This window comes from Orbicella faveolata, unplaced genomic scaffold (genome assembly GCF_042242905.1).
Source record: "Orbicella faveolata isolate gen_17 unplaced genomic scaffold, um_ofav_v1 contig_12, whole genome shotgun sequence".
Lineage (NCBI taxonomy): Eukaryota > Metazoa > Cnidaria > Anthozoa > Scleractinia > Merulinidae > Orbicella > Orbicella faveolata.
Genome location: NW_028301539.1, coordinates 17,754,703 through 17,826,791, shown reverse-complemented (window position 1 = coordinate 17,826,791; position 72,089 = coordinate 17,754,703). Strand labels below are relative to the sequence as shown.

Sequence of the window (72,089 nt, the reverse complement as noted above, 5' to 3'; positions counted from 1 at the left end):
AAAGAAAAACAATTTTCGACTCCTTGTTAGCGATGGCCGAACTTTCATAGTGTTATAGCTGAATTTCTGATGTCATCGCAAAGGTCTCTGCAACAGCGTTGTTATGATCTCAGATAAAACAAATAAAAACACTGCACTCTCTTTGCCATAGTTATCGGAAACACCTCTTCAGTGGAGACTATTTATCATACAAAAACCACTTTTATATTTTCTATATTTCTAATATACATTAAGATAAAAAAAAATATATAAAGTAGTATATTAAATATACTCTTAGAGATTTAACGTTCTGTGAATTTTTTCACAAAACTAGTTATTGTTCGACGTTTTTCAATATGTCGATAATAAATTGGACATAACGAAACAAAGTTTATGTTGCTCCGCCAACAAAATAGTTGAATTTTTACATCTTGACTATGTCGATATCAATTGCCATTTTTTCACAAATGCTAGAATTTGTATAAAGTTTTTCCCACACTTCTAAATGTGGCAACTGTTTTCCAAATCACATTAACAATACTATCAAATACTATAAAATATGGGAAAAAATAATTTGTAACTCTTCTTTCTTGTCGGCGAGCACGAAGCAACAGTTCCCCGACAAAACGTAACTTTGGCCTCGAGGTCTAGCTTCACAGAATGAAATGAGCTTAAATAATTCCCGCCAAACGATTCGGATGCAAATCTTCGTAGAGACAATCCAATGGTCCACGTTGATTATCATCCAATCAAAACTCATTTTGTTGAACGCCAGTACGACGCCATCAGAAACACCATGTTGCTTAGCAACCTCACGAATCAAAGTTCCCGGCTGGAAAAGGTATTGGCGCTGGCGTTTTCCCGCCAGACGGCCTGGCGCCGCGCTTATAAGCCACGCGCGTCATACAAAGCAGTCTCCACCGGCACGAGACATGAGCAGCATTTGTTCCAGTTCACAGATCCTGGCGTACAACACTCGCTGCTCCTCTTCTGCCTTGGCTCGCCACCAGTTCTCCACCTCTTGGACTTGTCGCTGGTGTTGAACCTGGGAAGATGACATTTGATAATCATTAAAACGGAAAAAAAAACTGACCTATTTCAACGACTGGAGAAGTGGGATTTATTTAGAAGGTCATTTTAACACCATCTGCCCTCTTTGGCAATCTAAAGGTGTTAATGTCATAATATGGACATTGAGGCCACGTCTGCACTAAACAGTAAATTTGAAAACAGGTGAGCTACAGTAAATTTGAAAATGTAGTTTGATCAGCCGTCTAGCCGCCGACCCAAGAGTCCAAAATGGTCTCCAAAGTGGAGAAAGTTTGAAAGCGCTGGCAACTTTCTGAAGTCACAAAGTCGAATTTAGCTCGGCTCCAGTGCCATGCAAATGCCTTACCATGCGTTTACGCGTTTCTGGCGCTCTCCCAACCCTCCCCTTGCACTTTTTTGTTATGGTCCATCCCTAAATCCCTTACTATGCCAACGTGCAGACAGTGAAAGACGTAACGAAGCCATTTCTTTTCAATTCAAATGCCCTAAACTCGGTCAAAACGTGTACCTGTGTGGCAGCATATGTGTCATTAATTTTAACATCATTTTCATCCTCTATAACTGGTTGAGCTTCAATCACTGTATCCAATCCCTCGTCGTCAATCGGGCGAGCTTCAATGATTGTACCGGAAGCACGAAGACCTTTGTCGTTAACAGGACGAGCCTCGATTACAGTGTCCAAAGACCCCGAGTCACTCACGCGAATGCCGGAAGTTGCTCTTGAAGAGCTTCCACTCGTTGTAAGCGAAGCGAGGTGAGCTGCAAATGTAAGGACAATTTCAAGTTAACTGGCATCATCTGAAAACAATGAGAGCATATCTACTTGTTTTCGAGTAGTCTCTATTGTATGGCCCGAGAAGAAACCTTACATATTTTAATGATTTCTTCTTGCGCGTAGAATCTAAGAAAAAGAAGGCGACTAGAAGTCCATGAAAACGTTCGTCTTTCCAATCTTGTATCCACTAAGTCCAATCCCTCAACTATCCTCTCCATTTTTTTGAGTTGACTCCGCAGGAAGTCGAGTCAAAGGTCCAGAGGCTGAAACAATCACCAGGCTCTCACGATAAGTGAACAAAATTTGAACCAAAGTGACCAATGAAAACAAGGAAAGCAATCACGTGCTAACTAGTTTCAAACATACTTTTTTATTTTGCGTTGTGCATCACTCCCAATGGGGTAGGGGCGAAGGAGAATCTGAGATTTGTTATTTAAACATCTGTTCTTTGAAGCGTTTTACTATAAAACTGTATCAGAAAATTGACACTTGAAATACATTTGAAGAAGGGAATGTAAATTGCACATACTGAAGGATTACCAGGCAAATGAGGGTTTTTTTCTACAGCGCGAGATGATCGAAACAACACCCTCACATCATTGCACTCTACATCACAAAATACTTACGGGACACTCCTCCGACTCTGTGTTCCATGACGTGGATGCAGTCTTCACAGGGGGCCCTCCCCAGGTGAGGGGAGCTCCTACTCCTCACATGCCGGCTCCTTCGCCCGGCGGAACAGTTCTTTCCTAGCTCAGGATTACACCTTTCTTGGTAATCCATAAAAGGAATGTTATAACCCGCTGAAATCTGTCCGAGTTTTAACTCTAGTTTACTCAATCCTCCTTTAATTAACCCGCGGATTTCTTCCTTTACGTTACCGCTGCTATCTTTAACGTTCTTGCTAACTGCGCCACTTTGTTCCTTGGCGGGGCCAGCCGCACAATCGAGCTCTTTATCCCGACTTTCTTTTTTTTCTTTTAATTGTCTTTCTTCCCACAGCTGTTCCTCGAGCTTCTTTTCTAGCCGCTGCAGTCTGTGTTCGAGTCTTCGACGCGCGGAATCGATTTCAGAAGTACACCTTTCTTGCCAGGCCTCCAGGCGGCTGAGTTGAGCCTGGCACGTGGTGCAATGAGTTTGGTTACACGGCGTGGGCCCAAAGTCCTCCTAGCAAGTGAAAATTAGTAACTAGTTATAAATCTTTACGTCACATCATCTTTTGGCTCTTCCAGAAAAAGGTCCTAATACAACACAACAAAACGGGTTTGAATTGAGCGAAAGTGAACATGATTTGACGGTGGTCTTATGTTGAAACTGAGGCAAAAGCACTTAGAAATGGCCGATAAGCTGGGGTGCTAAGTTATCTGTTAGATCACAGAGAAGCCGTGTTATCGGGGAACTAGTACGAAGCTAGTACGAGATGTTCGTTAAAATTCAACACTTTTTTACTGATTAGAACACAAAGCGGGTTTTAAACCAATAACAGCGCGTTTAGCATCTGGTTCATTCATAACTTTGTATGGTAAATGGTTTGTTTTATGTTGCTTTTCTAGTATTTCGCATGCGTGGTGGTGTATCAGCACCTAACTGGGCTCAGGGAGTCAAACCTATTGACTCTGTTTTATCAATTCAGTGCAGCGGCTGTTTAACATTAACAGGAATAACCTGTTTGACCTGTTTACTCACCTCTTGTTCCTCGGTTTTCCTTCTATGATTCTTGTCTCTCCTGGATCTGTCCTTATCCCTGTCCTTATCTCTGTGATCCCTCTCCCCGTCTTTATCTCTATGTTCCTTGTCTCGCTCTTTATCCTTATGGTGCTTCTTTTTCTTATGTTCCTTCTCTTCGTCCTTCCTATCCAAAGGCGTCTTGTCATATTCTGTTTCTTTATGATCTTTCGTCCGTCTGTGTTCGGATTTAGATCGTTGTTCTCTGTGTCTAGATTCCTTACTGTGAGATTTCTCTCGCGACTTTCTCCGCTTTTCCTGGCAAATAGTACAATCCGACTCACTTCCATCGTTCTCATCACGACGTGAAAGTTTCTTTTCTTTTTCCTTCTCTTTCCGCTTTTCCTTCTTTTCTATTTTTTCCTTGTCGTCCTCGCGATTTTTCTTACCTGTCCTTTCTTTCTTCTCTGTCTTTTCCTCGCTCTTTTCACTTCTCCTTTTCTCTTTTCTTTCCTTGGTTTCCTCCGTGTCTCCTTTTTCTTTCACCTCTTTGCCTACACGGTGAACTCCATTCCCCATCACCTCTCCGTAAGGAGGGTATTTGTCTTTGTGTTTTTTGCCACATACGCCGTTTTTCTTGTCGTCGATGTTCAAGTCTGTGTCACTGGCACTTCTGAACAACGAGAAAAAACCTTTGTCTTTTTTGCTTTTCTTGTGGGAAAGACTGGCCTCCAGATCATCTCTGCTTTGAGCGCTAAGGTAAAATAAGAACAGCGTTACAATAAAAACAACAGGCTTCAAGTACAGTAAACCCGCTTATAAGGACCTAAAATTTGGGCAAAAATTTCCCAGCTAAGCACCCTTCACATAAGAACCATTCTCGGCTAAAATCTCAATACAGGTTCTTATTTTCAAAATATAGACTAGTTTCAAATATATTTCAGTACATCACATGCGATACAAAAAAGGTAACAAAAACCAGCCAGAACGCTGGCAGTGTTATACGATCACTACAATGTACTGTGAATGATTCAATATAAAAGCCACACCCATGAGTAATAGTTGGGTGTTTTTTTAAACAAAACTTGAGAACCTGATTAAGAACCTAGGTAGCCTAATTTCACAGTAAACATCATTTATATAAGAACCTATGGAGGCTAACTTTAAAAAAAACCTAAGTTCTTATACGCGGGTTTTCATTGTATTTCTATGAGCGAGCATAAGCAAAGGAAACATTAAACCGTCGATCGTGTGAGGGGTGGTCCGTAATGTGAAAACACACCGCCCAAGCTAAAAAGGTCTATTTGTTTAGTATTTCACAATGTAAACATCACGTTTATGTATTGAAAAGTACAAATAATAGCGAACAAGGAATAACGTTTGCATAAAATTTGAACGGATAAGATAATTCAAGGACAATTTACATGCAAAACAATGTGATGTTACATCTTCACAACGATAACTCCCTCCTCCAAGGAAGACGTTGTAACATCCAAACCGCTTCAAATATTTTCCACTCGAATGCTAATAGTGTTGCCAATGACTACGACAAATGGGCATTAACCTTTAGGGAAAGTTTTAAAAATAATACACTTATCAGTCAAATTGGTAATGTGAATAAAAGAAGTTAAATGAACCAAAACGACAAACTATTAAATAAAGGGGGAAAAATGATTTTGTCCTTTATAAGATCAGTTGCCTTTGGATAGCTTTTCAAAGTCTTTAAAACATCTGAACTGAAACTAGTTTGAAATTAAAACCAAAATATCAATTTTTGTGAGACATAAGAGAAACAGATTGTGTACTGAATTGGTTTTAAACGCCCCTGTTAACCTCAAGGAAAATAATACTTAACACTGGAGCACAAGAGGGGAATTAAATCCGCCGGGCAAAACAATCAAGCAAAACATTACACGAAACTGGTTTGATCCAGATCGAACATTTTCGTGGAACATTTTACATGACTAACAATGTTTCATCGCTGAGCTCGGAAGAACGCATTCTAACTTTACCACAGGCTATATAGATTTGATTATTATTTTGTTATCGTCCTCTTGGCTTCCGGAAAATTTCCAACCAGTCACAAAACAAACAACCACACATACAATTTCTCAACGCGAGGCTTGAGAGTTTCAATTTCCAAAGCATACTTTTCGTACCGTGAAATACTTTTCGTTTATGAAATAACTTTTATAGATGAAGCTGATACTTCACAATAAAAATGACAAAAGAAAGATAAATATTTATTAGCATATATTTGCTATACTATCGTCAAAATCAGTTATTAATCATTTTCAAAGTCATTTTAATATTGTCGTTGCAAAGATAAAAGAAATTATATTAATTGCAAACGTATGATTCGCTGTTCGTTTCATTACGAATATGGAGATTCCGGGAATTAAGCAACTTGAGATCATACTACATCAGAAAAATTCGACATTTTCTGAACAAAGAAAGAAATAATCTTCTGATGTATTGAATAATATTCGTTTCTTTGTGTTATTAAATTAGTTTATTTAAAAGAATTTAATCAGAACACCCATCGAGATAGAGGTACCCTCAGTGTGTTCGGCGTCGCTGCTTTACGAGGCAGTAGAGAGTTCACCAAATATTTAGAAACTTTCTGTTGCCGTTTGCACATATCAGAGCAGCTGAAAGGTCTTCCCAGTTCTTGTGGAATAACACCAGTTGAAAGCAGTTCTAAATTCAATGAATCGGCCACAATAATTTCAAAGCCTGACGAAATTTTGCCTGGGGCTAGTATATTTCACATTGCTTGCTAAACGCCTTGAACACTCAAAATATTTTTTAAACGGTACTATTTTTCGCATCAAAAACCGCAATGTCAAATTTAACCTTCGGCAAAGACACAATAACAAAGTCACCACGAGTAGAACTGCCGTGACTTAACTTGAACCCATTTATAGGAATACGAACTGTTTCAAGCATGAATTGAAAAGATCAGATAAAATTAACATTTTCATAAAGCACGAAAACGTGACTTAATTTCTGATGTAAATTATCTCGCAGAGTCTCGCAAAGTTCCTGTCGTCCTCTCCTAATTCATTTTGTAATTAAGTACCTAAACCATCCCGCCAATCTACAGAAGAAAAGAAAACCTCTTGAAATGTTTTATTCTTGTTTTTTTTTTCAAAATAAACATGTCCATCGCCTGTTTGTCGCTCTCGTGAACGCAAAATACTGTGAAATTCTGTCGTGCCGTGCGTAATTATGCTATGTTTAGATAGTAAGCAGTCGATTTGAGAGTGAACAAATTCAATAACTTGTCCCATAGAATAGTAACTCAGTTAGTCTTCAAATCAGTTTGGCATGCTTATATGTTTACTAACGGTCCAGCCTATCAAAAATAACGAACAGTCGATACTGAAGACTGAGAAAAACGAAAATAGCCTGGTATATACGTAATAGTATTAAATTAGCGAAGATAAAGACCGAGTAAAGTTTTCCATCAAAACACGAGTTATGCCACAAAAGAGGATGAACTGTGCCTGAAAGACCCCCCTAAAATGTTTATAACATCACCAAACAAACAACGAAATAAAAGCATCGAAGGGAATGTGACAACCTATTAAAAACAATACGGGCTTGCGAGCGAAAGATCGATTAAATACGAATCAAAAAAATTCGGAGGACAAAGTTAATGTTAAAAGGAAGTTTTCTGACGAACAAGTTTTCTTCTCACCTGCTAACCGTGCAATTCCATGGACTGGCTCCTCTTCTAGACATGCCGTAACCAAATTTTCACTTGAGAGAAATTATGTCGTCTATGTATAATTAAACAGAATCTGTGGCGCCTCGAGAAGATTGCGTTCGCGCGAGCAAATGGCGAGACAGCTCGCTCTGTACAAGTGTTTGCCGTGTGAATTCAAATGAGACCAATTCACAGTTCAGGGCACAATCACAATGCCCCGGACAAGGGACCACCCACAAAGCTCGAAGCAAACACACTTACAATGGCAGTGACGCTCGGCTCTTACTGAAAGCTAATAACATGGCTATAACCCTTGCTAACTCACACTGGCAATTCGCAGGATCGTGTTTACATTGTCAAAGTTTTTAACCCAGAGTTAAATTGATTAGGTCAGTTTGTTATTCTGGGTCTCAAGTGCATAACTTGCACACCAACAATTAACGAAGAGTGGTTGGCACATTTTTTTCGAGTTATTTCGATTCATTTAATTCAATACAAACCGCAAGGTTGTCAACTGCTTGTTAGAACCTACAATTAAGAAAGCCAAGGGGCTTTTAAAGGTTTTCAAGAGAAAAGCTCTTAAATTGACAGGAACTCGTAATGGAATTTGCATTTGAAAACAACAAAGGCGTGTGCTTTCAGACACGATTTAAGATCGTTTTCAATCGGAAATCATAAACGTAGCCTACGGAAGCCAGGAACGCTCAAACAATTAATCCTTTCAGTAGCTTTCAAAACAAACAGTTTAATTTATTGACGCCTTGAGATGGAAATGAAGGGGTGCTTTCTTTTCGTTGATGGTACCATTTTTTTTCTTTAGCGCCTTCTAATGAACACATTACTTTTCGTATCGCAAAAACTTGTGATCATACTTAAATAAGCTGAAAGCCGACCCCTCTGGCAAATTGCGGCTTCTTTCAAGATTCATCTTTCACGACTAGACAACTGTTTTCCAAACTTGCGGTTCACCTTTAATTTCCTGTTGGTTGTTCTTACGTTGAGTACGCTGGTCATCTTGTTAAAATAATCCACGTGAACACATTCTTAAAATGATTTTCCACGGCGAAAAATAGTCTATTCTTCGAGCATTTATTTAGATCGTCATGAAACAAGTCTCTTCACTGGAGAAATCAAGCATTCCCTTTTGGGCACGACAAAGATCTGGGAACGAGAATGATCTAGTTGATTATTACACGTGCGTTATTGGTTCTTTGATTGGCCGAGAAGTTTCGGAAACCAACAGAAAGTCGCCTGCCCATTGCACCTGCCCTTGTTGGCTTTTGATAGGCTAAGAAGTGCGGAAAACCAACAAAAAAAGATGTCGTGCCGCTGTTTGTCCTTTGATTGGCTGAGATGGTTTACAAATCAACAAAAAGTAGCACTGATAGAGCGGTTTTCATTTGAGTGCTTTGAGTTTTGATTGGTTTAATGGATTGTCTCTGTCCTTTGTGACTGGCCAGAGTAATAACTTTGGTTTTGATTTTACGACACTTTTGAAAATTACTCTAAGGTTCTCGCAGAGAGATCAAGAACTTTAGAACGTAACTTACATGGGCTCCACTGGGGGTTTTGAGGTCTGTATATCTTTCTCCCCTTACCTTTTCGCTTTTCTGTCGACCTTTTCAGGTGAATGCGATTTCTTTGTCTTCTGATGAAGGACTGGGTCAGAGCGGAATCTTTCTTCCTAAATACGTAAGGAAAACATTGAGAAAACTCATCTTTACAGACAAAAGTTGCTCTCCTCTAAAATATCAATGTAGTAAAGGCTTCGATATCATGTTTTGCCCAAGCTATCAGTTACTACAATGTTAACAGCTTTCCTTAAGCAGTTTAAGTTTTTCCCTGGGCATAATTTTAGCGCAAGCCTACAAGAGTTTGCAGAATTCATGACCAATCAGAGCGAAGATGTTCTATTGCCGGCCAATCACGAACAAGAAAGGAAATATTTGTAATTTGAGTTACGCGACCTTTCCCGCGCTTCGTGTTTTCCCGCCCTTAGCACCTATTACACGTTTCTCGACGCTTGACAACATTTTAACTTCGAGCACTGCATGATTGGCTTATATGCAGCAACAGTAGCAACAAAGCAAAGTATTGGAAAGACCAGATAGCAAGTGTCATACCTGCGATTTTATGGAGCTTTTTGATTGGCTCTTATGTGATTTTCTCATCGACGCGTTTCGTTTCTTGAGGTAATCTCGCTCTATTGAGCACATCTCGTCATATTTAATGGTCAGCACTTTAGGTTTGCGTTCTTCTTTCCTTCTCCTACTCCATACAAAGTCTCGTTTGTGTCCTTGTCTCTAAACCAGGCGAAAATGAAAAGTTATTTAAGTTGGTGCGAATGAGCTCCCTCGCTACAATCTCCTGTAAACATATAACTCTAGTAACTTTCTTATAAATCTTACAAAACGTACACTGTAAACACTACTGTGCAATTCATATAACAAAAAAAAAAATAATAACAAACTGGCTTAACATACACCTGGTTAACAGAGGGAATAATTCCCCCGAACAGGGCAAGACTTTGCAGGCCTAGTAGCACTACCAACATATGCCTGGTGCTTCTCGTGCAACAATACTGCATTGCAAGTTGAAAAGTTTTCTTTTGCATATTGCCAACCGTGTTGCTTGTAAACTGTGCAACAACACTGTGCTAGGTGTAGTAAAATGGCAAAGATATGACGGTCTCGGTGATTACCATCCACCACCAACTTGATTCCTAGTTTGCTTTTCCAGGAGAGAGTAATGCGAGTTCACCAGGCACTTCGTGATAAAAAAAGAGTGTAGGTAGCATTTGGTAGAGAACTCACCTTGGAGTCTGGGTCGAGCGACACAGGTTTTGGTACCCACAGATGAGTAGCAGTAGTGGTGAGGGTAGAGTCTGTAGTTCCACTAAACAAACACGATACATCAGCACTGTGAGGCCTTCCTCTCTCTTTTCGACTGAACATCTGAGAAAGATTAAATTTAAAAAAAAAACATGCATTTAATGTAGGGATGAACTTGAATGGACAAAAATGCCTGAGCTAGAAGAAATATTTTCATCCGTCACATTGATTGCAAATAATCTCTGATCGTTTTAGCTATTCACTCAACATGTTGTATATAAATGCTCTCTTTAGCCGGAACTTTAGCCATTTTCCGGAAAGTAATACCGTTTATAAATGACCCTATTTTGCGTCTTATGGAGATCATGAGCCGAGATGAAAAAAGTCAGGAAATAAACATTTCTTGAGCTTGAATAGAATAAATCTTTGAAAGCGCTCAACCCTGAGAGGAGCAGTAATTATAATGGTCAATGGTAACAAGATTTCAATTCATCGTTTTATTGCGACAACGCTGTTTCGTATGGTCAAAGGATGACCACACTCATCAGGCAATATCAACGAATGACCATTAAATTACAAGAACTGGCGCAACTGTTTTTGCATCTTATAGCTACTGATTTTTTTTTTTTTTTTTTTTTTTACCTGCCAACTGTTGCTATATCACATAGCAACCTTAGCTTTTAATTGCCAGTTCTTGTAATTTAACGGTCATTCGTTGATATTGCCCGATGAGTGCGGTCATTCTTTGTCAGTTTGTCCATACGAAACAGCGTTGTCGCAATGAAACGATGAATTGAAATCTTGCTACCATTGACCATTATAAATAAACATTCGATAAACGAGTGCACGGTGCGCAAACTCTTTAACATGTTATTAGAAGACGGCAACGAAATATTCTCGTTGACCTAGCTTTAAACTCCCTCGTAACAAATACGCAATTGCTGACATTCATTCATTAACTGAGTTTGGCGCTCTTCGCACGCAAAAATTCTTTCAACACAGAGAGCTGGAAATCCAATATCATAGGGATTTTTTTCAATGTCAAAGACGTGCTTACCTTGATTGTGTCACCTTTGGATGGGGCTAATAACTTGGCAATTTTTTTAAACCCATTTCGAACAGCCAACTCTCTAGCAGTATCACCCACCTTGGAAGCAAGCGACAAAACAAAATGAATGTTAAGCGATATGAACTAAATATATGAAGTGGAAAATATGAGAGGATAATAAGGATTAGTTTTTGGTGTGCCGCCATCTTGACCTCGTGGTGCGCGAAACCCGTTCACTGAAAAGCATGTAACACGCGATACCCGCAAGTGAAGTACATTAAACCGGTTTTAACCGGTTAAACTTGAGTAAGAACAGAAGATTTCAGATACGAAAGAGTCACTGTGTAAATTGTCATTTTAATTACGAGCCCTTTTGTAAGCACAAGGGATGCGGATTTACCGAGAAACATTTCTTGTAGGTAATTTTCTGTCAAACGGAGAAAGTAAGAGACAACTAACATGTAACAATTTAATTACCAAAGAATCCGAATATTTAAAGTGCTGAAAGACGGAAACTCTTATTTTTAATATGCTGTCATTCATCAGTGGACCGACTATCAATCAAGCTAGGCCGTTTTAACCAATATGTTGGAACTTACAGGCATTTGAGGAAATGAATTATCTATTCATTTTAAAGACAGTTGAAGTCTTTGTCAGTCAATTTTTTGGTTGCACTATCACTTTTCAAGCATGGAGGCTTGTGAAAATAATTTCCTCAATAAAAATGACAAGAAACTTCAACGGAATGGCCCATTTCCGAGTTGCCCCAAGCCTCTCCATCAAAGCGAGGCCTGATGCACAACCATTCATATGAAAATGAGTTTAATTTGAAAGGATGGGCACCAAGACTCGCTTTGAGAAAGAGGTAAAAGAAAATTCAGAAATGGCCTAGTCCCAAATAAATTTCCATTACACACTCATAAGACTCAGTCCAATAACAAGGAAACTGCTTACATTATTTTTCACAGTAGCGATACATCCTGCCTTTAGTAACATCTCAGTGAGTTTTTCATGTCCCATACTGGCAGCGATGTGCAGGGGGGTGTTGCCATCCTGAAGGAAAAACAACCATTGTCAATAAGTAACATCTTTGATGAAAACTGCATAGTCACTATTCACCAAGTTTTCGAAGACAGCATTGAAAGAATGATGCCAGATATAATCTGTCAAGTATTTTTAACTTACATTATTTTGCTCAGAAATGTTGATCTTTGTTTCCATAAGCATGTTACAAACTTCAGTGTGACCATAGCGTACTGCGATGTGCAGGGGGGTGTCACCATACTGTTGAGAAAAGTTATGGTCTTAATCGTATGAATCAACGGTCTCTAGATTTTGTCTTCTTAAAGCAAAGATACTCAATTTTGCATGATCTTGCATTGTCTTGTCATATTTAAGAATTGGTTCATGCTAAGCACGTAGGTCTATCAAGAGAATGAGAGGAGCATAAGAACTGCTCTCAGCCTAACTGAGAGAAACTCTCCCTAGATTTTCAAGTGCACTCCACCTCTCCAACTGGCTGTGTTATAAATGGTAATTGTTTGTTTCATAACATAAGGAAAATACTTACATTATTTTTTACTAATGGATTAGATCCTCCATCTAACAAAACTTGCAATGTTGTACAGTGACAGTTTTGTGTAGCAAGATGAAGGCTTGTGTACCCAGTCTGAAACAGAGAGGAAAATAATCAACTTATTGCTTAGCAAAGATGGTAAACGTAAACAAGCCAAGTGGCCCATCAGGCTGGCGTTTATCCTGGTTGCTGTAGCATAAAGTGAGTAGGAGTATTTCTACTCCTCCAGGATGGGATGCTAGTCCATCGCATGGTTACCCCGCATTAAATTCGCCAGTACCCATTTATACACCTAGGTGGAGAGAGGCACAGTGAAAGTAAAATGTCTTGCCCAAAAACACAACACAATTTCCCCAGCCAGGACTCCAACCCAGACCGCTCGATCCAGGGTCAAGTGCACTAGCTATGAGGCCACCGTGCCTTCCCTTAAGCAACGACGACCAAGTAATAATTATTGTTAAGGATGCAAACTTCTCAGGGGCATTATGTTCCAAGCTGGTACAGAGCTCAGTAAATAGAAACACAGAAATTGTTTCAGTTTTCAAAATATCACATAGCTATTTTCTTCATAATATCAACATTAATTTGAAAATTCCTCACTTACCCTATTATGAACATTTACATTACATTTTGCTGCCACAAGGAGCTCAACACATTTACTGTAACCATTCCAGGCAGCCTCATGCAGAGCTGTGTTCCCATTCTAAAGAATAATCAATTCATCAATTTGCAAAACCAAAGAATCATTGTATAATAACTTTTCCTTTCCATACCCATACCTTACAAAGTCATGATTGGACCATACCACCAAGGAGAGTAGGGGATCTTGGCAAAAGCCAAAATTTTTAAAGGAAAGTATGGAGTTAAAGTGGAATTTTCAGAGCTGTGGGGGAAGGGAGATCAAGATGTGTCCTTAGTGGGAGTATATGGATATCTGTTTGGAAACAAACTTTAAAAGCATACATGTGTATTAAAGTGCCCCAATGATCAAATTCTTGACATCCATTTTTTTTGACATTTTCATACACAATAATTTTATTGTGTACAAAAATGTAAAAAAAATGGATGCGAGAATTTGATCGTAGGGACACTTTAAACCAGCTGATTAGATAAGAGAACTCCTAAGATGTTCTCCAGTCACATTCTATATCACAAATTTAATTACCTAGAAGAGTTTAAATGCATATGAGAGAAATTATCTTATTTGCTTGATCGAATCTACATGAGATCATCATATGGAAATTACAAAAAGAAATGGATATTGTTTTTTTTCTTTACTGCGTTTTACTTTTAGCCATCTGAAAACGTAAAATTTCACCTCTGGTTGGGTCAGAAACCACACAGTGTTAAGACCTGAGACTAGTCAGGCTGTGACATCAAAACAAGAATGTAGGACTACGTAACTTTCATAAATGTAAACAATTTTGAACCAAAATTGGAATTACACTTGATTGCCTAATTCCTCGTATATTTTGCTCACTTTTTTGTTCCTATTTGTTTGGTTCAAAAATGTTCCCTCATTATTTATGCTAGACTTATCACAATGATGATCCAGTGGTAATAGTGCCTATGCATAGCTCCCCCAATGTGGGCAGCAAACTAGCCCTTTGCATGCATTCCATGCCTATGATGTCAACCAATACCACTTAACAGGATACCATGTCGTGATGACCCATAGAGATGAACCACAAGTAACTTGATCAATGTTCAGCAGTGATATGGAGCGAAATGGTTCTAGATGTGACTTTGCCACTTGTCAGGTGAAAAACCTAACACATAAATCTTTGAGGTCAAGGATCCTGGAAGAGCCTCGAAAGATTTTCGCTCGGGGATAAAAACTACTGACTACATAAATGTATTTACCTCATCTGTCTCATCAACAGAGCAGCCAGCCTCTAATAAAGTGTGAACAATGCCTGCATGGCCATGAATTATAGCACGATGAAGAGCTGTCACTCCATTCTGCCACAAAGAACATTTATTTCAAATGTTATTTCAAACTACTACACAGTGCTTCAATCAAAATTATTTATCACTGAGGTGTTTGTACATGTCCTTTTGCTTCTGAACAACATCCTTACCTGGGGCCAATGCCATAACTTTTCTTGCTATAATTATATTGTATCAGGTTGTTAATTTTTTATTCTGTACTGTGAGGCATTTTTTATTCTCTCTGAGCGAGTTCAGTGGTTTCTTGATACTCTAAGCAATCAAGAGAATTTTATCTGTTTGAAGAAGTCAATCTGATGTAATCACATGACTGCAGAGCAAAGTTCAGATTGAATCATTTAAAGGTGCCGCATACCTCATCTGTGATGTCCAAGTCAGCTCCTGCTTCTATCAGAGCTCTCACAGCTAATAACTGACCTTTGTGAGCTGCAAAGTGGAGAGCTGTTTTTCCATTCTGAAAAAAAAAATGAAAATGATATCAGTCAATTGATAACACTGCATGATCCAAAGTACTGTAAAATTCAGACAGAAGAGAGACCCAACCAAGGAGGGGCCCTGGCAATGAGGAACACTGTACCTTATTGAAAATCACGATTTGGTACCATAATTACTGGCAAGTGTGTCCCATGAAAAGTTAATCTGTTCCAATTAAGATGGACCGGAAAATCAGCAGGTCTTATGGCGTGTGTGAGTTTTCTCTATTGATGGGGTGCTAGCCCCCTGCAGGCAACCTCACCACAATGGTGCCAGGTTGCCCTTACAGTTCAGCCATCAACCATTTATACTCCTGGGTGGAGAGAGTACTGTGAGGGTTTTTTGCCAAAGAACACATCATAACAGCCCTCGCTGCCAATAATCTAACTCACACTGCATAATCCGGAATTCAACATGCTTAGCCTTTAGCCCACCATGCCTCCTTGACCCACCCCCCAAATTATAAAAGGAATAGATGCCTATATTTGATGCATCACCATAAATGTGTGAAAGAAAAGAAACAATGCGTGAAACCAGTTTATCCCCCTTACCACCCTCTGTAAGGTACATGTTCATGGATAACCCATCGCTATAGATTAACAACAGGGAACAAAACTAAGAAATCAATGTCACCTCAACTATTCTTGTAGGAGGCACAGTCGTCCAACGTTTGGTATGATAGCCGTTGGATTAAGCAGTCAAGGCTCGAGCCATAGCCAGGGTCATTGTGTTGTTTTCTTGAGCAAGACACTACTCTCACCACCCTCTCTCAACCCACGTGTATAAATGGGCACCAACAAACTCAATGCTGCAGGTAACCCTGCTATGGAGTAGTTAGCACCCCAAACAGGGAGGGCCTGGGTACTGGGCAAATTGACTGGCTGTGAGGATGATTTTGCCCACCTGGTTTGACCATCTAGAGGAAAGTTTTTTTTAAGAAGGTTCAGTTCAAAAAGTTTTGCCCACCTGTGAAAACCAGTTACCTTCCTGCTGAAAACGTTAATGAAAACCCTGATGTGCCTAATCAAACTACAGTGTATGCTAGTATACTACAGAAACCAGACAGATAAGCACCAGCCTGATGTCCCACTAAGCTCAAACACAGACTTGGCATCTACCTACCTTATCTATTCTCGAATTGACATCGACGCCCAGGGCAACAAGCCGAGAGATTTCTGAGATTTTATTGAGTTTGACAGCAATTAGAAGCTGATCACCCACATTACTCTTTTTGAACATTCGCCTCAAGGTCCTTCAGTGTTGCCTAGTGATTTAGCACAGCACAATTTTAGAGGTTTCTGTTCTCCACCTATTTGATATTTTTAATTCAAAAAACAAAATGAGTACATTTAAAGTACTTTATAATATATAAACTTTAATGAGGAAGCCTATGTAACAAAGTGGTTTACAGAAAGGTCCTCTATTAAGATTAAACAAAAGCAAATCTAGGGAAAATGAGCTGGATTTTATTTGGATTTCAGAGTTAAATTGGGCAAATAATTTCCAAATCAGCCAAGTCTGGAAAGCAACTTACAATGATTTGAAATTAATACAAGCATGATTACTTTCTGAATTGTGCTATACAGGTCCAATTACTAAAGCTTATTGGATAGCTGTGGCTGGAAGCCCACATGATCATTCACCAGCCATCATGTGATCATAAATCAGGGACAGATTTAGGTTCCAGTTCTCAAGTTACAACATTTTGGGAGCATGCCCCATTGATTCTACAACCCCAAGATATCAGCCACCTTCCTCCCCCTCCCCCCTTGATAAATCCTAGATCTGCCTCTGCAAATAGGCACAGAGAGAATCAATCAGGATGATGAATTTTTACTCTATGTAGTAATTATAATTCATTGATTTACCAGCTGATTTACTGAGGTCATACAAAACATCATTCCCATCCCCTTCCCCTTTGCGAACTTCTCTGATTGGTTGAGAATACAAAACAAAATATGAATACGAATACCAGAGCTGTACTCTAGAAGCACCCGGGGGCCACAGGTAGCTAACATTCCCTTTGGACGAGTGGATAAATTTTCTTTTTCATATAAGCTTAAGTGCTGGGGACCCAGGATTTCATGGTTGAGAAACTTTGGGCTCCTCGTAAAATGCTGACCAAAAGAATTGCAGCCTCTAGGGACAAGAGTGGTATAAAATCAAAATTATTCACACAACTGCTTAAAATATGAGAGAGGAAACATTTGCAGGTGAGAGAGACCATTGCAATCTATGTTCTATCAAAGGTAAAAAAATTGAGTTGAGTTACTGGAAACAAATTTAAATTTCATTAGTGCACACATTTTTCATTATATTTAATAAATTGTATAAATTGGCTCTACTCATAGACTCAGTCTTCTTTGCTCCACTTTTATAAAAATTGTATTTATTATGTATCGTCTATATCAAACATATTATAAAAATATATTAATGAGCTTTATAAAATAGCAAATGTTTAATGTAAACTGTCAATTTTTTATAAGTCTGTAGCAGGATCACGGTTTATAATCTTTATCAGGTATAAACTCACTGTAATTGGCATTTGTATTTTTAACTACTTCAAGTGTCAATTTTCACGCCACCATGTGCTGTTGAATAGCACACTAACTACATCATCCAATTATCAACACCGACCATTACCAATATTGCCACGGTCCAAGATGCGGTAAAAATACGGTGAAAGGATAATTTCAGTAGATAAAAAGCACAGGAGTTCTTTCTTTCTGACGAACAAATATGCCATTAATTCCTGCAATAGATCCTATTTCACGCGCGAACGTAAATCTACTTTGATCTAATCTTGTATCTGAAAGGCACGCGGTTAAAAAAAACGTGTTCAAGTCACACTTTTGGCTTGTGTCACCAAACGCTAAAGAACGTTACTAAAGCTGAAGAGAAGCAGTAAGAAAAAACAACCGCAAAGATCATCAAATGAATCTAAGCCTTGCTATTTCTAAATGACAGTCTGAGTGGGTAAAATCTAGTGTTATTATTGTACGTAATTGATCACTTTCCGTTAAAAGGTCTCGCGACAATGGACATCCCTATTATACCATTAGCGGACGTGTAAAACTTTAACCACATGACAATATTACGGCAACAAGAAGTCTAAATGTTGTCGTTTCTAATAGTTCCAAGCTTATTCGGTGTTTCTAGAGGGAAAAAACCCTATACGTTTACCCAAAGAGGTCTGCTTTCAGTCAAAACTGAAAGGCCTCTGAGAACCCCTTGAACCAGGATTTAATAAAAGCGAGACAATCGTTTTAAAACCTTACTTCTCGAATAATCCATACATTCATCACTGTTCATGAAATAAACAGCAAACTTAGATTAACCATTGTACGGCTCTACTTTTTACGACGCTTGTACTCCTTAGAAATGACTTCGAGAGATCAACTTGCTAAGAATTCAACTTGATCGAACGTACTGTAAACACTGTAAATAATCTGGTTTCGTTTGAAGTTTGACTTCGCGATCTCCTTTTCAGCACAATATATTTGGCCGTCAAACAACATTTCCTACCACGGAATCATAAAACCACAATAACTTCCTGTAGATTTTATAGCTATAGATATCAGAATGACTGTTTAGAATATAAGCTTAGCATACAGTGACAAGCGCGCAGTTGTACTCACCACGCATGGAGAGAGAATCTACCGCGTCCTGCGATGACTACGGTATTTCCACACAGCTCAGACTAATTTCTGTTCTTCTATATCGTTCAACAGTGATTTGTAAGGAGGAACAGCTCCTTCAAGTTTCTTTCAAAACACGGCAAGCAGACAATTAATCAATTTGTCAAATACAATGGCCACTGACCACAAGATCACCCCCACTGTGAGAGAACAAACAAGCGGAAACCACCGCCATGCACGGCATTCGCGACCTGTCACGAAATCAACGTCTTGTAATGTGACGGAAATAATGTGTCACATGATGCTTTCATTCTTGTCACACAACACTTGGTGTCACTACTAGGATATGTAGGAACCTGATCTTCTCTCACAGCTACCGGGACTGGTACTGGAAAAAAAATGCAGCAGTTTTCAAACAATATTATGGGGTCTCGAGAATTTCATTGCTATATACCACTGGGAAGACGTTTGAACAAATATAACTTAGCCTGTGTACATTTTTTTGAGTGGAGGGGGCGGATGCACAGGCTATTAAATATTACTTGACCTCAAAATAATTTCGGTGTAGCCTGACACAAACCAAGTACACTATTTACTACATACTGTGTGTGAGAAACCCTTGTAAATTTGTTTAAAAATATATTTTGTAAGTTTTTTCGGAACTCTGTTTTCTGGGTCAAATTAGCGCAGTACATATTTTTGTGTAAGTACGCCTGTAGTGATCAGGTTGACATAGGAGAGACTCGTCCTGGGTAGACACCTGATCAACACGCTATTTCCTGGTAAACGTGCACTCTCGTCGTTACAACTAGGAGCCCTCCGTTTCGCCGACCACGTGACTAAGGGTGCGTTCCCTTGGGGTGATCTGGATCAGGATCAATGATCCAAGATCACTCAGATCATGATGTATCAAAGGAACCGATGAATGCACCCTGGTCTTGGATTCATCGGTTCCTTTGATGTACCCCTGATGATCCGGGGTGATCTTGGATCACTGATCCTGATCCAGATCACCCCAAAGGAACGCACGCTAAAATAAGCCGAAGCTCTGGCCTGGGGTCGCAGTGCAGATCACTTGTGTACGCAAGGCGGACCTGTGTTTCATTGCTTGGGCAAATTACACGCGCGAACTTACCAAAAGCTGCGAAATACGAGCGTCTATTGTATATTCTATTGGTCGTACATCCTTGTTACTGCAAAGTTCCCGACGCATCCCGCGATTAAATCATAAAACATCGTACAAAAGTACGTTTGGCTTTAAGCGGGGTGGAATGTAAACGTCAACACTAACCTCTCAAATATAAAAGGGTCAAATAGTTCTAATTCAATTATTTTCCGAATGGGATAACATTTAATTCAAGAACAAGATCCAATTTGGAAAATAAATACACTTCAAAGTTCCAAAACCCGCCAAATTGGATTCACTCCAATTTCGAAGTCTGGTTTTGTCGCTTTTCGACTTTTCAGTGTAAACTAATCGATGACGCACCTAATGGCCAGTTCCATGTTCCCTCTCAGCTTCTCAGTTCTTCTTGCCGTGAGCAAAAAGTGATTTGACTCCTCGAGCGTTCAATTGAGCCCTGCCATGTCTTCGTGTTGTCTTGGTATTGTATTCTTCGCATACGATACCGTTGATTCTTGCAGTAATCTTTTCAACGATCACGGGCGCATGCGGCTATTAACCTGCGAATCGTTGGAAGAACGCGACATGTTACCCAGAGGGCACCAGTTGTCGACTAGCATCCCATTCAGTTCTTCTGTTGGTCATTTGTGTCGTCTACAGATATTTTAACTCGCTTTGCAGGTTTGACGTGCATGACTGTTCCTTTCCTTGCTCTTCAGAATTTTGAAGAAATATACTGACCATAGGGCGTCGTTACTTTCAAAATTAGCAGCATTTGGGGCTCGCTACTTTCGGGGGGTCATTATCTTTCGGGAGCAAAAAAGACGTTTTATAAAGTTGGCAGGACTGAGCTCTTTACACGAAATAAAAGACAGAAATTCGTAAAAGCAGTTCTTAAAAATAGGAGATGGAATTCTTCGTTCCAGTTCAAATTTATGTGGCTACCACATGGGTGGGCTGTTCATGTCTAGACCGTGTTGTCAGTGGTCGGCAGGAAAGCTGACGCACTACTGCCGTTAGTCTGCTGTATCAATATCTCTATGCTATGGACGAGTTTTCAATTTTACTTAAAACAAAACTTATTTTTAATACGCTCCTGTTGAAAATGATACAGATGCTGCAATTTTGATTTGAGGAAAAGTTCCTGTTAGTACCTACATTCTTGTTATTTGATGAAAATTCTATCGGTTTTGTTCTAACACGGCGCAATATAAATCGATGAAGCACGAATTGACTTTTCACAACGCTTGGTGGCGTAAGCGATACCTGTCCTTCTTCTCGAGTGCCTTAATTAGGTATAAGGACTGTGATTGGTTGAAAACAGCGCGCGCGCTTTTTGCCTTTTGTTTATGTCACAATTGTCAGTTTGTCAGAAAACAAGAGAAACGCGCCCGATTCGGCGCATTGTTTTAACACTAAAAATGGGAATAGTTTGGAGTTCATACATGTCGAAGAGAAAGGAAAAAGCCGAATGCAAAAGGTGAGAGCATTTTTGATAATTTTTTCCTTTGTATAAAAACTCGGAATCTCAAAAGAAAAGTTTGACTAGCATTTAAGATAGTATTTCGAAGCGCTTGGATAATTTTATGCTTTGGAAGCCAAAGAAATGACTGCTTTGTCATTTGGCACCATTGTAAGGATCTTTTTCCAAGAAATCATCTTTTTCCTTCTTCTGTTGTTCTTAATCAGCTTCTTTGTACATCTACATGTGTGGTTGTAAAAAATATATATTTAGATTTTCCTTTTGAGAGATGGAACTTTTTCAACAGAAAGTTGAGAAAACGGTTAGAGGAAGCGGCGGAATACATTGATCTTCTACAGGAACAACGACATCTTGTGAGAGAGTGAGTCACCAGTAATGGCTTCCCCATGGGGTTGTCTTGCACTGTACTTTATTGTTGTATAAGAAAGTATAGTAGTGTTCCGTTTATAGGGCAGAAAATATTCGCAAAACAAGAACTCTTTTTGCCTAACAGGAGCTGTTATCAATCAATCAAGCAATCAATATATTTAACGTGGTCGGTACGCTAAGCTAAAAAGCTAGTTTACAGGTACGCCACGAAAAAATAAACAGAAAAAAGAAATTATAAGAGCCTTTTGAAGGTATATAAATTTTCCCACTTCTATAGTATATAAGTGGTTTCCCACTTCTATAGCTTCTGCCTGTGGATGAAATACTTGTCCAACGCGACCAAATAATCTTCACCAATTTCATTAGATTGTCCTCAGTATAACAACCAGTTCCCGAGTACTCATTTACACTCCTGTTCTGAGGGATGTGAAAACCTACATCCCGTCGTTCGCAGTTCGAGGCGCAATCACCTCGTTCTATCACCGTAGCACATTAAAGCGCAAAACTATTGATACCGATGGATCTGTTTTTTCCAAGTATAATTTTTACACGAAGGGAAGCAAAGTGTGTTAAGATTTTTTCAGGTCGTAATAAAAAGAGTAAAGCAAACGAAAGAGAAAGAGATTTGCGCGAGTTGAAAACAGCTTTTTGTGAATCCCACTGGAGCGAGTTCATTTATTCAGAGTTTTATTTTATTTATTTATCTTTTTTTAACTGCTTTAGTTGAACGATCATCGAAGAGCTCATGTTCTTTCGCTCTTATACACCACGGTTCAGATACAGCTGTTTGAAGAAAAGTTGTCCTGCAGACACAGTTTGCCGTTGTTTGATTGAAGTTCGCGGCGTTTCGTCGCGAAGGAAAGTCAAACCACGAATATGCGTGATCATAAGTTCTCCTTTTACAGCGCCAAACACAGTGAACGTCTTTCAAAAGCAATCTTTTTCTGGCGCGCGGCGCGCGAACATTACCATGGAGGACGAAAAGGCGTATAAGCCGCATGGGCTGTCCACGTGGGTAAAATCCGCGTCACATGATTGGCTATTTCTAGACTCTCCTGGGATTTCCAAAACCGAGAGTGATTTAAAAATAACTTGAGATGGATTACACCGCGAATAAGGGGCATTAATTGTCTTACCCTTCATGCTCGCTTGATTTCACACAGTCATCCAACTCTTTCTCGTGGTATACCATAGAATATCCCACTTGGCACGTATTTTCTTGGTATACACACTCGCCTTTGCAACTATGTTACGCCATGCCATAGAAAAATACAGTGGGTAACTCAATCAGTGCGACATACGCGCGGCGCACGATGGGAAGGTTGGGAGTAATACCGTCAAATATACAACGGCTTTCCTGTATTCTGATTGGCTGTATTTTCTGTAGCTTTCTATGGCATGATATAAATATACTTATCATCTAACAAACAGAGTCTACATCAAACACGGCGTAGAGCAACACTGCACAGTACAGCTTACAGCAAAAGATGTGTGCAGAAATAGACCATTTCCGAGTTGTCCTCTACCTCTGTGTCAAAAGGAGTCTTCGTGCCAAACCATTGTTATGAAAATAGGGTTCACCTATAACTTCATCAAACTCATTTTCATAAGAAAAGTTTTGCACGAGAACTCGTTTTGAAACAGAGGCAAAAGGCAACTCGGAAATAGCCAATGGAGCGCATGCACATGACGTCATGGCAGCCATATTGGTGTTCCAAAACAATGACACGGCGGCCATGTTGGTGTATCAAACCAATCCTGTGGGAGTTGAACTCTTTTCTTATGTAAACACTTTCTTTTGTTCCAATAAATATGCATGGCCGCTGGACACATGAGTGAATACGCTCTAATGTTTGCCTAACTTTTTTAGTTTACATGCTCAGCATCGAATTTTCCCTGATTCAATGCCAGTGACTTGGAGAGCTTACATAGACAATAGAACGGCTCAGATGGAGGAGGAAATTCGAGCTTTGAAGCGAAAAAGTAAAATTGGAGAAATTGGACTAAAAGCTACTGAAGAAAGATGTCGCTCGCTAGAAAGAAACGTGAGGTTAGTACAGATTTCTCTCACGATAAAATTAAAGTTGCCAATAGGACAGAGGAGAGTGTTCTCCGTGAGATCCATCATTTATCGCTTCAACGTGCCACTACCCTGGAAAGAATATAATTGGGTTTGCAGGCAACGGAAATCTGGAGCTTCCGGCTCCGTCGTTACATGGGTTACAGGGTTCCTGAAACTTGCTATACGATCCTCATTTTGTTTTGCCTTTTCGAACGCTCAAATAGCCATCATATTTCTAAATCTGCAATCTTCTGATATAATTAATTGGTTGAACTTCTGATTTTTTATGATACGATCTTAACAAAAAATTACCCACTAAGGTGCATTGAACTAGATTCAAGGTCAAGTCAGTCAACTATACTGTTCGAGACCAGCAACTGTGCCCCGGTTTTTGACAGCTTTCTTCACCCGGCCATCATAACCCTTCCTCATTTCTCCTTTTCTGTCTTCTTCTTTGCTGGAAAGTTTAATAACAGAAGCTCTTCTTGAGGCTGTGCGTTGCCCTCTCGGGAAGTGAGCAACTGAGACCTTTTCACTCCTTGGGCCGGAATGTTTGCTGTCCGAGGGGTCTACCTTATAGACAGCTGAACTCCTTTGAAAAGTGTCTTCCGTTGGGGTATTTCCCTTTGTAAAGTTTCCTCCTTTAAGAGATATTTTTCTTGGAAAAGTGTAGTCCTTAGAAAAGTGTTCTTTGTGGTGAGATGTCCACTCTAAGGAAGAGTCACCCTTAGAAAGGTGTCCCTCTTGCAGGGGTGCTCTCCATCTTGGGAGGTACCTTACCTACACAAAAAGGTATCTCAGTTCCTTAGAGCAGTTTCAGCGTTGGATTTAGAAAGGCACCCGAAAGTCTTTAAAGTACAGTAAATATCTGATTGATTGGCTTTCAGACATGTCTGCTTGAACAGTTGTTGTCATGCTTCAATAGTGTTGTCGTTAAGACGTTGCAAGACATATCGCTCTGTATCTCTCTATCACACAAAAATGGTCCTTATTATAATTGTCATAATTGCCTTGAAGCTTTGATGACCGTGTTCTTTTACAGATATCTTAAAAACAAAGAGATTAGCCTTCAAAAAGAAACTTCCACTGGTAAACGAAGACTATCAAAGTTAAAACTAAAACAAGAAGCCTTCCAGTTCTCACAGTTACAGCATACCCATCCACTGGACAGCTTGAGTTCCTCGCTTCCTAATCTTCATTTCACAGAGTTATAATCAGTGAACTGGCGTCAAGAATGTATGTTTAAACTGGTAACCAAGACTGAGACAATACTGCTTGCAAAAGCAAAAATAACTTAAGCTATAACTCTTGGATCTTCTAAACAACAAAACTAATTAGGTTAACTTATTAGCTGCAGTTGATGTACCAAGTATGCTGTAAGATTTTTGCTTTATTAAACGATATTGTACAATGTATGGAATGTATCCCGTGCTCTTGACAGAGTATTTTAAAATCTTCTCGAGACTCAACATTTAGCTGCATTCGTTTTAACAGTTAGTCCACCAACGCGCTGGCTCCTTCATGTAGCTAGCAAAAAATTTACCGCCAACTTAATATTACTCTCTTCTCTATGTTTTATTCGAGCTAGCTGCATGAGGTAGTTTTCAAGATGTTCAGGTTTAATACACTCTGTCAGAAGAGGTTCATCTTGGGGTGAGTAAGCAGTGACGACACAGGAGCAAGGTAAACTCGCAAATGACAAGTGGGGAATTAGACCATGGCCTAGCCCGACACAGAGAGGGAGGAGAAAGCTTGCACACTGCAGTGTCTTGAGTCTCTGACGACAAACATACACATCGTAATTCTGTGTCGCTGACGTCACCGGCCTGTCAAGACTAACTCGTTACCAGAATCTTGTGCACACTTCGCGTTAGTCGACAAGGAGGACGGCTTGGGACTAAGTTTGAGTAGCACATACTTATCTCCTTCAACTCTTTAAAGAACACGGTTTAGTTTTGAGGGGAGAGGAATGGACATTGAAATATTTCATGTCCCTAATTTGTTTTTACCTCGCTTCTCCCTCTTCCCTTATTTTCGGGCCGTTTCTTGATCCCTCCTCCTCCCTCATTTTTCCTTTTTCTCCCTAATAACTGCTCTTACACTGTATTTAAACAAGTTAGCTGGGTGCCGGGTTCCAAGCCTTGTCGAACATCCTTTCCCTCAATGTCTTGGATATACAGTGGCGCTGAACATTTTTCCTAATGTGTTTCTGTGTGACTATGTTTGGTAAAACTAATTTTTTATTTGTCCCAAGCTCTTGCCAGTAGATTCTTCGGGGTTTTTTTGTTCCGTGGCCGATCTTCAAATTTCAGTGTATCATCTTCAGTGCTCCCTTAACCCTTAAGGAGGAAGCGGTTTTCATTGTTGATCCTAGCAATATATGTATGTAAAACACGTGTGAAACCTACTATATGGCCTAGGCGAGCATCAGTCTACCTGCAGCTCACAGACCGGTGCGCGGATGATCGTGTGTTTGACTCCCTTCAGGGTTTAGAATCACGCTCGCGACAGGCTAAATTCTACATTTTTTGTATTAACGTTCACGTAGATCACTTACAGAGGCTCTATTGCTATCTGCCGGGTCAATAACCGCCTGCTGCAACATGTGTCGGTATGTTGCAACGGCCGAGTTGTTCCGTCAGTCACTATTCCTCCTCTATCCCCATCAGTCCATTTGTCCTCAACTTCAATTTCACTAAACTCTCGTTGGCATATTTGAAGTTCCTCAAACAGTTCTTGGCTAAGTGTAATACTACCAGCTACTGCATGTTCTCTAGGGCAATTAACTTCGTTGTTATTTAATTATTTAATCCCGGCTCTTATATCGACATATCTTTAACTCGTTCTGGCGTTGTACTTACCTGTAATAACTCTTCACCTGTGATGAAATATGCAAATATTTCAATGTCATTATTTTCTAATAACATTTCCTTGTTGCCTTCGTTTTTAATGATAATTTTCATTACCCAAGGATTTCCTTGCACCATCCACATTCTGTTCTTAGTTACGTTATCTAGGTTTTAACACTGATTTTAATTAACATCATGCAATTTCTTAATTGCTCACTTGATATTTCTCACCTGATACTTCCTTTTAACGAAAAACGTAACAATAATTTGTTTGTTTCTTTCGCAGTTGAGATTATTCTAATTTTACCGTTTCGGTTACACAATTTTCAACGCCATGGATCACTCGATATTAATTTTTCTATGTACACGTTCTACCAAAAGAAAGTACATATTAGAAGAAATAGTAGTTCACTAAGATTGAAGACAGAAAAACACCAAAGAGGTAATAATAAACCATAACGGAACAAGGATGGTTAAGGATGGAAAAGATTAACACGGATTACGAACGACGAACTTGAAAAATTCAGGCTAAACTTTTCAAGATGAGAAACCGTGACATAGCTCCTTACAAATTTTTCAAAATGCACATGTTAACCGCATGTTGCCCAATCCTATTTTAGATAGAACGTTCGTGTCACCAACAAACTGTTTCCTGATCATACAAGCTGACTTTTGGCCTTGATTTAATTTTCTGAACAGTCTGTCAGCTTTTTGTGCATATCGTGGAACATATGTAGCCCAGGTCCAGCCCGCACAGTGATTGATGAATTAAAATTGAAATTAAATGTTAACTTAAAACTTGTGTTCCCGGAAATCTTGGGTCTCCTATAACGGCTCTTCTAGTAAGTGAACTGCAACAAAAACTAATAACTTACAATTTAGAACGGTTTTCAATCGAGTGTCGGTAAACGAAAAACCACAGTAATCACACAGGCCAGTCACAAAGGAGGCAGACAAACCAGTGAACCAATCAAAACTTGAACTGAGCAAAAACATGTGTCCGAGCGAGTCACGATTGGCTTTGGTTTTGCTTCTGATTGGATGACGGAGTGGCCGAGCTTTTCATTAAGCCAATCGCTTAGCGTAGTGGATGCAAAACTAACGCAAATCCGATTTACTTTGGACATTTAAGTGTCAAGTTCTCATAGTGTTCTTTAAATCTGTGTGCCGGAGAAATTTGCGCCATTTTCTCTAATCCCTTTTAGCTGTCTCGGCTTAAAGCGGTTTTTAATTGAGTGTCGTAAAACCAAGACTAAACCAATAAAAACCAATAAAACTACAGGAAATCTCAAACCGTTGCCGTAGTAAAACCAAACCCAAAGTAATTGCCTGATTAATTTCGACACTCTGTTCGGGAAACCGCCCTTTAAACAAGACAGATTAATGACAAAATCAACTTGGTACAAAATGGATGACGTTTTGATCATTTATGGCCTCATTTGAACCGCTCTTGTCACTACAGATTAAAATTACGCTTTTAATCACGTTCAAGTTTCTAATCCACGATGAAAATCCTATTATCCTTTTAGTCTCATCCACATAAACAACATCGCATTTATCATCTGTTGACTCCCGTTTTATAATCCCCAGGATGTAAAAGTATTTGAAGCTAAATCACTCGCAGACGCTCTAAGGTCACTAAGCAGATTACGAAATCCAATCTACACCGATCAAGACCTTGAATTTGTGGCAATAAAATGTTTTCACGGGCTGTTTATAGTTTTAAATACAGTGAAACCTCCGCCCATAATTGAGCGGATACCCTTAGCATAAGAGAGTGTGTCATCGTTTGAGTCTAAGAAAACCTATCCACTCATGTTGCGTTTGCACACTGATCACGTTGGGTGTATAGACTTGTTCTTCTGTTATTATCTTCATGGGTTCCTGATTTCAGTGGTGGGTCATCATTTCCTTGGACTGCTGGTCTTCCCGATTGCAATCGTCAAACGTTAAACAGCTATGACAGTCATTTTTAGTCGTTAAGGTTCAGTTTAAACATCGTCACACAATCTGGGGTGGGGCGGGAAGAAGAGCAGCCATTTTGGAGGTCTGGTTACTAAAGTACTCAGAGAGCGAAATACGAAGGAAAAAGTAACTGAAAAGATGGTTTTACGAGCAGTGTCATGGCTTTACACCAGAGCGGCATGAATTACTAACGAGACAGTTCTGCGCTGCAAGACAAATGAAAGGTTCTAATAAATGGAGTTTCTAGTCACAGAGGTTCGCCAGTAGCACTTATTTTAAATCTGTCATTCCCTATAGTTGCCCCCTTATAAGAAGTACGGTAAAACCTGCATACGAGCTAACTGGTCCATCAGGTCGGTGCTTAGCTCCGAGATCTAAGTAGCATGAAGGTTCTAAGACTATTTCTACCCTCTCCCTTGGATGAGATACTTGTCCATCGCAGGGTTACACCTCCGGCTTTAAATACGTCGGTACCCATTTATACACCTGGGTGGAGAGAGGGACTGTGAAAGAGTGAAGCGTCTTCCCAAAGACACAACGCAATGTCTCCCGCCAGGGCTCAAATCGGGACCGCTGGATCCGGAGTCGAGCGCACTAAGTATGAGGTCACCGCGCCTCCCACAGTGTCTCTGCTTGAACCTAACCCCAAATGACTGTTTTTTATAAGTCCTTGTTTTGATCGTTTCACACTAGGAAACCTGTTCTGTATTTCTGCTCCAAGAGATTACCTCCTGTCTTGTCACTTCATGTGATATCTCAACTTTCAAATAATACGAAACGCACGGCCAGCCCTGAAGTGACTGCATGGCTTTCGAGTGTTTTCAAACATTACTCGATTTATCAGGGCAAAACGTCTTTTGCAAATATTGCATTTTTTCATTTAAGATTAAGATAAGGATTTCATGATTCTGGCAGATCTATTTTATCTTCAATCAAATCTTTCAATCAAACGTTACTGGAACTTTGATCTTTCATATTTCGCGAAGGATATTGTGAAGAGTTTATAATATATATCTCTCGGTATACTTTAACAGTTTTTATGCAGTTTATATCTGTGTTTCTTCTGCCAGACTCACTAGAAATCATAAAATGAACTGAGACGACTACGCTCACTTGAACAGCTGTTGAAGCAATTGTCATTGTAAGTATTAAAACAAATGTTATCTTATCATTTCATAGCCGATAATTATTTAATGAACTGATAATTTCGAGAAACATTAGCAGATAATCAAAGCAACATTGCAGCTACTCTTGGTCGGAGTGTAAAGATAAATAAAACTCCGCCTTCCCTTGAATTAATGATGGATTCGCGCTACAATCAAAGCGCGCCGCGGGAGGGCTGGTCTTCTTCATCTTCAAAAATTGTTCAACATTTTAGGTTAGTCTGAGGAGTTATACATCTACCAAGAGACTATATATCTAGATCATAGTTTCTGGCATCTACTATTTTAATCCTATTATATGTGCAACAGGAATGGACAGATAAGCAAAGTCTGTCAGAGCCGACTGCACTCCTCTTAGTACAATTAGCTACAATTGCTCTTAACTTTAGTTACTCAGTAAGAATTTACCCCCTGCTTCTCAACATCTTAGGTATTGACCCGGCATTATTTTATTGACCGGAAAGAGGGAAGGGGGGGGGGGGGGGCGGACTGGTGTTGGACAATTCCTGCACAGTAAAAACTGCTGAAAAAAAATCGTGCAAGGGAAGCCATGGGGAAGAAAAAAATCGAGCAAGTGCTTTCTACTTTCCAGTTCCTGTGTTTCACTGAAAAAAATTGTTGCACAAGCTGCTTCTCACCCCAAAAAATTATGTAAAAACTTAGGTGAGAAAAAAATTTCAGTGGTCGGAGTTCCCGATCGGAATCTGGGAGGTCATGCCGGACTCAGATATTATCTTCGTCCCATGCTCGAGACATAATGAATATTTCATCTTTCTCGTCTGAAGGTCATCCAAAAAAACGTTGATTTAAAAGACTAAACAAACTGCAAAGCCGTGAACGAAGATCCTGCTTGATTGAACGTTGGATCTCACAGGAGATCTATTCAGCCAAACATGAAAAGTGAAACGATGATAAGTCAAATACTACTGCAAGGCTGACATAATGTAATATTTGAAAACAATATTTCGACTGGCCACACCAGCCTTCTTCAGGTTTAGATATGGTTTGTGAGCCCTTTCTCTACTTATCTACTGACCACCTTTACAGATTGCATAAAAATCTAGAGGGGATTAACGATGGGCAACCGTGCTAAATCATATAGAAAACAAAACTTTTATCTATCTAATGATGAAAGCCAGCTATTGGTAAAGAGAGAAAGAGATGGAAGGAGAAGTGAAGATTTCGTGAAAATTTAAAATTGGAGTGTTAAGTTTACAGTAATTAACAGAGGACTTGTCGGGGAATACCTCAATTATGGACTGCTAAAAAGCCGAAGTACTTTGATGAGGTGGTATTATTTTTGTTGGATTTGTATTATTCCATTTCATGAGAATTCCACTTTACAGACGACAGATGATAAATTTGATGTTGTTTTTGATGTTGTTGATCTGGTCACCAAGAGAAAATGAGGTTAGATCATGGTCTCTTGTGGTCACTTTGTAATTATTAGCTAGTGGCCTTCGAACTTCTGCAGGCAATTACTTATCTACAAATACCTCATGTGGGATTAACTATCTACCAACACAAAATACAGACGACAGATGATAAATTTGATTTTGTTTTAGTGGATAGTAAGAGAGGGTGAGATACCTGCCATGGTAATTGCTACCAATGATTTTCATCACGGATTAGAAACTTGCTTGAACGCGCTCACAGGAACCTTGATTTAAGTGTTACAACATGGCTGCACGGAAATACGACACACTATAATGCTTATAATTAATTTTGCATGGCAGAAGTAACCAATTCAAGTCACGTTAACGCTAAAAAAATTGTTACTGTCGCCACTGTTGTACATGGCCAATACTGTTCTCTCTGTCTTTCTCTTGTGTTCAACAAATATCAACGAAAAATGTAGAAGATTCAAAGCGAGAACTCCACCGTCACGTCATTTACCTCCGTGAACATTGAGGGCACAACTTTGAAGAGTTATTGAATTTTGAGACAATAACCTGTAAAAAATTTGAATATTAGTTTGCAAAGGAAGTGCGAAACCCAATGAGGAAACAGACGATCAAAATTAACGGTCCAGTTTAAATACATATTTCTTGTTTGTTAGTGCTGCTAAACTACTAACATAGAGCTAATCTCTTGGTTGTTTCACAAAGATATTGATTTCCACAAGGTTACTAATCCGACTTAGTGACGAGTTTGTCTGAGAAACTTCGAAAAGTACTCGACCAATTGATAGCATGCGCCTGGGATATGTTGCCAAACCGCGACCGCTAATTTTCTAATAAAAAACAGAACTTGGTTAAGAAGGGCAAAAAGTCTTTCTGCATAACCGCAAGCCAATTTATCGATGACAAAAGAATTCGCCCTTGGTAAACAAGCCTGCGAAGCATATGGTCTGCAACTTTGCTCGTATGCTGTCAGGTTTTATCACAATTCCGCCATATAGGAATCATAGATTGAAGCTGTTTTGACTATGTTACTCTTGAAGTCAAAACAAAGTTAACCACACAGGAAAAAAGAGAGGAAAAAAAGGAATTAGCTGACGAGTTACCTGAAAAGAGCGAAGACTTGCCGGTTTTATCGCAAAGATGGAGAACAGAGATTTACTCCAATCTGTTTCGGCATCAGTGGGAAATCTTACGAAATATTCCCTCAGCACACCGGTAACATTTTCAAGAAACGGAATTCAAGGAATACAACCAGCGTTCAGTGTCTTCTTCCTGTTATCAGAAACTTTGATATGAACACACTTGCCTGTACTCCATATTTCAACACAGCTAAAGAATCATTACTGATAAGATAAAACCAGTGCACGAAATGCCTTGTGTTGATAACAACCACCGGAGAGCGGGACTACCTATGGGGTAGATAATTTTCTTATTAGAGGGCAGACATGGGATTTTGCCTGGGGCATGAATATTACTCCAACGTGTTCTCTCTGGGTCCTCTCTGTTTTCGTCTATTTTCATATTATGCACGTGCAGTATTTAATCTGTGTATGTATTTAAATCGAAGTTGCCTTTTTCCATTTCTCTTTTGCTGCTCAATTACTCGAACTAACCTTGCCATTTTGACAGAAAAGTTTTAGATTCTACAACTCTAACAAAGGACGAGTATTTTGATAACAGAAAATTGTTTCTCCAAGACAACATCAATGTTGCTCAAGTTCAAATAAGTCACAAACTGGCATCGTTAATTGTCTTTTCATTTGTCACCGGGGGACTAATTAACCTTTTATAGCCTGTCTATTCCATAATTAGTCCAGGATAACGTTTTTTAATTTTATTAATTGAATTATTAAATAGCCTGCATGCCTTGACTGTTAAGTATAGCATAAACCTATTTGATTTTTTCGCTATTCATTCACTTCAAATTTGATGTGGGTTATATTTGTGAGGGTAAGGTTTTACAATATTACAAACTAGCTCAGAATAACGGTAGAAAAGTTTTCAAACTATTTGAAAGTATTTTCGAACAACATTTAGTTTTTGCTTTGTTTATACTTTCATTTTTCTACACAATATTCTGTCTATTGCTTATATATTTACTCATCTGTTTATTCATTTGTTTATTTGTTTATCTGTCTGGTTGCTTGTTTGTTCGCCTTTTTTCTTCAAGAACATTTGGTTGCCGGGACGTTTACAAAGTGCAAATTTTCTCCAATAACTATTTTCCGTTTCGGAACTCTAAATCACCGTGTTATTTGCTAGAGGAAAACATGAAGCTGAATTTATTTTTACAAAAACAATGTTAAGTTTCTCATATTTTTTAGTTGAGAGCGACATGAAAAATACTCGTTTATAGAGTTAATGTTGAACTTCCCAAAAAGTAAATAGAAAAAAAAAAAGAACCAACAAATGCTAACAAGCCAAAACCAAAGACTTTCCAACTTTTTTTTACGTCTTTCATGACATTGCACGACAACAAAATAAACTGTCTTAATTAAAGCAAGGTATTTATACTCTGGCTTTCAAAATTTCTTTTCTCCGGGGCATAAATATAGATTGGATTCTTGTAAACAATAAAACAAAGCGATTGCTTTAGAAATATATCAAGATCTAATTTATCACAAGCAAAAGACTGAGGCAAAACATCGGCTTTTCTGTGAAGCCTTTTAGTAACAAAGATTTGTTTTGAATCAAAACAAATTAGGAACAACGCGACTCACAGGAGGACAGATCGTGAAATCGGCGCGTTTTATCAATGACACAACATGAATTTCAATCAGCGTGGATTTATCAACAGAATATCGTGCTTTGAAATCTTTGGCGGTATTCAATTAAGGGTCGTTTGTTTGCCCGGGCTTGGCGCTCTCATTCAAGTTTAATGCCTCAATTAAACCGATACCAAGAACATTGAACAGGGTGCAGAGAGAGGCTGGAAAATAGCAATAAGTTTGATCGCAAATACGTGCGGGAAAAACGTTAATCGCACGGGCTTTCTGGACAATTAGGCTCACAATGTTGCCACGCATATTTCATTTGCGCACTTTGTGTGGAATCAGTTCAACAAAATTAGTTGTTTATTCAGGCGGAAAGATTTTTTTGAAAGCCGTCTTTGAAGTCACGCCTTGTCAGACAAGAATAGAGAAAGGATCTCGCCCGCCACAATATAATAACAAGTGGCACAACAGAACAGCATAATTTATCTCCATACACACCTCATAAAAAAAAAAAACCGAGGAGTTCATTAACCCTCTTAATTCGAGCCTCGCTTATTCGGTAAAACGTACTGATTTGACACAGTCAGAGACAAAGAGCTGTTAAACGTACGAATCCAAAGATTTCATTTACAACCTTCTCGCTTGTTGTGTTGTCAGAGAAACGCGACGTGCAACATTTGATTGCGTCCTGGCAAGCAATTGGCTCGAAACGGACCTTATCACCAATGAACAGAATCCAAAACAGAGGTTAATTAGAATTCCTCAGGGAAAACGTTTTTCGGTGATAATTGGAAAACATGGCATAAATGCATTTTAATAACTTGCTGAAACCTCCAACAGAAGCGCTTCCTGAATATTAAAAATCAGAACAATTTCCGATGGACGTGTATTATTACATCGCTAAGAACGCCCCGACAAAGACCGCAAATTGCGTCGTCGCGCTTTCATCTAGCTCATTTTTGCGGCAGCCTTTCATTCCGATTTACATAATTCTGATTGGCTCTCCGACGAGAAGGAGCCATGGTAACAGACCACCTGTCTCGAAAACAAAGAGGTGATTGACAGTTCGACAGGCGCAGCAGGCATGGCGAGGTTTGACATTTACAATTTCAAAGCAAATAACGAATGAGAGTCATCAATGGATATTACTTGCAGTTGCGGCTTTTCTCTGTGAAGTGACGGATAAGTTTCTTGTTAGTTCAGTCTTTTAACAAAGAGATGAAGCAACCGACGAGATCGACGTGGCTTTTGAGCCGTTCTGTGGGTCCACTGTTCACCTTACTCCTCGTCTGTATGCCAGGATTACAGGGGAAAAAATCAAAATGTGAAAAAATCACCATTCCACTTTGCACGAACCTTGGCTACAACACGACGGGTTTTCCCAATTTTTTTGGGCAGGAGACACAGAAAGAAGCGGCTGAAAAAATTCACGAATTCACTCCGCTCGTGGCGGTGAACTGCGCGCCACAGTTGCGTTTTTTTCTGTGCTCTGTGTTCGCGCCGATGTGCTCTGAAGGACTTGATCATCCGATCTACTCTTGTAGATCGATGTGCGAAGCTGCGCGCAATGGCTGTACACCAGTGATGAAGAAGTTCGGGTTTGACTGGCCCGATACACTGGATTGCAGTCAAATGCCGTTCCAAGGTGATCCACGAGCCAAGAGCGACCCTAGCAAATTGTGCATGGCTGCTCCGGACTTGAAACACCAATCCGTGAACATGACGGAATTCTGGAATAATTTCGACTCCTTGGATCCAAAATACAAAGAAGTGTTGAAACAATTACAAAAACCCGGAGCGTGGGATCACTCAACAGTTCCTCCGACTACAAGGAAAGATACAGGCCAACTATCACCCAATCAAACCGATATCGGGGCCGTCAGCATTCCTTCTTTATGCAAAAACGACTCGACAAACCCTCTTGCTGCGAAGTTTGTCACGGTCGAGAAATACGACATGTGTGTTCCTAAGTGCGGAGAAGACGTGTACTTTACTACAAGCAACAGACGGTTTGTGGAGACATGGGTCACGGTCTGGTCGATATTTTGTTTCATTTCGACTGCATTTACCGTCCTAACGTTCGCAATCGACACAACAAGGTTTAAATACCCCGAAAGGCCAATTATTTTCTTGTCCCTGTGTTACAATCTCTACTCGATCGCCTTCATAGTGCGCGCAATAGCGGGCACAGAGAACATTATTTGCGACAAGGCCAACCATCATGTGGTCGCGGCAGGCATGAATATTGCAGACCATGCTGGCTGCTCAGTTGTCTTTCTCATGCTCTATTACTTCGGAATGGCTTCAGCGCTCTGGTGGGTGGCGTTAACATTTGCCTGGTTTCTGGCCGCGGGATTGAAGTGGGGACAGGAAGCCATAGAAGCGAAGGCTACGTTTTTTCATGTAGTTGCCTGGACTGTGCCCGCTGTACAAACCATCATCGTGCTTATCCTGAGAAAAGTAGACGCTGATGAACTAACTGGGATCTGCTACGTGGGCAACAGTGACCAGAAAAACCTCGGGGGGTATGTTCTCGCTCCGTTATGTTTTTATCTCATTGTTGGAACGCTATTTCTCTTGGCGGGCTTCATTGCGCTGTTTCGTATTCGCACAGTTTTGAAAAACAAAGAGACTGACACAAACAAACTCGAGAAGTTGATGGTCAGAATCGGGGTGTTTTCCATTTTGTACACCGTGCCCGTCACTTCCGTGGTCGCTTGCTACTTCTACGAGCACGCAAACATGGAGCGATGGAGAATGAACGTGTTGCGATGTCAAGGGGACGAGGCATGCATGGAGGAACAAGGTCCTAGTGTAGAACTTTTCACCGTAAAGTACTTTATGCTGTTAGCGGTCGGCATTACATCGAACATGTGGATTTGGTCTACGAAAACGTGCCAGTCTTGGCGTACGTTTTACCGGAAAAAATGCGAAGGGAGTGCCGAGAAATCCGCCGAGAAGAAACCCCTCACATCACAGCAGTCGACGAACAGTTTCAAATCGAATCAAAAGAGCGCAGCAAACCCTGTGACCTACGCTTTTAACGCGCCAGTCCCTTGCTCGCAAAGCTCTTCAACAGCTGTTACCTCGCTGCCTGTTCCTTTGTCGAGTTTGCCTCAGAGCAAAGCGAGCAGTGTTGCGGCGGGCGCTTCTGTGTGAGAAAAAAAAGACGGGGAAATATCTCGTCTGACCGCGCGGTGAAAACAAAAACACTGCCGCGAAGACCGCGGATAGAAATTTTCCTTAAAGAAAACAGATCAGCGTTACGCATTTGACACCTTCACACGGTTCAGATGGCCGATTTACGAGATTAGGAACTATGATATTAACACGCCTTGAAGGAAGGAAAAATGAGCCTGGTTGCTTCACCGACAAATGCTACGTAAGAAAGCGCGACGGGAAAACCAAAAGAGCTTCAAAACACACAGACTCCGTGCCCGCGTAATAGATTACATTTAGCGGCGTTCCATCGAAACGACGCTGGAACAAAACTTGAGATCGTGTTATGTCCTGCGGATTTAATTACTTCCACTTGAGTAAAGAATCGTGTTGATGAAAAGGTTTGTTGAACATCAAAACACAGAGAAAAGATACAAGCACAATTCACGCACATTCTTGTGTCTGGAAAGAAGATTCTTCATAGCAAGTTGTTTCACTTCGCTTTTAGCCCCGAGACAAGGACAATAACACTCGCCTTAACTGAGTCTTGCCAAATGATTCGGTTATGAGCGATAACAGCGTTAAGAGTTTCCTTAACTAAATGAGGCGAGAAATTTTACGACTTTTAACTGTACAATACACTTTTAAACGGTCTAAGATAACAGTAAGCGGTGTTTTGGCAGAGTTCATGCTGCGAATGGTTGTTGTTAGTTGTTAACTTTTGCTATGTGGATTTTTCGCCCAGGAGGGGCCGATTGTAATTACTGAAAAGAACGTATTTGCAATTCATATTTTCTCTAGGTTGTCAACAGTCCTGATTGCTTAATTCGAGCCAGGTTCACATGTAGAAAAGCAATCAGCCGTGGTATATTAGTAATGTGCTGCAGCGCTGGCCGTTTCCAATCTTATCGCCGTTTAACAGCTAAAAGTTCACGGATAACGCCAGTTTCAGAGCTTGTATTACCGAAATGTAAATTACCATGCTTTTTCTTTCAATTATTAAACAGTATTTATATCTGACATATAAAATTCATCGTGCTATTCAGCTAATGCGCGTAGATTAGTCATTCACAGCTTGAGACTATCAGCATACGTCTTTGTTTTTTGGTTTCATTTCTGCATAAAAAAGTCCTTCACTTTGAAAGTATGGCGTCCTCATGTTAAGATCGTCTATGTCCCTCTAGGAATATTGACGGCTATGCTTGATTTTCATGTTATCTGAGATCTCGGCGATTTTTTTTTTTCAATGAGATATTTCATTTAGCTGTCATTGAGAAATAAATATTGCCACCAACGCTTTTTTTTGTTTTGGGCATTTACGAAAGATTCCACATGTCGCGATATTGAAACCGCGCAGACAAAACTACTGTGAACTGAAAGAGGGAGTGGAGCAGATTTTCAAAAACACAACTGTGATGAAACGAAGACCAGCTACGGCATGCATATAGCCGGCTTCTTTGATTTCAATCCAATTAATCATTTCTTAAACCAACTCAAACAATCGTTTGATAAGTGCATGCTCAAGGGGCTACCACGAAACAGGTCGCTTGCCAAGCCCCGAAGCTTTCACATCTCGCGTCTTGTTTAAGTGTCTCCGGTCTCAAAACTGCATTGCCCATAAATATTTCTCTAGTGGCGTATGGTTTCCGCTCTCAAGGGCAATATCATCTTGTCCAAGGGTGATATTATTCTTGGCGAAAAAATAAGACGGCAGATGTCGACAAAAGGCAAAAATACCTATCAGTGGCAATCAGAACGGAACTCGAGATTGTTGTTATAAGGTCTGAATGCCTCCTTGACGAAAAGAGCTAAAACAGGTATAAAACATTTGGTTCGATCGATAGAGTTTGACCTTTGGGGGACTCTAATCATCTGGTTTCCACTTTGACGGTTGTTCGTATGTGCATAAGCGATAAAAATTTCAGGAAAGATTTTAAAACAAGGGCGAAAATGATGATTTCAAGCTCTTCCTTTAGTTAGGAGCGATTAGAATTGACTGCCTGTACTATCACTTTTCATATCTCGAGTTACGACATTTATTGCATGATCGGTAAATAATTGCACGTATACGAACTTAGTTTCAGGAAACCACATACACGTCCGTGCAATTGGGAGATAAATGTAAACACGATAGAAATGATCCTTTATTCCTAGTATTCGCATTCTTTTGTCAAAAAACAGCGAGGGTGACTACTCGAAAATCCGCCGCCACTAAAAAGCTTCTATACTAATCGAAATAAATCGGATGAGAGCGGATTTCAATAGATTTCTTGAACTTAAAAAACCTTTTATTATTCTTAACATCTTCAAGCGGCTTCCACTACACCAGTTTAAAACACTTGATTACTTATTCGCATATTTTTTCGCCATTAAGGCATATCTTTAACATCTTAAACCCTACGGTGGCATTAATTGTAATTTAAAATCCATTTTATTTTTATCTCAAGATTACCTCGAATTGCTTACACCGAACAAAAGAAGTACTACGATTCAAAACAGACAAATCTTTTGAAAGATCCCCGAGGCGCACTCTATTTTGGCAACACAGGCGTCAGGCTTTGCTTTTTCCTTTGTGTGGGAAGACCATATCCATTAGGAAATGAAGTCGAGTTGAACTATCACGAAAACAAATCTTCAGTTCATAAAAGAAAATGCTAATTAACAAAAGGAACCAAAAAGATTCGTTAAGGACAATTAAATGCGAGACAAGGTGAAAAAACAAATGTAGATACCTCTTCAAACTGCAGCGAAACGTCCCGGAAAAGTGATATTACAATTCTGCTTTGAGCAACAGAACCCAGTTGTAGTCACGTCACATGAATGTTGATTTTGAAAGAAAGAGTCACTATTACATTAGTTTCGACATCGAAAAACTGAAATGTAGTCTTCGCTTTTACAGTCTTTAGAGCACAATATGAATTCTCCTTACTGGTTGGCATATATTCATTTTTAGTTAAGTACGGAGAATTCGGTGTCAGTCAGAAGGTCTCCTCTCTACTTGACAAAGTAGGGAGAAGTGAAATTTTCATCCTTATTAGCAATTAAAGGATAATTAGCCGAGTAAACTTCACCACCGGTAAATAAACAAGCGTTATTCACTGATCGGGATTTAATGACAAATTTTGGCGACTAGAGACCACCAACTGAAGGGTTCTCGCAGTTGAGGTTGTTTGCCAGTATTGTTCAGTAGAAGGAATCGCTATTTTTGGAGACTTGACGGTCCAATTCTGTTTCACGTTTCCTGTCGCAGTTTCAGTTTTAATTTTGTGGTGAGTAACTGGAAGATAGAAGAGGACAGAGCGGTATTGGTGCTGACCCTGACAATCGGAACGTGCGAGCGGCGCGGCGAGCGCCCTCAAATATCAGCGGTTTATCGTCTTCCGGCTAAAATATCAAGATAGAGCACTTTGCCAAGATTATGGCGCCATCTGTTGTCGCTGAATCCAGAACGTCTATTTCGTGAAATTTTATTAGCTCACGAAAGCTCCCAGGATTAATCAACGAATACGATGTCAATATGCCGTAAAGAGGATTCCGACAGGCGACAGGGTGGTGTACCTTCATATTCATGAAACCAGCATAAATAGAAATGTATAATTTATAGAGAGATTTTTAACTTAGCGATTCAAGAGAAGTTTGTGAAAGCTTCGAGAATGCAAGTACTATGGCACACAAGTTTTGTTCAAAGTTTGCTACCAAATTAAAAGCTGGCAAAGCTCGGATAACACACTTGAAAAACAAAGAGTTACATTTTTGAAAATCGGGAACGACTGATGTTTCAAGTGCCTTCGATGTACTGATAACCCAGACATCAAGGAAAGAACGACAAAAGGGAAGGGAATACGGGCGACTCTACTCCTCTCCTGATCAGAGCCTCTTCGGGCTCTGATCAGGAGAGGAGTCCTACAAATACTTAAAGTAAGTGACTTAATATATTTATATAGTGCTTTATTTATGTACGACTATTACTCTAATAGACTGCCATTAATTTTTGATAATTTCTTTAAGAGTATCAACAAAGTGCATCAATATCAAACCAGACTGGCGAGTAAGATTTCATACTATCTGCCAAAAGCTAGGACTAATTACGGCAAATTTAACATGCGTTTTTTCGGTGCTAAAGTTTGGAATTCCACTGATGACTCACTTAAATCTAAGAGTCGTGCTTGCTTCAAAAATCTCTTAAAAGAATTGATTATCTCCAACTACTGACTGGTACATTGATGTACTTTAATTTTTCATTTTTTTTTTTTTGTGTGCACACTCATTTTTTCCTTTTTTCGTTCTCTGTATGTGTGTGTGTGTCTGCGTGTGTGTGTGAATGAAATCGTGTCCTGTTTTATATTCTGTAACTTTATTGCAATATTTTTTTTCCCGCTTGGCCCAGCCACTTAGCTCGATTAGCCTTAGCTATTTCTAAGTGGCTGTGCTCTGTTTTTCATTGTTATTTTTTCACATTGCATGTATTTATTTTTACTGTAAAAGTTTTCTGGGCACGAAATAAAGATTGTTGTTGTTGTTGTTGTTGTTCGGCTCGTCCCAAGTTCCTCTCTACGGTCGCTCTGTTGCAAACTTTCCCACGCGCGCTTAGCCTGCAGCGGCGCAGAGCGCGAAAAGCGAAACGCGCGCGCTGTTTTTGTGTTCTCACGCAGGCTCGCCCAAAGAATGACTTGTTCTTTTTCCGTAACAAAAAAGTAATGAGAGGTATATCACAAAGAATTCAAAATAAGGACATTTTCAGGCGGCGTCGGTAAAAAGATCAAGTTTGAGGCACTGAATATGAAAATCTCACGATGGACTATCCCGGCCGGCCGGGGAGACAAAAGTTGGGAGTACTTTTTTGCAAATAGGCGCCTTTTGGCTTTTGACGGGATAATCAATGGCATCGGAAAACTTCGTTTGAAATTTCCTTTTAAACGTCCGAAACTCTTCTGAGAAAATTATTAGTCCGATCAAAGGCCCCTAAAATTTCTTTAGTTGAGGTTTTTCTTTTAGTTATTTTGTAAAGAAAATCACATATTTGCATCTATTTAGTTACGTGCTTGAAAAACTATTTCTGTAATCCTGCGAGATTGAAAGTTTACATTGTTTGTCATTTGTAAAATGTACTAACCAAGTTTTTGGATGACGTTAGCGACAAATAACAAAATAAAATTTATGTAGAAGTTAACAATAATGGGTGTTGCTCAAGTAATCCCCAGAAAAATGGGATTAAAACCCACTCAGTGTATCCGGAGCAAATCTTTCCTGGATAATCATTTCCGTGAAGTTACACCCATCATTTAATCCCGTCCAACCTCGTAGCTTATACTTGTTTAGTAAGTTAAAAGATAAAAGATGAAAATTTAAAAAAAAATTACGACAGAAAAATAAAATAATGTATTAATGAACTTTCCTTTAAAATTCTCAGTCAAGTCAATCAACCTCGATCAACAACTAATGTTCACGTTGGAAACAATTTCAAACCAAGTCTTCTGTACTAGATAAGAGAATAATGTCTACATCTCAACATCGAAACTGGCTTATTTAAGGACGTTCGCGCAAAAATTTTCCAACACTGATTTTTTTCTGAGACTTTTACCACTGTAAGATTATGATTTAGTTATGTCAGAAATGTGAAAAACAATGGGGGGTCACCTACTTCGTTTTGGAGAGAACATGCCCGGAAGAACAGCCTAAATCTGAAAAAATCGGGCTTCGTTAGCGAATAAGGCCACAGTGTCTGTAAGCCCAAAAATATTGCAATTAGATCTTTGAAGTGAAATGTTCTCTTCCAAATATTGTTAAGTGGACCTATTAAGTGAATTTAGTCAACTGGTGAAGTTTCTTAAAGAACAAGTTCGCATTTAGCGACCATAGTTTCACGCGCCTTGCAGCCGCAAGATGGCAGGATTCGATGTCCCGTGGACAGAAATCTTGAAAATTTTTTTTTAACTTCCCACATCGGTTTTTTGTTCATTTTAGGACAATGTGAAGATAATTGTAAATAAAACCTGTTTCTGGGAAGAAAAGTAGGGGTTACCGAACGTCCAAGATGGCGGCTGTACATTTTACCACAATGCCTTGCGAACCTAACACAGCCTATAAGGCACTAAGAAAGCCAAATGTTTATAAGATTTGTCCCTGTACAAAGAACATTGAGTAGCCTGGGTTTGAAGATTTTATACCTTTTCTGTACGTTTTCATAAACGTTTTTAAAGTTGTCGTGCGCTAAGAACTGTGGGTAAATGTACCAGTCGCCATCTTTTTTCCTACGGAGGATTAGTGCGAACGTCCTTAAACTGAGCCTTCGGAACGTAAAGGTTAGGTGTGAGTTGAGCAGTGTTACGGAACTCGTGGGCCAAAATTTTACGGAGGTCAGAAATGTTCTCTTTATCCGTGTGGTGTCATTTCATTGCATGGATTAAGCTGCACTCGGAAGATGTTTAGGAGGTTGACGTCCACTTTTGAGTGTTCGACTGAAAATTAACCATCAACATCGTTTCTTATGTAAAATGGGGAATTTAAGTATTCCCGCCAGAGACGCCGTCTTTTGATAATTAATACTCGGTTTTCAAGCATCGCCGTTAACTATTCAAACAGGTTGAGTATGTCTCTGGGAAAAGCTGTAGCGAAATATGTGAGTTAGTTTCAAGTCCAGAGAGCGACAACGAAAATTTACCACCTCCATCTAACGAAGAACGGGAAAATATCACGCTCTTTTAATGCGAAGATGTCTATTAAATGTACCAAGGTGTAAATAACTCAGGTTCAAACTCATTGTAATCCTGTTACAATCTTTACAACCGTATTTAAATCTACTTCAATCCCTATTATGCATGCGACCATCCCACCCGTTTCCGTCCAAGATCGCATCGCACTGGCACGATAAAAATCACACGTATACAGCAACAGGCAACGGTAGCACGCCCGAAATTTGTTGCGAAACAAGTAACTCCTTGAATTTCCTGTAAGGTTTTCATTTTACACCGATTTTTCAGCTGTTGTGCTGCCCACATGAGAGTAAAAGAAGGTGTTAAGGTGGTAGGAGAGTCTTCGAGCAAGCTAGGAAGCTGGGAGATGACTAAAAGTATCAGAAACATTCAAGTAGCTTGCGCGAACAAAAGCCGCAATCCCTGATGTGGGTCTATTTTTATAATTTTACCTTGTATTTTGGCGAAGAATGGCTTAAAATTCCACCAAGATGTATAAAGCACGTGGAAAGCCATCATTCTGCTGTTTAGTTCTTTTCGCATGACATAATCAATCAATCAATCTATCAATCAATCAGTCAGCCAATAAGCCGGCCAAAAACCATCAATCAATCGACCGTCGATCGATCAATCAATCAAGCAATCAGTGAACAAAATTACAAATGAACAAAGGACACATAATTCTTCAATAAAAAAGCTATTTCCGTACGATAGTCGTGAGATTTTTATTTCATTCACTAAAGATCACTACAAAAAATATATAACTATCAATTACGAAAATAGGTGTTCAAAGCAAAAACGCTATTTTCCATTGTCTTCTGAATTTTTGTTCCGTGATTTCGACAAGCGTTTTGACAATAATGCTGAAGAACTGCTGGACAGTGTTTGTTGTCGTTTTTTAGAAACTCAGTGAAATTAACGAAGATACGAAGGTACTTGGAACGAAATCGCCTTCGAATTATTAAGCAATAGACCACAAGGTTTTTATGGTTTATAGGCTGATAAACCACGCGGGATGTTGGAAGAACACGAGAAGAATTCGTAAATCACGAGCCGCAGGCGAATGATTTACGAATTCTTCGAGTGTTCTTCCAACATCCCAAGTGGTTTATAATGTCTCTAAACCATAGAAACTTGTGGTCTATTGCTTTTATATAAATAATTCAGAAGACACGCGAAATTTCCACGGGTTTACTGGCACAATAAACCATAGCTGACTGACAAATCAGAGCGCGCGCATTCATTTAATTAATATACAAAGCTGTTTTTCCCACGTACAAAATTACCTTCATATAGAAACAAAACTGGGAATGATTTCACTAAGGAAAAAAAATGTATCACTTAAGATCTACTAATAAACCAAAGGTACAAAAATGGCTAAGATTGGGGAAGATTGAGACTTAAAATAGAACTGTAACCGACGATTTGATAAATCTGTAATAAATTTCATCACGGGCGGATAAAAAAGAAGAGATGAAAACTCTTTCGCCAAATGTTACACTGGGAATGCTAGCCAAGGTAAAAACTACATTTTCAAGTTTGTTTTCAGCTGTTTAGACAAAGGATTTCCCACAAAACCATTAAAACGTATGCGACAATACTGGTATTATAGTTAGTTATAGTTTATCGTTGCTTGAGGTTCACGGTGTTTCGGCAAGGAGGAAGCAGAAAGCACGAATACACGTGTTTGTAATGTTTCCTCCTTTCACGCTGAAACACCTTGAGCTTCAATCAAGTCAAGGTTTAACTACCATTACCCATAATACCTTTCTCCTTTTTTACGCAACCGCGAACAATTATTACCCATAATACCTTTCGACATTGCCGCGTACGCTTTTACTCTTCTGTTGGACAAACTTTCTCGAAAACAGCTGTACAATTATTGTAATGCATTTCCATGGTCGCCTTCATTACTCATGTCCACTTACTAAGAGATTGCGCTAATTCAGTTAGTATTCTTCTAAAAGATTAGTCTATTAATACTGGGTTTAATAACAATTCAATTGTTATAGTATAATTGCCATTTTGTCAAGTTATAAATAAATAAAATGGCTAATTAATTGATTTTTTTCATGGTTCTTGGCACGCGTGTGTTGCCAATACTACTACAACTAAAGTTCATACTGCTGTATAAAATATTTTTAACATTCTATTCTGAATAGCTCAAATTTTGAGTAAATGTGATTCTCTACTTGCTAAAATAGAATATAACTTCATTGCCTTCCCACGTTCTACAAAAAATTTGAAACTTGATAAACGTCGAAACTCTACGAACGCGAGTTCCAACAAAAACCTGGCAAAGCAGCCGGGTTTTTTTTATAATTGACTTATCATTTCAGACCGTACAGGGGGCAAAAAAAATACGAAACAAATCTCCGGTTACCCTTACATGTTATTTTTACCAGCGTTCTTTTTAAATACTAAAATAGATTTGTAGCCATGTATTCTATATATTATAGGAGTAGTTTTCAGCTGAGTGCGAGTTACATTGGTCAGCCACAACAGACGATAACCACACGATGACCAATGAGAGGTCGATGCAGATACACGTGACCGGCGCAAAGCGCTGGAAAACGCGGGCGACCAAGTTGTGATTGATTTAAATTTTCCATCTGATTGGTTGAACAGGTGGCACGAATTCTTTTAACCAATCACAAAGCGCAGTAAAGCAAAACCAAAACAATTAAGGTTTACCTTCGACACTCAGATGAAAACCTTTCAGTTCCACTTTATTCTAAATTCTACTGCTTTCAATACCGCTACCTTCTCCTTAGCGACTTGTACAAGTCTTTCTTTGGAAATAACCTGGCGCTGTCTGTACCAAATAACTCATCTGCCTTCTCTCTGTTTAACTCACAAAACCTGCGTGCAGACAATAAACACAAACTCGGTTTACAATTGAGACAACATATACATTACAAAAATAGATTTTATTTCTACCACACAGACATGTGTACATTTTAGTCTTTCAACTAGACTAATCTTAAACCCAGATCTCTCACGGCTAAGAGGAACAGCGAAAGATCTCGGTGCGGGATTAGCGGTAAACAAGGTGCCATTGATAAAGCGCACTATGAACTGAAAAATCTAACTCAAAACTAAATAAGATTTAACTTAATCCAACGTCAACGTACATTCAATTAGATCGAAGTTTCTATAAAAGTAATATCACTGTTGGGTCATTTTATATTTGTTGGGTAGTTCCAAACAACCCACAGAAACCTCCCTTGCAGCTCCTAAAAGTCATTTTAAAATAACTTGACAAGTGTATACATCAAATTTATACACTTGTATCAGTAGAAAGCATAGAAATCTTTCTTTAAACTCTAGAAATGTGATTTTTAAAATCATTCGCGTAAATGTTCATTAAAATTTCTGGTTATAGTCTTCTTTACCTATCTGTTGCTAAACATCTCTCTGAAACTATCAAACCCCGGTACTATTTCGTACATTCTTTATACATCGACCTAATCTCATTTTCGTTCAAGATTCTATTTTGGGGAGTCTCATTAGACCACACTGTAATAATACGCTGCTCAGTCACTTGCAAAACAGTCACGTTGCGTTTTCTGTAAACTTGCGTGATGCATAACAGAGGAATGAGTTTGCCCCAACCTTTTGGCCGTGACGACATTCAAGTAACGCCAGTAGGACGGCCGGACACTGTGAACTTCCCAGACGCACTAAAAAACAACAAATTATGACTGTTAGAATACCTCAGTCAGGCGGTCAGTAGTGCTAATATGCACCAGTTGGCGACAAAATTCCCCGGGTGGGAGAGGGAAGGGAACCTCGATATAAAATACTTATTACACGTCTTAGCGGTTGGAAATCGTGTTCGGGAACAATTTGGACTTTCCTTTGAAATTTTTGCATTTCTAGATATTATGAAACATAACTTTGAGTCTCGCTCCTAGAAACGGATTCTAGAATATTTTAGGGAAGTATGTATCACATAACCAAGTGCCATGTGGTGACAATGTCGAAGGAGTGCATTCTCTAAAAATCTAAAGGTGGGCATAAAACTGGCATTTTAGACAGCACCCTCATCACTGGCTTCTAAATGTGAGTTATGGATATTCACCCTAGAGATGTGATGAAGAGATATATAATGTCCTTACCGCATGAAAGAGGAAGGCAGTTGAGAATGAGTAGGTTAAAATCTCAGCGTAAGGTATAGATGGTAGAATTCCTGCTGCAATTCCGCGCTTATACAAAACCTGTAATAGAGTGCAAGGACATTTACTACCCTGGTTAAAAAATATATGGGTTATTGACCAAGTGTGAGGTCAAGATGGCTGGATATTGGTCAAGTTATTTTTTTGCGTGTTTATGGACCGAGACGGAGTCGAGGTCCATAAACGCGCAAAAAAAGAACGAAGCCAATATCCAGCCATCTTGACCGAACAAGCTTGGTCAATAAAGGATTTATTATATCGCTTTCGCGGAAATTTTCCTTGCGGGACACAGCGGGTAGTCCCGACCGGGCAAGATAGTTCCATCTTGCCCGCTAGAGTAGCCAATCACAGCACAGGATTTGATTCATCTTGCCCGCTGACGGAGCTGGCCATATAATAAATATGGTTTATTGACTGAGAGGTCTAGGTGACAAGATATTGGCCAACTGCGTCTCGGTCCATAAACAGGCATGAAAATAACGAGGCCAATATCCAGCCATCTTGACTGAACAAGTTTGGTAAACAAAGGATTTATCAAATGGTGTACAGAACACCATTTTTCTGAGCTCGGGTATCCAATCACACTCCAGGATATCGTTCATCTTACCCGTTTGCGGAGCTAGCTATGAAAAAGTTCAAGTTAAAGGTTTCTCGGGCCTAACGAAAATTCAAATTAAATAAGGCCCCCTCCCCTATAACTCTTGGATTCTATTGAGCACAAGACAGAAAGAAGGAAGTCCGTTATTTTTCCTAAGCCACGTAAGACCTTGCCTTTAGTTGCCTAGTTCTAGGCCTCGATATTTCGCTTCGGTCAATCGTTTTCGGGTCACGTGGTCCGAGGGGCTCCTGACCGTTCGTCTCGGTACGACACCGAAAACAATTGACCGTGAAAGCCTGAAAGAAAGCCGCACAGGAAAAGGCAACGCAAGACCTATACAAATCTCTTTCAAGACTACGTGACACTCGTTTGAATGTGAAATTAAGAGGAAAGTCTTACCTCAGCACTTCATATAAACACGTTAGGCAACTATTAATTTTTCGAAAGAACTGATCGGTAAAAATCTTAAGATGATAACTTATATTGAAACAACAATGGCATCATACTTAAGCACCTGCACAAGCGTACCTATTAAGACTTAAGTCTTAACTTGAAATTAAAAATTTAAGTTTTAACAGAGTGGCCCGAGCATGGCAGAGACTTGGAGTGAAGGGTGCAAGTATCATGTAAATAATAGGATAATCTACACACTACGGCTTAGCCTGCGCAGCTATCTGGCTTTTCGCTTTGGCGTGCGAGCGAGTTTACGAACGACGCGCGTTGCGGATCGGAACGAAAGACGTGGCGGGGGGGGGGGGGAGGGGGGGGGAGGTGGTGTCTCGCGTGTCTCTCTCGCTCGCGTTCCCGGCCCAAAACACGAGAGCCTCCCCGCAAGCTAACTACGGCTCAGTTGAATGGATAAATGACAAACATTAAAATCAAGCCAAAAATCCCATTTAAGTGGCAGTCTCTCTAAAAGCGGTCCACTGCATTTCTGGTCGGAAAAAAGTTTTCCCTCAAACTTTTCTCAGTGAACTATCTTGGGACATAAGTAAATGCAAAGACTTTAGTTTTTGCAAATACGTCAAAATAATTTTTTTAGAGCTCACAACAATCATAGCCGGAAAACGCCTAAATTTGAGCATTCCAATGACGGAAAATTTCCTAAATTGACAAGCTCGCTGCTCAAAGACCACCAAACGTAACAACAAATTGTTGCTATCCCTACATTAAGTGATCCTTCAAGGGTACGAAAAGCACGTTACTTTTGATATATTTTGTTTTGGGGGATCCTGAAAATTTATCTATTACCCCCCGTTATATCACTTTCTGAAAACCTGCCAAAGTAGCTTGTCTTCGCTGGCGTTTATTTCCCAAGTCCAGACCCGGCCGCTCAAAACTCCAACTGAATTCTGCTAAACAAGGGCTAGGAAACATAGAAATGTAAAACTACCTTGCGCTTTTTATCTTTCTTTCCCACAGCGACTTCGAACTTTCTGTGCTTTGTGCGATTCTCACCCTTCATTATGCAAATTAGGTTGTCACGCAAGTTCACATTCAAAACGCTTTAACATTGTTACATTTCACCTTAAGTGTAAAATAAAAACGATTACACAAAAATAAAAATTATTAACGGCTTAAGTAGCTGAAAGTGTTGACTTATTTGTTACCTAGTACCGTGCCGTGAGGAAATCGCTGGGAAATGATGTGGTGGCTCCAAAGTATTATGCAAATTTGGTTGCCTGTAAAACTTGGTCTATATAATCGGGAAACGTTTTCATGTTTTTGAATCTAGCTTTTCTTCTATTGACGATTTAAAAAAAGAAATATGTGTAATTCAATATTTGCATGCACTTAGGGTTCTAATACTTAAACATGTAAAATTCAGCTTTTACTATGTGTGAAAGGCTTCTACAATGAATACTGAAATCGACAATTTGTGACCAATGCATTCAATTCAATTAGCTTCTATTCTGTTTATTATCTTCTATTCGGCAACTGAAAGTTGAAAGGCGACATGGTTTAGCTTTGGAGGTTTTCGTGGATTAGTATATCCGTATCATTTATGAGCACAGTTAAATATTTAGTAACTTGAAATAGTTTGCGCGGCTAGAATTAATATCAAAAAATCAATTTTGGCTTTTTCTATTACCCGTTGAAGCGACCGCCCAACAACAGGAATAGGCAATTTTATAACTAATTTTGGTGGCCTCGTTTAGTATCAATTTTGTAATTTAATTTCAGGGGCATTTTTGGCAAGAAATTTCAGTGCTAGTTGTGCAGTGTTTTGGCTAAAGCCTAGCTTACATGATTAAATTTTACCACTGTGTCTGACAAATCAGATTAAACGGATACCTATCTCAAAACAAAATGTCGTGCTTTTTATCGCGCACGTGTACAGACCGTTGTGGGATTCATTAGGAACATCGGGTATCATTAGCTTACTTCAATGCAATGACATCATAGAAAGTCACCTTGCTTCCATCCATTTGTCACGAGAGACCATAACAGAGGGACAGCTTATCTTGGCGAGGGCTGACCTTTTTGATTTAGACGAGTCGCTTGTCGCGCAAATGTCCGTATGCGCCAAGCACGGGCACACGTATGGGGAGTTCTGGCGACCCAGAACAGCCTGTCAGTATCCAGCACATCAAGGGCGTCCTGGTAGGAACCAGAAAGCGGCAAAGAGCTGATATTCACTGAATCTTGAAATGGCTAAAGCCATCAAATGTATGATGTTCTTGTTCAAGTCGGCTCAGGTTCGTACAACAAATTGTAACTTTCTTACACACCTTTTGTTACATAGCACAGGCGTTAAAACATTTTGTTTTATCCGGCTGTAATGTATTGAAAGCAGTTTCAGAGGTAATAGGGGCACTGCCCCATAGAGAAAAGGTCAAATTAGCTGTCCCTGAGAGGGATCTGAGTTCACATAGCTGTTAGGTCAGGACACCCTCACCACAACACAACCCGTCCTCATCCTCGTGTTTACTTTTTGATCATCCTGATTCTCGCTCTTCTGGAGTATAGTAAAACATATGAGAGTCATCTGAGTGATTTGGTTACGAAAACGTTATTAAATAAAGAAGTACTCACTTAGTTAGGAGAACAATAATTGTCCACCAAGTCGATGCTCATTTTGAAGTGTTTTCCAAATGCATCGCAATCCATTATAACCAAAGAGCAAGCAAGGTTGCATTGTAAGACAATGAGTATTGCTAAAGCGAATACACACTGTACGAACCTGTACATATTGGTTGACTTTGCAGTGTCTGGAGCAGATAAGGAGGTAAAATATTTGTGGCTTGTGCAACACAGCTGAGATTACGAAGTCTATGAAGGTCACGATGTTGTCGATTCCAGTTACAGCGTTCTGTCAAGATTTGATATCAATTTTCAAGTTTTAACATCGGCTAAATAGTACGGTTCACTTTAGAAACATCAGCAGAAAATGGAAAGAAAGAATCAAAACACTAGAAAAGTTTAGCAAACTGACCGGTCTATAAACAGGACTAATAGAAGTAATGGACTGTGACTAAATTTGCAAATATTCCGGCCACGTTTTCCTGACTTTTCCATAAAGCGTCTGGAGATCACTGCTAATAATTCAGCAATGCTACCTATTTAAACCGTTTCTGAGTTTTAGTTTTTGTTGGATCCCTGTATCTTAAACGTGGCATGATTAATTAAAACAATGTGAGAGCGTTTTGATTGAAAACAATCTGAATTAGCGTGACAACGTAATTTGCATAATGAAGTGTGAGAATTGCACAAAGCACAGAAAGTTCGAAGTCGCTGTGGGAAAGGAAGATAAAAAGCGCAAGGTATTTTTACATTTCTGTGCTTCCCAACCCTTGTTTAGCAGAATTCAGTTGGAGTTTTGAGCGGCCGGGTCTGGACTTGGGAAATAAACGCCAGCGAAGACAAGCTACTTTGGCAGGTTTTCAGAAAGTGATATAACGGGTGGGGTAATAGATTAATTTTCAGGATCCCCCAAAACAAAATATATCAAAAGTAACGTGCATTTCTTACACTTGAAGGATCACTTAATGTAGGGATAATAACAATTTGTTGTTACGTTTGGTGGTCTTTGAGCAGCGAGCTTGTCAATTTAGGAAATTTTCCGTCATTGGAATGCTCAAATTTAGGCGTTTTCCGGCTATGATTGTTGTGAGCTCTAAAAAAATTATTTTGACGTATTTGCAAAAACTAAAGTCTTTGCATTTACTCATGACCCAAGATAGTTCACTGAGAAAAGTTTGAGGGAAAACTTTTTTCCGACCAGAAATGCAGTGGACCGCTTTTAGAGAGACTGCCACTTAACTTAGGTTCCAGGGTCTTAGACCAAGACATGAAGACTCCGTAAAAATGTAAAATTCAAGAATTGAATATTTTCATTTTTACTGAGTATACATGACATGGCAGAGAACTTGAGTTTAGTGGGCACTTATCATGTAAATAATGGGGATATTCTACACACTACAGCTTGGTTGAATGAATACATAGCAAACAGTAAAATAAAGCTAAAATTCCCATTTGACTTAGGTTCCGGTGTCTTAGACCAAGACATGAAGACTCTGTAAAAATGCAAAATTCAAGAATTGAAGATTTCCATTTTTACTGAGTACACATGACATGGTAGTGACTTTGAGTTTAGTGGGCACTTATCAAGTAAATAATGGGGATATTCTACACACTACAGCTTGGTTGAACGAATAAATAGCAAACAGTAAGATAAAGCCCAAATTCCCATTTAACTTAGGTTCCAGTGTCTTAGACCAAGACATGAAGACTCTGTAAAAATGCAAAATTCAAGAATTGAAGATTTCCATTTTTACTGAGCACACATGACATATATAGAGACCTTGAGTTTAGTGGGCACTTATCATGTAAATAATGGGGATATTCCACACACTACGGCTCAGTTGAATGAATACATAGCAAACAGTAAAATAAAGCTAAAATTCCCATTTGACTTAGGTTCCAGTGTCTTAGACCAAGACATGAAGACTCTGTAAAAATGCAAAATTCAAGAATTGAATATTTTCATTTTTACTGAGTACACATGACATGGTAGTGACTTTGCGTTTAGTGGGCACTCATCATGCACATGTAAACAATGGGGATGTGCTACACGCTGAAGCTCAGTCTTCTGTATACGAGCAAAGGGACCAGTCAGGCCGGAGCTTATCCCAGTTTCTGTAGCATGAAGTGTCTAGGAGTATTTGTACTCTCCCCTGAATGGGATGCTAGTCCATTGCAGGGTTACCCTAGCATTAAGTTCGCCATTTATACACCTGGGTGGAGAGAGGCACTATGAGAGTAAGTGTCTTGCCCAAGTCCTTGCAAGGGCTCAAACCCAGACCACTTGATCTGGAGACGAGTGCACTAACCATGAAGCCACTGTGTCTCCCACACAAACAATAAATTAAACCAAAATAGCTTTGCAACAGTCTCTAATATGGAGACACAAGCACCCATAAAAGATAAGATTTTAGTTTTTACTGAGTTTGTGTGATGTGAAGACTGAAAGGAAACATATTACGCTCATGAACAGAGTGGAATTATGTTCAGCTTACATTATTTTACCTTGCAATGCAATATATTAGATCAAATCTCTTACTTCCATTACATTACTAACTAACTTACAATAGTATAGAATGCATAGTTCACTTACAATGACTAGGTAAACCATAATAATCAATAATGCTTACATTATATTAATAAATCATTACTTACAACAAATGAATGATTTTTTTTAATGTTTGCTACAAAACAGCATAAGTTTAAAGACAAGCTTTGGCTTATCTGCAAAGTAGAAGTGCAACTGAGCAGCAGAGGTGGGAGGGGGTAGAGAGAACAGGTCAAAGACTAAACAGAGAAGAATAGGGTTTAACACTTTTTGGTTATGGGATATTGTTTTTATTCCTCTTTGAGAACTAGCTTACAGTTTAGGGGGAAAAAAAAAGGCAAAAACTCCTTCACTCTTACCTCGGAAAGTTTTGAGGCGAGATACAATGCTATACTTGAGCTCCTATACCACATCATGGACAGACCAGCTAAACCACCTGAAAAACAATTGCAGATGCTTAACATGCAGTTTTGCAATGACTATGACCAAGGGGAACTGCTTTCACAAGTTTAACAGCAAGAAGAAAAAATGCATTCCTTCTAAACTCCCAAAAGATAACTTTTCATCAATCTTGGACATTGAAGCAAAAGAATTAAGAGTCATTGTCATGTAACTTTCTATAACACAGGAGTGGAGAGAGGATCCAAAGCCCCGAAAGGAGGTAGGAGGGGCCTGGGAGGGATAAGGATTGGTTTTTCCTTGCCTTAAAAGTTGGGGGGTTGGGATGAGCAAAGGCCTTTTCCTGCTCCAATAAGTGGAAGGGCAGATGGCCCCCTCCCTAAATCTACTGCTACCAAGGTTATCATAAAGTTTTTAAGTTGGCAGCTATATTTGTTGTAGTGAGTGGCTGATTGTCCAATCTTTTCTTAAGAATTGGAAGACTAACCCAACAGAAAAACCTGAGATCGTAAACAAGATCTATGGTGATTCTACAACCCTGACTACCTTAACATTTGTTTAAAAATGTATACCAGGTGAAAATAACATTACACAATGCTAATGGTGCTATATCCCTGTCTTAATTAAATATTTTTTGCCTTACCTGCAACAAGGGCATTAAATTCATCTCTCTTCTTTCTTAGTAGTTCCAACTCCCACTCAACAATCTGAAAAAAAAAAACATTGCTATAATATTTGTAACTTGCGTCCGGACTCCACGAGATCTCGTCATTCCTGATTCTCTCCGCATTTCCTTTCACAAAAAAGAATGGCTGGATGAGCCAGGTGTTCAGCGGTGGATTCGCCAGTGTTTGCCAAGGAACCCTCGCAACAAACCGTCACTGCTAGTCTGGGATTCATTCAGAGCTCACCTAACCGATGCCAACAAAAGCGATCTCCAACGGCGCAACATCAACATAGTAGTCATCCCTGGAGGTCTAACCCCCGTTTTGCAGCCCTTGGATAAATGCCTGAATAAGCCATTTAAAGATCACCTCCAGAAAAAGTACTTGGTGTGGATGATCACTGGGCCATTTGAGTTCACCCCGGCAGGAAAGAAGAAGGCGCCAACTAGAAACCTTGTCCTTCGATGGATTAAAGAAGCATGGCAAAAGATTCCAGAGGAGTTGGTAAAGAAGTCTTTTAAGAGCTGTGGAATTTCCAATGCCATGGACGGAACGGAAGACATCGCAACCTACACCGAGGACTCACAGGAACTCAATGATGATGAAGAAATGGAGGATGAGTTCGAGACAGACAGCGAAGACGAGACTGATGGCGAGTAAACTCTTAGTTGAAAGCTAATAACTAACACACAAACGGTTCCTTTAGGAGCCACCTATTATATAAAAGTTCAATGTCCAACATTTTACGACTTGTTTTTGTTGAGTTTTTCTATAATTTCATGAACCTGACTTGGCTATAAGCCGAATCAGAAATGTCTATGATGATTTTCACTTTGTTGATGACGCCTCGAAGAAAAAAATTATTCAAAACTCTCGGCTATAAGCCGAACCCCCCTTTTCGGAAAAAAATTCCCAAAACTGAGTAAAACTTTTTGCAAAAATCGCTCAGCTTATAGGCGAATAAATACAGTAGGTAGCAACAACAGGTGAACCCAGCATTAATTTAATTGTGCTTTGAAAACCTGGCCCACTCCCTTACAATAATAAACTATTTAGTACTATTAAAACAATAATTATATGATTATGATTATACTATTACAGTTTAAAAAGAAATTTCCTCAAAAATTTACATTTTGGGTTGTTCATAATATTTAATGGTGGTTGAAATAATTTGGTTTTGCTGCAGTACCTTAAAAATTAATCTCAAAAAATGCACACCTTAAAAGTTGCCACTAAACTTCCAAGGAATAACCCACATCTGATGCAATCCTTGTTGTAAAAAGTTCTTAAAAGTCTTCCTGAAAGGAAAACAAGATCAATGTAAATGTACATAAAACAGTATTCCAAATATTCCATGATACTTATTCACTTGAACTGCTCTGTTACATATGATCCAGTGAAAACTAGATTGTGGGAGTCAGAAGCATAGTGCAAGAAGTAAAGAATGTCCATGCTAGAAATTTCTGCTTGTGATTGTGAAAATTTAGTTTTCACTAGATCATAAATGACAGAGTCAGAAGTGGAATCTGTACTCTGCATCTGACTCTGTTGGTTTGGTTTTCACTACATGGCATAGCTCTGTTACTAGTGAAAACCAGACTTAGACTTTTGTTCTTTACAAACAGCCTAACTACTAGGTGCCAACTAAATGCATTTTCTCTTTAGTTTTGATTGGTTCATTGGATTGTCTCTGTCCTTGGTGATTGACTAGAGTGATTACTTTGCTTTTGGTTCTATGACACTCAATTGAAAACTGCTCTAAGATCAGTATTTCATTTCAAGTTTGGAACAACTAATCTACACAGTAGGAAATTCCTTTATCAGTTGCATAGATAGCTACATGTACCTACTTGAAACTAATGTCACACAAACCTGGTCTTTTAAATATTGACTTGATTTGTCCTAAAAGGAGAGGTGCTAGCTGTGTAAGATATCCAATACCAAATGCCTTTAGTGTTGGCCATAACCTGTAACAAAAAAAAAATTACACAAACATCACATGACTAAGACCAAAAAATGTTTCTACATTGTCACGTGTGATGTGTTTGCATTATCAAGTAGAAAGTTCTGTATGATTCAGTTGCGCTTTTTCAAGCCCACAGACGTTTACAAAATAGTCAACCAATAACCCTTGAGAGTTGCCTCGACGGATGAACCTCCTTTCAATTCTTGGTTACGTCTGTATTCAATTAGAAAGGCTTATTAGAGTTATCTTCAGGCCAACATGTGTCAGTGTACAACTCAGTTGTACACTGACTGAGAAAGAAATTTTTATAAACTATCAAATGCTAACCATTTAATTTGCATCCGGCTTTCTCTTCTATCAATTGCAACACTTGTTTGAGAAGAGCTAATTTCTTGACGATGCCCTGAACCATCTGGGCCCATGAAAAACCTGAAAAGAATAAGATAGAACAATTTACAATCACTAAGGTGCATTAATTTTTAAACAAGACGCATGGCTGCGTGAACTCACGCTTTCAATATCGCACATCTGGAGTTATCTTTAGGGGACTGCCATATTGCGATTGTCACTGTTGTCACGCAATTTCGTTATTGCTGGTCATGAAAAATTCTACTTGTGTTTATTTTTGTCTGCTGAGTGTAATGAATGTTGTTATGGTACTAGAAAACAATCAAAATAATATATTACCATATAGAAGTAGGTTCCTACAAATGCCAAAGGTTGAAATTCAAGGACTTTTCAATTACTTTGAAGGCCAAGTTTTAGAGAATTGAAGGACCGCTTTTGGAATGGTTTGCATAAGCAATTTTATAATTGTTTAATATTATTTCTCAGCTTTTCCATGAAAGTGCTGTAATTTCCAACTTGAAAATTGCTTAAGGAAAAGCATTGCTAAAATCAAGCCCTAGTCCTCAAATTGAAGTACTTTCAAGGCCTTGAATTTTTTTATTTTTAAATTCAAGCATCTTCAAGGACTTTCAAGGCTTTTACAAACCCTGAGTAGGTAATGTATTTGCCTTAAATTGCAAGGAGAAGGCAATTTTTTATCTATTATTGGTGTTGAGTCATAGTTTGTTGCTAAATGTTGACCCAAGGGGAGTTGTCAGAAATCAGTAGATTAAAGCAATAGTACTGTTCAATAGTTCATTATTATTGTTTTCAATAGAAAAATCCCTGAAACCACTGCAACATTATATAGCTAGAGTGAGTGCTCTTGGCAGAGCATAAACTTTGGGAATTATGTATAACAAAACTGTAACAAAACGATGGAAATGTCTCAATATTTGGTATCAATGCTGTGTTGTTTTCCTGTGTATTGACCGGAAACAATGACAAATAAGTCTAACAGAGGAACAATTCACAAGTTATAACATGAGGTTCAATGTTCTTTGTTCAGTTTCTTGGATGATCTGTTCTTGTTTATATTTTGATTAACATTTTTGCAGTTACAGAATGTAACCCACATAAAACAAAAGTACACCTATACTGGTATATATTATCATTGTCGCCAAGGGAAATGTTCATGTTGGCGGTGATTTGTCTCTTCATTTGATCTTGTTCTTTTGTAGGATGACAGATAGTACTGTGAAATTGAATATGAATAGTATCAGTGTAGGTTTCACTGTATTGAAGTTCATAGTCAGTCTCGAACACATTTAAAAGTGTGGATAATTTGGTCGCATTAAAAATGATTGTCTGGTTAACTGAGACAAACTTGAATACAACTGATTTCCAATATTCATTATTGACACCAGTTCATTAGCAGAATTGATTCCTTGTTTGTTATTGTAAATCAAAGAGCATAAACTCATTGCAACACATTGTTGTCCCGAACTTTGTCCAAATACCAACTCATTAGCTTGGCTATATGGTGCCGTTATTGTTTTGCTAGGGTCAATGTACATTGGAGTAGGACCAGGGTTTTTCTCCATATCTGAACTCAGTTGAAATTTACAATAGTTTGATACGTGTGTCTGACTCTTATAAAGACACATGGGTCTATTACAAGAAAACATTGATAAATACCGATTTGCTCTATACTTCAATTTTAATTATCCTTTGATATACCCTCACAGAACAATTCAACAAATACTTCTTCTCATGTTGTGCAACTTTATTTAATCTTACCCTCTTCGTATGAAGCTTACAAACATTCTTTGTAACTCTTCTAACCTTCACATAACGACGTAGCCAAGAGGACTTCAGTATGCTTAGACGAATACGCTCATAAACAAATTCCTTCAGTCTCCTGCCCTTTCTTCTGAGACGTTTCAGAGTAGCTTCTGGTATTCTACTGGGTTCTCGATCACATCTAAATACACAGTTGTGTTTATATGTAAACATAATATGAGATAGCTCGTTTGATATAGCTGGTTTCGCTTGATATTTCTCGATAGAAAGTTCACTCATGAAGGATCGCTCGTAAATTGATCTCTCGTAAAGTTGGCAGACCGACCCATTCCCAAAACGCTCCACAAGTTTTAGTGTGGGTCTACAGCGAACGGTGTGTGACTTTGTATGTACATTGAGCGTAATAGCCATCGAATTTCTTTCGCTTTCATCTAGCGAGGAATTTTCCATGAAGGCGGCTGTTGCTTTAAACCATGCTCTCTAGGGTTCATTCTACGCATGCGCGTACACTTCACGCATGCGCTGTAGTTGAACTGCGTTTTGTGACTGAATGCAAAAAAAAAAAAAAAAAAAAATGGAGCCGAATTTATACCTCAGACGTTTCCTTTGGAAAGCCCAAGTAATAAAATAAATAAATAAATAAAAGAAAGACAAATTACTTTAAGTGTCAAATGTATTTACTACTGTTATACTAATCGGGGACACTGCAAATAAATAAACAAATGTTGCACATAGAACACAAACTATCAAGAATCCCAACTGGTGAGAGGCTGACCAGTTGGCTATTTACACAACACAGTTGAGGAGTTGAACTTGGGACTACTAAGAACAAATCCAGACAGCAGAAGGATGGAAGATTTAAACCAGGGACCTCCAGATTTTGAATCTAGCACCCTAAATCATTTGGCCTCACCACCTACTAAAGTCTCCTTTTAGTTAACAGAAACTAGGTGTACTTAATATTATTACTTTTGAGGATCCTTCCTTCGTTACAATGAATAACATACCTAACTAGATTATTTAAAAGTCCATCTGTAAGACCATCCTTCTTCCTAATAAAGAGAAAATGGAAATTGATAAAGCTAAACATGATAATGTCCACATGTTTATACTTATCACTTGAATCAATTTCTGTCCAGACCAGAAAAATATTACCCGAACATTTTAAACATTTTTCTTTGTTGTCAATGGAAGGCCAGAAGATTCTTGTTTCTTAAGGGCACATCATTTTCAAGACATGGTACTAGGGCAAAAGGTTAGAAAAAATTTGGCCTAACTGGGTAGTTATAAATCTTCAAAACCTGTGATGTTATCTTAATTTAAATGCAGGCCTCGGCTAGAGGAGGTGTGAAATAGGAAATTACTCTAAATATTAAATCTTGCCTGAATGAAGTCTAATCATTGCATAATATAACATACCTCTATTTTTTTCACAAGTCTGTTATTTTTCTGTTCTATAACTATAACCAAGGGTTGACGCGATAATGCAGTCAAAGCTGATTATATTTCAGACAGTCGTGACAGTGAGAAACTGTGAGCATCGAGTAAGTTCCTGTCACACAAATCAATACTTACTTCAGTCCCCAGAAAATGAAATTTTAGCCCTTTTTTGCCAACACAGGCCAAATAGAATATATCTTCCAGTGCTCAAGGAAAAGGGACAAATACACATCTACATGTATTTTGGCATTGGTTAACTGTAAAAAAGTTAGTTACTAAATATTATTTTGAACACCCTGTTGTTATTTCTCAACTTTCTTAACTAAAGGAGAATCATCCCCTTAGCCACTGAGGAACAGACAATGAGAAAATCATTTTGCTGTGGCTATAGCAGGTTTGACAGTAACTTACCTATACAGATACATCATCGTGGCTGTTGCCACACAGAATAAAAGAATCTACCAAAATATAAGAGCAATAATATTCATATACCAAATGCCATTTATATGAAAAGCAATAAAGCAAACTTAACAGTCAAACCAAAGGTTCTTCGCATAACTTAATTGCAATGTTGTGGTATTCTCTCTAGTATTAATAAATAAGTATTATTGGCAGTTTGCTCTGACAAGTGTGGTTTTCTGCTGGCTGAGGAATGGAATGAAGCAGAACACGTTTTCCGTACACACAGCTCAGGAGTTTGAGTACAAGTGTATTGGGGGTTTCGGGTCACGTGGCTAGTACAAGGTTCAGTTTCTGTTTTGTCATTCACCATTGCCTGACTAGACTTGCCACAAGTCGACCTTTTCTTAATCCTTGACTTACTTATCTCCATTGAGCAAGGCGAGAGGGTAATCTTTGCGCGACAAAGTCAGGAGCGTGAGCGCGAGCGATGTAGGTTGCGAAAGGTCGACTTGTTTCACTTGCAGGAATGTGAATCAGAGCGTAAATTTTTGGCGCGAAAAACATGATTGACATTTCTCACTTCATGTGCTCCGCGCGATCGTCGCAAAGCAGAAAATGATTGCCATCAAAATGTTTACAAGTACTGTTCCCTAACTCAAGTGAATTTATTTGTATACAGTGCAGTATGTAGTCAGCAATATTGACAAACGGCAAAAGCTGTTCCATTGAGTAACGCCTCCTGAAAAATCAAAACCGTGTTTAAACCGATCAGGAATTATTTCAGTCTAGATTGGTTGTCTAGATTAGAGATTAACCAGCGATCGACCAGAGAGCTGCCTGACAAATGCTGTAAACTTACGTAGATCTGGCTTGTACCGACAAGAATCCAAATTAACTAAAAAAGACGGAATTAGTTGGGGAGAAGTTTAATTCTGTAAAGCTGTCTTGATTAAATAATGTTGAGAATCAAAGTTACAACGAATGGCAGAGAATAAAATCGCTGTTCCCAAAAGTCCTTCATCAATCAACAAATGCTTTCAACATGGCAAAACGGCCGAGGCAAATTTGCTGCGATGCCCTTTCTTTGTAGAGAAGTTACTTGGTCATTCATTATATCAACTAAAAGTGCAACAATTACACAAACTGCTGGAACGGCTCTGTTCTTCTTTGAAAGATCCAAACTGAATTCTCTGAAACAATCCAGATCACGCAGGAGCTCAGATCGCGTCCATAAGTAAACAAACACGTATTGGTCAGATAAATACGCCTTCCACTGCTTTTCCCTGTCCTTCTTTCGAAGACTTGAAATTAAGTTGGATAAACCATATTCAACTGCTACCATAAAATTCATATCCTTAAGTATATCGGAGAACAAAAGCTAAATGAAAAAGACTTTTGTGGTACTTGAACTCAGCAGACATTTGCTCTGCAAGTTGTGTCCTTGATCGCGCGTGATGTCATGACGTATAGTCAGTACTTGTTTGCTCATTGGTTAATGTGTATTTACATCACCGATGGAAAAATCCACCGGTAAAATTTGGCGCATTGCAATGGAGAAACTAGCGATGGAAATATTATTGGAAAGGACATTTAGAAAGTCTATTGCCTGACATGCCCCACCCATTAAGTCTATTAAGTTGCAGTGAATTTATTCTCTAGCCACATTTTTGTGCCATTGTAGTACAGTTATGTTGGTATGTTAATAAAGGTCAGGCTTCGTGGTTTGGCTTGGCTTGGCTCCCAGTGGTGTGTGAGAACTTACAATAATTATTCTAATTCACGTTGCTAGAGTAAGTTGCCAAGTTCCTTTGGAGTATTTAGAGAGGAAGCCACATCAACACTAGAATCACTAGTGGTAGAGAATAAAATGATTTTTTTCTCTGAGATTGTCCATCATATAGAGGTATCCCATTATGTTTCTCCCAAAAAAAATTCCATAACCCTCTTACGGAGGGAATTTTGCTTTCACCCTTCTGCGCCCCAATCCTGCTGGATATTCCAGTTTTCATTCATACTTTCCTTTAACAACTTTGGCCTTTGAGATTTCCCTCCCCCTTGGAATTACCAATAACACTCCTTGTAGTGTTTACAGATAGTTTCTAGAATCACACATTACAGAAGTGTCTGTAAAGAGAGGTTTCATTGTAAGAAGCCAATCCAAGGTTAAAACTGAAGTAACAGTATTAGTGGTACCGGCAGGTGAAAAAAGTCGTTGTGAGAAAAATATTCACCTCTCCATTAGGAATTGGTTGTATTAGTCCTCTTTCCTTTAGCATGTTATAACTTGTTTCGACAGCCTGAAATGATGGAGAACAAAAAAGTTTAATATACCTCAGTTACCGGGCCTGCTGCAATCTTCTGCACATGTGCAATTTGATTTTTGGATCAACAAAAGGTAGACATTCTAAGTTCATTCAACTTAACTTGTCCTGAGCAATACCATAAGTTATAAGAGTTTCAATTCCAACTCTTGCGAGCTATTGCAAGGCATCGAAAAATAACAGCTCTACCAAAAGACCTGACAAGTACAAAATCTGCTTAGTTAACAATTCTCATGGCTCCATCAACTCTAGCATTTCATCAGTTGGTGGACCAGTGAGTGAAAAGGTTAATCTCAAGCCATGACTGAGATAACTCAATCGTAACTTATTCAACAATTTATCTTTAATCCAAAACTTGAACTCAAACTCATGAAATTTACAAACCCATTTTCATCACTGTCACCAACTGTCTGCTTGAAAACATATTGATGATAATGTTTCGGAATGTAAGAATTAGTGTCACTTACCAAGTTTGTCATATACAGTGCTAGAGTGCCCCTGCGGCCTTTCTTTTCAGTTATAATGGCTGTAAAAGATGCTATGAGACCAGGGAAAAACACTACTGAGATATAAGTGAAACATCCTAGAAGTTTCCTATAAAATTAACATAAAAAAGTACAAGAATGTTAACACTTTAACATATACTATTATAATAGTGTCTCCTCAATGCAGCTGTAGAATATATGATCTCTAGACACATTAATTATTTTCAGGACCTCTAAACAGAGTTTAACATGTGGCATGCCTGCCATCTGCAGTGTCACCATGCACTGGAATCCACCCAGGAAAAGAGCTAGAGGAAGACTGAGATAGACCTGGTGACTGACAGTAGAAAGGGAGATGCAGGCAGACAGAGTCAGCCACAGAGTGTTTATATAGGGAAGAAAGCAAAAGACAGGCAGCAGTGGCTGTCTCTGGCAATGACCTTACGTACCCAAGAGCACAAAAAGGATTGAGTGAGTGAGTGTCACAATGATATTATAATGAAGGGACTGGTTAGGACACATACTCAGGAGAGAGGGTGTTAATGATAGTTTGACAGCATTGGGGTAGAGGTCAGAAGGTTGAAGGGTGAGAGAGAAGACTACTTGGAGAAGGACTGTTGAGAAACAGAGAAAAAAAGTGGGGTGGAAGACTTGGACATTATGTAGCCAAAGTGGCAGCATGGAACAGAGAGTGTTGAATTCATTTGAGAATGTGACGGTCTTAGGCGCAATGAGATGAGATGACGAGATGAATTTTACAACCCATCATGATCTTAACTTATTTCCCTGAACACGAGAAAACTAAAAGACAAACCTTAAAAGGCAGACATTGACAACAAATCCTCCACCGTTAATAGCCAGGAAACAAGATGACCGGATTACATCTAGTACATATTGGTACTTGAAGTATTTCAAACCGGCTTTCCTCAAAATGCCACCAACCTAAAATCCACAAACCAAATTTAGTTAATTAGAGGGGGACTGGGCTAAGCAATGGAAGTTATTAATATTCTTAAGTATTTTGTTGCCTTGTCTGCATTAGCCTGCGAACAAGCTTCTGGCGAGGACGAAAAAAAAATTTGGCAAGCGTGAACTTGAATAATTCAAAGAGCGAAACAATCAGGGTGGGACAGCGTAACCTGTAGACTTCGTTTTTGATGTGCCTATCCGCCCTTGGCAATTAACCTGTAACAAATCAATCAATGAAGTAATTAGACCTGTCAAGAATCTACATTTTTCTGTACTTGCAAACAGTTCTAGTTGACCTAATCAAACAGCCAGGTCCTGCAACATAATATAGAGTGCAAGTAAGCAACATGTTCACAGAATATTTCAAACTTTGTCCCTCCAGGGCCAATACTTAGAGAGCTTAAAACATATTTTGCAATACTGAAATGAACCTAAAGAAATTATCAGCACATGCGAGCTGTCAATCTCTGTGAAGCGACATGTAGATAACAGTGGAAAGTCTGGAAACCATGCCTTTGACCACTAAAAAAAATGCTAACGCGCAGCCAAACAGCTCCACTCTACTAAAAATTCCTCCTCGTAACAGAGCGTAAAGTACCCTTCAGAATCACTTGTGAAATAACGAAAGGTTGAGAGACCGAAAATTAAAAGGGAACGGCAGATACACAAATGTCACAAACAGTAAGCAGGGCTGGAAATAACAGTCGGTCATCGGACATTGTCCGACCAAATTTTGAATATGTCCGGCCAATTTCACATTATGATCGGACATGATGTCCGAACATTTTACCAACACCAAGTTATTGCCCATCCATAAGATTTGGTTAGATACATTGCTAAAAGGCTCAAAATTGCGACCAATATGGTCGCCACTACGGCTAAAATTTTTATCTTTGGTGGCCAAAAATTCTGGTCGACAGCTGAAAACACGTCTGCATTCAAAGGCTACCGTAATGGCGACTACATTTCTCTGTGTTGACGATCAATAACGGTTATTTTCTCAGACATTGTGTCCTTCCAGAACTACATAGCGAAAGACCTTTGCTTCTATAGCATTCAGCATAAGAAAAGAGAGCAATCTATCCTTTTGCTTTGCTGTAAAGGATTCCCTCACATCGGAAAACTTGCAAATGGCTGCTTGTGTTTGAAATCATCCTATAGTGCATTGCAAATCCTTGAGCATTGAGTACGTCATGTATGCCTACCGATTGTGTCTCTTGAAGTGCATGAATCCTTCAGAGACATTACATTAGCTACGTACACAAAATTGGCGGCCAAAAAAGTCTTGAAAATTTTTTCTTTACAGATTTTATGCATTGAGTTCTTTTCTGAGTAAAATTCCTACTTGATTGTTATCACTTAGTTGCCAAATGGCGACTCAAGATTTTTTTTAATTTTAGGCCCTTGACTCTGACAGTCTCAGCCATATCCAGGAGCCCATTATGGGCTTCTGCCATATCATAAAGCAGAAGTGTTCATCTTTCCTGTACTTGCCAAATAAAATACTCTTCAGAAATCTCCCTATTATGCACTATGTGCATTGCGATATGCTGTTAGCACTTCATGTTTGTACCCTTGAGTCAACTTTGGTCAGGAGCACATCACTAGGAGCCTCTAACTCCCATACTAAGCCTACGTCATGGTATTTTTACAGAACGGTCTATTTTTAGGCTTCTTTTCCCACTAAAAAGGTCAGTTCCAGTCTACATGAGCTCGAATCAGTAAGGAGAAAAATGGCGGCCTCAGGTGGACATGTCGACCTAATCTTCTGGTGAAATTATAAAGTCCATGCTTGTGATTGATGACTGAGGTTCCTGGGGGGGGGGGGGGGCTGAATTCGCGGTAAATTCAAACTAAAAATAGATCGGTCTGTGAAAACACCAGGACAGGAATAATTGGGGTAGTTGTACACTCCTAGTGATGGGCTCCTGCTTTAAAGGGACACAGTCAGCTGGTGTAGACGCACATTAGATACCATTTCATAGCTAATTTGCATATCACAGGAACACGATCCATACTGTTTTTAACCAAATATGATAAAAATAATATCACAGGATTGAGCAAAAGCACACTCAAAAACAGGTTTTCCAGTGAATGACTGAAAATCAAGAAAAACACTGGAAAGATTGAAACGCATTTCTAGATGTACTTTGATTTCAGGTTGAGGTGAACTTTTTTCAAAGTGAGGAAGCTATTGTCCAAGTCAGCGTGGTCCTAAAGCTGACTGTGTCCCTTTAATGGTAAAATTCAATAGGAAACCAGGTTTGCTTGAAGAACATATAATCAGAAGATAACCAGGAGAGATCTGTGCAGTCATCTTGTAGATTAAGTCATATAATCATCATAAATGATAAATAAATCAAATTTAAATGCAGTTTTGAACGAGTTGTATTAAAAATCTTTACAGTATGCCAGTAAATTTTATTATGCTAATTAATTACGCTAATCAATTATGGAAATTAGTGTCCGGTCAAATTGATAAGATGTCCGACCAAAATGAAGATTTGAAAGGACACATGTCCTGTTAAAGAAGACAAATTATTTCCAGCACTGAGTAAGAGTCATGTAAGGCAGTCAAGCGCAATTGATAAAGATCTGTCAAATATTCATCACAAAGATGTTAACAATCAGCTATTTAACCGCAGGCGTCCCAAACTCATAATTCGAGGAATCAATATAATATTAATTAATGATTTAAGCCCGCAAATTCTCAATGGCCTAAAGTGTAACTCAACAGCGCACACTTTAGGCAGTCATATCCCACTAGATAAGTGTAGAAAAATCATTACTATTTGATCAATTCCACAAATCTTGAGTTTGAGATGCCTGTGATTTAACCAATCATATCATAATACATAGAAACCCCTTCTCCTAATTCTCAAAATCTTGATTTGAACCCTGCTATTTGGAACTCTCAGGGGAAACAAAAACTAGTTCGAAAATTACAGCGGGAGTGTGAAATGGCCGATAGTAAATGACTGACAGGCAAATCCAAGGGAAATGGTTTTGAGTTTGAAACAACGGGAAATTCAAAATCACTGAGTTCAAATTAACAGGGTCCAGCTGTACATGTATATATAAAATCCTTTACGTGGCTTCACACCATTTTTGGTTTCCATCTCCAAGCACCCATTAAACAAGTTGAACATTGACCATATATCATCGGAAAATTGTAAGACAATCCCTCTGCCGAGTTTGAAATAATTCGAAAGAAAGTTCGCCTCCGTGATTTATTATTTGAGACTACTGACATTTTGCTCTATTGATTCAAGATAACACATTTTTTGAAATTATGTCGATCCCGGCTGTAACTGCTTAAATTTTTCATCTAGGAGTGCAAATTTGGTTCATAAGCGGAAGTTGACGTGGATCGAAGTTCATGTGACCCTCAGTATGGGCACGAGACTTACATCTAAGGCGCTAGTTATAACAGTCGCGTCAACTTTAGTTCCTGAAATCCAGATCTTGTCGTACCTTGAGCTGTGTGTAGTGCTGGCTTCATTGTGATTTATACGCAATAGCCCAGAAATTTTCCTTAGTGTGAAATGGTCATTGTTTCATTTTCTTTACATCGTGTTTTCTTAGGTCTATATTCGCGTGATTATGTTGATGTTGCTTACCAAATAAAGAAGGCCATAGATCTTCAAGGATTCCACCATACAAGAACGAAACACTCCAGCGGCCGCTGAGGGACACGAGGAAGTCCATGTATGCGCTAACTCGTGACACGAAAGCGTCGTATGAAAGGGATGCAGTATTTTAGATAGAACAACCATGACAAGAACCGAGTGATCAGTAGTTCTTACGTAATTGTAGAGTAAAGATGTTGATCATAAACGACCGCCATTTTCTCTCAGAAGTGATCGCTAAAGACCTGGGAATTGGTTCAAAGGTCACACCACCCCTCCCCTATAGAGATAAACTTGTCTACTTCCTCCACGCAAAAGGTAAAGTAGGTTATAACTCTTATGCCTCTTGTTGCATGGCTTTTCTTACAATAAAAGACGACACAACACTGTCCTGTGAGCAGAAGAAAAATAAGGAAGCTGAAATTTGGTGCGGCACTAATAAGATGATCATGTTAGGGGGAGGGGCTCGTACGTTACGCTCTTTGCTGTCCTCGTTCCCAGTGCTACTCGTTTCTATGAGCTGAGGACTCACCACTAAATTTTCCCCGATACTTTGGTTGGAACTGATCACGTGACGCGATAGCGTTCATCCGCGGAGAGACACTATCAGCCCATAGTGCCCGTCCGCGGAAAATACCCGGATGGACAGTACTCGTCCGTAAAAATATTTCTGTAAACAAGTGGGCTTATAGAAAGTAAGAAACCAGTTTCTGGTTTCTCATTTATGTATTTTCGGACCGTAGGTCTTTTCAGATCCGATACGCTGCGTTTTTTAAGCATGGTACTGGCCATGCGGTTGAATGTTTAACTGTTTAGGCTGGCCTTGTCCAGCCACATTTATTCTTTTGCTTTCGAGACACCAATCTTGACACTTTGTCTCCTTGCACCCCGAAACACGTAATGTGGCAACGCGTGTTTCGGGGCGCAAGTGAGTTCAAAGTACGCGACTTGTTATAGTCATGGATAGTAGAAGACTGGATTGTCTCTTTACTATCCATGGAAAAAGCCACCATTTTGTTTATGTTTTGTACGTGCACGCGCTCGTGAGCGCGCGTTAATGACGCGAAAATCGTGCGCAACAGGGATGTGTAATGCAATTCTGAGGAATGACCTTAACGTTACAATGGTAGTCAGTTTTGCCGGACGCCAAAATGTCAAAATGGTCCCATTTGATGTCGAGACCAGTTATTTTAACGTGATCAGCAATAGCAGAAGAGTGATCACGTTTCGAAAGGGCCTTGCAATGTTCCATTTTCCGGTCCTGGTCTTCGTTTCGTTTTCTCAACGTAAAAATCTGTTTTAACTTGATGAATTATATTATTGGTGCATGGGGTAAGTCTCAGCAGTTACCATATGCTAATGAGGCAAAGTAACTCTCATAAGCAACCACCTCCCGTAAGCGGCCGCCTAGGCTTCACATTTTGAGTGGTCGCTTATGGGTTACTAGTAGTTAAATTCTACTAACAGTCTATTATTAAAAAACTAGATCATTAGATAATGCGATTCGAGAGTTTTCATTGGCTTAGCCATCATGGTTGTGAGCCATTATACCGCACGCTCTACGAATATGGTAAGCGTACGCGTGACTTTTTTGGGTGTTTTTATTTCATTTTGGTTTTCTATATTTGGGGGGCGTTTTTAATAAAACAATTATTCCACTCGCGCTTATTCGATATGAGAGGATTATATCCAACTCGGCGCTACGCGTCTTGTTGGCTATCTACCATCTCATATCCAACGCGCGCTCGTGTAATAATTGTTAATTGTAGCCATTCAGCTGACTGTGATCTATTGAAAATCCGCGAATCTGATTGGCTAACGAGCCGAGAGATATGATGCTTACCATTCCAGGGGGGTACCCCCAGAAAAAATGGGTGGCGGCGTGTCGCCCGCTTCCCAAAACCGTCACCCTATTTATGATCAAAATTTGCGATTTCCCCTACCCTATATGCAAAAATCATACCCTATTTATGACCAAAATGGCCAAACTCGATACCCTATTTATGACTAAAACGGTCAAAAAACCATACCCTTTGGGGCCACACATACCTATATAGCCTATACAAGGGATAGACCCCCCGGGTTACCGTATGTTTACGCTATTAACGAAGCCCAGGAGTACAGTAAAAGAGTTACGTCAGGAGCTCATCTCCTGTTTATTTTTCATGCAAGGACTTTGAGAGGGGAAGGTAGGGAAGGAGAACGCGTGAAAGCCGCTACCCTTGGCCATCCGGGAGTAGATCGCAAGATCAGTCCCCTGGTCACCGTGGCTCGATCGGAATGCACTTTCATAGGCACTTTTTGTCATGAACCTCTGGGGGTAATTTGCCAGTCTCGATCGGAATGCACGTGGATAATATTCAGATCAGAAGGATCGATGCCGGACTAAAGGCAAAATCTTTTAAAATGACACTCAAAATTGCTCAGCTGGTGATCGTGTTAAGTTTGTCTTTTCAGTAATCTTGTTGACTTTTCATTATCATGTCTTTATAGAAAAGTAAACCCCTAAGCCAAAAGGCTGCCGACTGTGCGGGTTTTAAGTTATCCAAACATCGGTTTCCTAACCGCCCTTGTTCCCTTATAATCCGCAGATCTTTAAGACTTCCATCTGCTATGACTACCATGTGATTTTCCAACTGTTCAGAAATACAAAATTGTGTTTCCAGGCACAACGTTTACGAACATAGTTTGTAGACGTTCAGATCAAGATTGATGCGGCTGAAGAATCGAGATGTCGCCATTGTAATGTCGGCAATTTTGTTAGAAGATCTATTTTCTCTATATATACTCTATAACGCAGCAAGAACTGTGACCCTGCGGCAATGTATCCTTGAATAAATACTGCTGCGAATAACCAGAGACAAATTTTAAACTGCCGATTAGAACGGAAAAGCGGTGCTTTTCTAGAGATGGAATCTCTGCGTTAAACAGTGCCGGAAAAGAACTGCAGGGATCTAAGGAAATTATTTGAAAATCGAGCCCGCTGAATCCCGAACAATTTGAAACACAACACAGCGGACACAAAAGCCTCAAAATCAACAAACCGCAACCTCTAAGCTAAACGGATTTTTTTTTTCTTTTAGTCATGAAAGGGCTTCCAACTGTTCACGCGATAATGGAATAATAATTGTGGCAAACTCTTTAGTCAGTTTAGTTGATCATCATCCACGTCCTGATGACTGGAAACAGATCATTAAAAAAATGTTTCGTTTCGGCTTCAGAGTTATTATGTATAGTTTCATATATTTTACCTTTTATTATAATTATAATTTGGATTCTAGACACCTATTAAATTTAGTTCCAAAACAGTAAAATGCTAGTGCACGTATAACTGGCGGTGCGAAACGAAAAAGAGTTTTTCTGGCTGTCTGGATGGAAAGGTGCATTAGCCAAATTTCCCTCACACACATACTCAACTTATTTACTTTCGCTCTTATACGAACTTGAAGTTCTTGAACAGGACTGCAAATACCGGTTTGATTATTCTGAAATCATCCAAAAAATAAAAGTTAGCAGTCCGAAGAGACAATGAAATAAAGCTTGTTCAACTATCCAAATTATTTGTATTTTTTGCGCTACATCACTCTCAATTTTTTTTTTTGAGCTTGGCTAAATTATGCAAATATTCTTCACAAGCTTTTAGCTTACAGAACAA

General features: G+C 39.2%; 4 protein-coding genes across 5 annotated transcripts; 2 read left to right on the top strand and 2 right to left on the bottom strand.

Annotated features, from left to right (window-relative positions):
• Positions 1–181: 181 nt before the first annotated feature.
• Positions 182–18,939, bottom strand: LOC110060839 (uncharacterized). Of its 2 annotated transcripts, none has more exons than XM_020767640.2 (16): positions 18,699–18,939; positions 16,183–16,369; positions 14,942–15,040; positions 14,500–14,598; positions 13,241–13,339; positions 12,631–12,729; positions 12,246–12,344; positions 12,015–12,113; positions 11,070–11,159; positions 9,995–10,135; positions 9,305–9,484; positions 8,780–8,865; positions 3,491–4,223; positions 2,431–2,971; positions 1,538–1,788; positions 182–1,024 (listed from the first exon to the last, which is right to left on the bottom strand). In XM_020767640.2, exons 2-16 carry the CDS (start codon positions 16,297–16,299, stop codon positions 881–883), a joined length of 2,877 nt encoding a protein of 958 aa, XP_020623299.2. In that variant the 5' UTR covers positions 16,300–16,369; positions 18,699–18,939; the 3' UTR covers positions 182–880. The 2 variants fall into 2 exon arrangements, with proteins under 2 accessions (XP_020623299.2, XP_020623300.2); XM_020767641.2 differs by having other exon boundaries at positions 16,183–16,324.
• A 2,248-nt stretch (positions 18,940–21,187) lies between these two features.
• On the top strand, positions 21,188–25,117 carry LOC149116920 (uncharacterized). The gene is made up of 4 exons (XM_089282614.1): positions 21,188–21,301; positions 21,591–21,665; positions 23,544–23,723; positions 24,778–25,117. Exons 1-4 carry the CDS (start codon positions 21,243–21,245, stop codon positions 24,947–24,949), a joined length of 486 nt encoding a protein of 161 aa, XP_089138740.1. The 5' UTR covers positions 21,188–21,242; the 3' UTR covers positions 24,950–25,117.
• Positions 25,118–34,571: 9,454 nt separating this feature from the next.
• On the top strand, positions 34,572–38,283 carry LOC110060876 (frizzled-10-B-like). The gene has a single exon (XM_020767682.2). The coding sequence runs from the start codon at positions 35,048–35,050 to the stop codon at positions 36,986–36,988; it is 1,941 nt and encodes a 646-aa protein (XP_020623341.2). The 5' UTR covers positions 34,572–35,047; the 3' UTR covers positions 36,989–38,283.
• Positions 38,284–41,445: 3,162 nt separating this feature from the next.
• Positions 41,446–68,686, bottom strand: LOC110060854 (transmembrane protein 135-like). The gene is made up of 14 exons (XM_089282612.1): positions 68,426–68,686; positions 64,651–64,778; positions 63,819–63,945; positions 63,262–63,327; positions 61,040–61,086; positions 60,196–60,240; positions 57,386–57,487; positions 56,965–57,059; positions 56,311–56,390; positions 55,071–55,134; positions 54,388–54,464; positions 47,802–47,900; positions 47,296–47,363; positions 41,446–46,542 (listed from the first exon to the last, which is right to left on the bottom strand). The coding sequence occupies exons 1-14, from the start codon at positions 68,579–68,581 to the stop codon at positions 46,440–46,442; spliced, it is 1,257 nt and encodes a 418-aa protein (XP_089138738.1). The 5' UTR covers positions 68,582–68,686; the 3' UTR covers positions 41,446–46,439.
• Positions 68,687–72,089: the final 3,403 nt, after the last annotated feature.

Bases quoted from the DNA above. Each gene is read 5' to 3' on its own strand.
- LOC110060839 (XM_020767640.2), bottom strand. From the start codon at position 16,299: ATGTTCAAAAAGAGTAATGTGGGTGATCAGCTTCTAATTGCTGTCAAA. The intron at 9,485-9,994 runs GTGAGTTCTCTA...CGCCTGGTTTAG, and splicing joins CGCTCGACCCAGACTCCAAG to AGACAAGGACACAAACGAGA. The intron at 1,025-1,537 runs GTACACGTTTTG...TCATCTTCCCAG, and splicing joins ACACATATGCTGCCACACAG to GTTCAACACCAGCGACAAGT.
- LOC149116920 (XM_089282614.1), top strand. From the start codon at position 21,243: ATGGGAATAGTTTGGAGTTCATACATGTCGAAGAGAAAGGAAAAAGCC. The intron at 21,302-21,590 runs GTGAGAGCATTT...CTTTTTCAACAG, and splicing joins GAAAAAGCCGAATGCAAAAG to AAAGTTGAGAAAACGGTTAG. The intron at 23,724-24,777 runs GTTAGTACAGAT...GTTCTTTTACAG, and splicing joins TCGCTAGAAAGAAACGTGAG to ATATCTTAAAAACAAAGAGA.
- LOC110060876 (XM_020767682.2), top strand. From the start codon at position 35,048: ATGAAGCAACCGACGAGATCGACGTGGCTTTTGAGCCGTTCTGTGGGT.
- LOC110060854 (XM_089282612.1), bottom strand. From the start codon at position 68,581: ATGGTTGTTCTATCTAAAATACTGCATCCCTTTCATACGACGCTTTCG. The intron at 56,391-56,964 runs GTTTGTGTGACA...TTTTCCTTTCAG, and splicing joins GTCAATATTTAAAAGACCAG to GAAGACTTTTAAGAACTTTT. The intron at 47,901-54,387 runs GTAAGAGTGAAG...ACTCTATTACAG, and splicing joins TCGCCTCAAAACTTTCCGAG to GTTTTGTATAAGCGCGGAAT.